We start from the raw sequence: 72,089 nt of genomic DNA on the forward strand, positions 1-72,089 counted from the left end.
CCTTTAGATCGCTGCAGTAATTTTGCTCCTGACTGGTGGACTTGGTCTCTCACAGTTGGAGAGCAGCTTCTAACCTCCTCGGCCCGCATATGGGGCTGCGCGGACCCTCATGTGCCACACTGTACAGCTGTAAGGTGCCTGATCGAGGGAGTTGTGGGCGGGCTGCTGCTTCTGCACGCCCTGACAATCTACAGGAACACTGTGCCCCGCTCCGGTGTGCTGCTGTGTGTGGGGGGCTCACACTTCCTTGTGGCCCATAGGCCTCCACTGGCTTCAGGCTTTGATCTTCCAGAACTTTTGCAGCAAACAATCCAGAGGACACTGAAGGGGATAGGATGGGGCCTAACAGGCAGCCATCTTTCCCACAGGTACCGGGCATAGCTTCAGCCCTGGCCCTTGGTCTGGGTGGAGCACCCCTCTTGCTAACTCCTCTAGCACTAGGAACTCTTCTCCACCACAAGCCGTGCACCCAGATTCCAGCACCTGCCGCCTCTGAGGGTTTGAGTCCCTCTTTCCCTGCAGCACCGCTGGTTGAGTGCAACTAAGGGCCCGACGTCCATCTCTAGGCTCCCAGGCCAACAGACGGATTTGCATGGAAGGGTCCAATGCACTGCCCCCAATAACCGGCTCACGTTGTCCCTAGCAGCCTATTGCCTGTGACCACTGCTGTCACTTCACCACTTTGTCTAACTGAACGTGACACTCTCAGTTCCTCCTCCCTAGTCTGGGCCGGCCATTACAGGTAACGGGGTTGTCCACAACTAAGATAACACCTTCTTGAACTACATGTTTGCCCCCGACAAAATAAAAAACCCCTATACTCGCCTCCTGTGCCGGAGCCATTCCCACGGTGTCGGCACTCGCGGTCCGATGCTGTGATGCGGTGCTGTGACATGTGACCCCGGCACCCAATCAGCGCTGGCATCACTGTCTCCGCCTTCACACAGACTGAACATGAAGAGGAAGTCAGAGATCAGCAGCAGCCCGGACCGCCTCCTCATATTCAATCTGTACGAAGGCGGAGACCATGACGCCAGCTCTGATTGGGTGCCGGGGTCACGTCACAGCTCAGACCACGAGTGCCGACACCGTGGGAATGGCGCCAGCACGGGACGCGAGTATAGGGTTTTTTATTTTATCAGGGGCCAACATTTAGATCACGGGGTTGTCCTAGTAGTGGACAACCCCTTTAACCCTGTGTAGACCACACTGCAGCCCCTGGGGGTTTTACCTTTTACATAATATACATTACTATAGGACATCACCCCCACCTCTCCTGCACAGCTGTACTACGATCCCGGGGGTCTCAGCGGTCTGAGCGCCTCACTGCTCGTCCACATGTACAAGTGATGGCCAGGGGCCACAGTGGCGTTCCCTGGGGGCCACATTGTGAGGGCGCCTCCTCACAGTCACAGATTGCTCCTTCCAGAAATCCTCACTGAGCGGCGGAAGAACAAGCTCCGCTCACAGCAGGTCCGATCACAGAGCGCAGCAGTGCAGGTGACTGATGTGCTGCTGCGCTCTGCACAGGCAGAAACCAAGAGGACAAGATGCTAAGTATACGATCATACTGAGTGCTGCTGTTTGCTGCTTATGCAGAGCGAGAAGGAAACGGTATGACTGGCTGTGCGGCACCTGGAGACTCGGCCGCCATTTCTCCCTTTCTCCACAATATTATTCCATGACATCCAGCTCCTTGGGGCACAGACCCCGCACGGTCCAGTATCAGGGGCACGGAGGGTCACAGTCTGTTGTACCCTAAAGTCAGTGCAGGGTCCCCAGTGTCGTGCACCCCACATCGCCAGTAGCAGTCACTTAGGGCCCTGCACTGACTTAGGGAAACTACAACTCCCAGCACGGCTCAGGAGCTGCAAACCTTAAAGGGATATTCCCATCTCCAATATGTAGTAGGTGTAATAATATCAGCAAATACCTACAGTTAATTGGAAATGTAGTACAGTTCTTCTGATTCACTTTGTCGCTTTCCTCATGTGCAGACATGGCAGGACCAATGCACTTTACTGCTGGCCTTTAATATGTACATGATTTAGCTGAGCCGCCACTCGCCCTCATACTGCTCCAATACAGGTGATCGCACACGTGCTCCTCATCCCGGGCCCCGCTCCACCGCTCAGGACGCCCCGCTCCACCACTCAGGACGCCCCGCTCCACCGCTCAGGACGCCCCGCTCCACCGCTCAGGACGCCCCGCAGCTCAGGACGCCCCCGCTCCACCGCTCAGGACGCCCCGCTCCACCGCTCAGGACGCCCCGCTCCACCGCTCAGGACGCCCCGCTCCACCGCTCAGGACGCCCCGCAGCTCAGGACGCCCCCGCTCCACCGCTCAGGACGCTCCACCGCTCAGGACGCCCCGCAGCTCAGGACGCCCCCGCTCCACCGCTCAGGACGCCCCGCTCCGCCGCTCAGGACGCCCCGCTCCACCGCTCAGGACGCCCCGCTCCGCCGCTCAGGACGCTCCACCGCTCAGGACGCCCCGCTCCGCCGCTCAGGACGCCCCGCTCCGCCGCTCAGGACGCTCCACCGCTCAGGACACTCCACAGATCAGGATGCTCCGCTGCTCAGATTATAGATGTGGTGGACGTCTCTTTCTGCATATCTACAGTACGTTTACATGAGGCCACAGCTAATCAGGAGAACTACACTACATGTGTAACGGGAGGGATTGGCTAATATTACTACACCTACTACATACTGGGATAGGATCTCGGAGATGGGAACCCCCTTTAAGGGCATGCTGGGAGATATAGTTTTCCAACTGTCCAGACACCTGAAAATGGCACAAAGGCCCCGTGATGAAACACCAGCTATGAGAATGCGGTCTGGGACAATCGCCCCTGTCCGCCGGCGCGGCCTGACCCCGGGGGGGTGATTGTCAGCAGCGCCGTCCGGTATCCGGGGGCGAGCGGTTACTCCAGTCCGGTCAGGGCCACGCCCCCTACTGTCAATCACCTCAGTGACTCCGCCCCACAGCCGTCAGCCATGTGTGAGCTCACCTGGTTCATGCCTGCGTTTACAAACAGCAGGCTGGGGTCTCCCCGCGGCCGCACGGAGGAGGACGGGACGCGCCGGTGGGCACGCTGCTCCTCGAAGTAGCGCAAGAACGTGCGGCGGACGGCAGCCGAGGACGGGGAGGAGGCGGAGGACAGAGCCCGGCGGCTGCGCGCCACACGGGCTGTCAAGCACTGGAGCAGCCGCGAGGGAGCCGCCATCTTACGGATGGCAAGGGCGCAGGGCCTGGGAGACGGGGTCCGCGGTCACTTCCGGCTTTTTGTGCGCATGAGCAGTATCCTGGCGTGTCAAGCTTATGGATTTTGTATTGTGAAGCTTTATTAGTATATCACAGAACAAGCAGCAGCCTTTCCTTCAAGGGATTCTCCATCTTGAACCCACCACAGCCACTTTTAATTTTTATGCTTTTATTTTTATTCTTCTGCCATTTTGTGAGAACCGTAACTGATAAGTTGCTGGCGCCATGTGAGGGCTCCTTATTGTGCCCCGAGCTGTAGTTTATATTGATGCCATTTGGGGGTAAATATCGCATTTTGAGCGTTTTTAAATGCATTTTTTGTTGCAAAAAGTAATTCTGGATTTTTTTGGGCTTTTTCATATTTACCAAACAAATTAATTTTGCTATTTCGATAGCTCAGACTTGTCCGGATGAAACGACACAAAACATGTTTTATTATTTTACAGGCTTCTATATTTCGGGCTTCGTAGTAGGGTGAAGATGGCGTCACCAGGGACCCCGGCTGCCACGGTAACCGGTCATGTGAGGGAAGCGGCGCTGTCGCCCCTCCGCGGCTGTGTCCCAGATCTCTGTCAGTGGTTAAACAGGAGCCCCCGACGCGCGTCATAGATGGACGGCCGATGGCAGGTTAAAGCCACAACCATTTAACCCCTCTGATGCCGCTGTCAATAGTGAGAGCAGCATCTACCTGAGTATTACTGGGTCCTCCATCATTGTCCCCATTGCCACCCCACCGCCATTGTGGTCACACAGTAACCATAGCAGCCCAGATGACACCAGGCCGAGTGCCAGCCACACGGTCGCCCAGCTACGGTGGCCTCTAAGGTCCTGACGCGAGTCCCCTCAGTGTGAGACTCACCGGTCTATTGCCCAACTCTACAGAAGGATCAGACCAGTAACGTCCTGGACTGCGACCCAGAGAAAAGAAAAGGCAAACAGCCGAGGAATAAAAATAGTAGGAAAAAATCCCGGAATTTGTATTTTACAAGTAAAAGCGCAGAGGTTCCGTAAAAATAAAAGAAAACATAAAAAATCCACATATTTGTATCTCCACGTTCTGAACGGTCCAATATAGAAAACCACAATATTATGGAACCTGTTTTTGTGAACAACGTAAATAAATAAAATAAATCTTTTTTGTCAATGTGACGCACGGAGCACTGAATATAAAGCAATCAAAAAGGCTGAAAAAACACAACACGTATTCGTACAGTTCTGTCTGCAAAAAAAAAGGCTGACCCGGAGAATCTGCGATGCAAAAACAAGTAGTGTTTGTAAATCGGAATTTTTAGTGTGTAAAAATTATCATTATTATAGCGTCATTTATTCCATGGCCTTCCGGGACCTTCTGGAAGGTCCAATCAGAGCAGGGGCTGAGCATGTGACCTCTGATCTCCACTGGGAGATCGTCCCACGGGCATGCTCAGTGGACAGAAAGAAGGACTTAGGCCCCCGTCACACATCAGCGATCTCACCAGCGAGATCACTGTGTGTGACAGCGATCAGCAACCGGCCCCTCTGCCGGTATCGCTGATCGCTGTAGGAAACCGCTGGACTTTTCATAGAATGGTAGAGTTGGAAGGGACCTCCTGGGCCATCTGGTCCAACCCCCTGCTCAAAGCAGGATTCACTAAATCATCCCAGACAGATGTCTGTCCAGCCTCTGTTTGAAGACTTCCATTGAAGGAGAACTCACCACTTCTCGTGGCAGCCTGTTCCACTCATTGATCACTCTAACTGTCAAAAAGTTTTTTCTCATATCTAATCTGTCTCCTCCCATTCAGTTTCATCCCATTGCTTCTAGTCTTTCCTTGTGCAAATGAGAATAAAGTTGATCCTTCTACAATGTGACAGCCCTTTAGATATTTGTAGACAGCTATTAAGTCTCCTCTCAGTCTTCTCTTCTGCAAGCTAAACATTCCCAAATCCTGCAACCTTTCCTCATAAGACAGGGTTTGCAGACCGGTCACCATTCTGGTCGCTCTTTTCTGAACTTGCTCCAGTTTGTTGATGTCTTTTTTAAAATGTGGCGCCCAAAACTGGACACAATATTCCAGATGAGGTCTGACCAAAGAGGAGTAGAGGGAAATAATGACTTCACGTGATCTAGACTGTATGCTTCTGTTAATACATCCTAGAATTGCATTTGCCTTTTTTGCTGCTGCATCACACTGTTGACTTATATTCAGTCTGTGATCTATTAGTATACCCAAGTCTTTTTCACATGTGCTGTTGCTTAGCCCTATTCCTCCCATTCTGTATATGCTTTTTTCATTTTTATTGCCCAGATGTAGTACTTTGCATTTTTCCCTGTTAAAAACCATTCTGTTAGTTGCTGCCCACTTCTCCAGTGTATTTATATCTTTTTGAATCCTCTCTCTCTTCTCTAGTATTAGCTATCCCTCCTAGCTTTGTGTCATCAGCAAATCAGTTTACTCTCAATTCCTTCATCTAAATCGTTGATAAAGATGTTGAACAATACAGGGCCCAGGACAGAGCCCTGTGGTACCCCACTTGAGACATTTTCCAACTGGATGTGCAGCCATTTACGACCACTCTTTGGGTCCGATCACTAAGCCAGTTATGAATCCACCTAACAGTTGCCTTGTCCATTCCATACTTAGTCATTTTTTCAATAAGGATTGTATGAGATACTTTGTCAAATGCTTTGCTGAAGTCAAGATATACTATATCTACAGCATTTCCTTGATCCACCCAATCAGTGATTCCGTCATAGAAAGAAATTAAGTTAGTCTGACATGACTTATTAGTTACAAACCCATGCTGACTCTGTTTAATCACTTCAATGACTTCCGGCCTCCTCCACACCTGACTAGATTTAGGACACAAGGACGGGAGTCACGTGCTGACCCTACACATCGTGGTTACTATAGGTACTGTTCCAGCAGCTGGACTACAAAGGCAAACCTATACCACTTATACACACACCTCAAAACCAAGGATCTAGTCATATCCCTGATGAAAGCTCGAGATGTAGAGCTGAAACGTTGGATTGTAACACCACCCTTTTTTTTTCACAATCAATAAAATCACAACAATTAAAGACTGTCGTTGAGAAGACTTTACTTTCATGTTATTAGTGTGCCGGGGTTACTCCTATACTTTAGTCTTGTTTTTTCCCAGAGCACCTAAGTTGGGGTTTGAGCCTGTCATATCTACTTTTTATTAGTTACAAACCCATGCTGACTGTTTAATCACTTCATTCTTATCCAGGTACTGACATACATGTTGTTTAATAATTTGTTCAAAGATCTTTCCTGGTATAGAAGTCAGACTCACCGGCCTATAGTTGCCTGGGTCCACCTTCTTCCCCTTTTTGAAGATAGGAACAACATTTGCTCTTCTCCAGTCTTCTGGCACTTCTCCTGTTCTCCAAGAATTTTCAAAGATTATGGAGAGGGGTTCAAAAGTTTCTTCTGCTATCTCCTTCAGTACTCTGGGGTGTAATTCATCTGGACCTGGAGACTTGAATTCATTTAGGTTAGTTTAGTGTTTCCTCACTATCTTTCTGTTTATAGATATTCTGGATTCTTCTATTCCCTTAATAGGACAGTGAAGAACAGTTGATGTTACATTTCCTTTCTCAGAGAAAACAGATGCAAAATAGGAATTTAAAAGTTCGGCCTTCTCAACATCCTGTCTTACCATTTCATCATTTTCATCCTGTAAAAATCCTATAGCATCTTTGACTTTTCTTTTACTTTTGACATATCCTCAAAATCCTTTATTATTGCTTTTGACGTCTCTTGCAAGCCTCAATTCATTTTCAGCTTTAGGTAATCTGATTTGTGCCCTGCAGGTTCTGCAGACAGCATTATATTCTTCTTTAGATATGCCTCCCTCTTTCCATTTTATAAACATTTTTTTCTTCCTTTTTAGCATGTGCTTAAGTTCTGTGTTCATCCATCCTGGTTTCCTTAAATGCTTCCTATTCTTCCCTCTTTTCGGAATTGTTAACAATTGTGCTTTGAGAATTTCATTTTTCAAGATTTCCCATCCTTCCTGGACATTTTTGTCTTTAAGGATATCCAGCCACTGGATCCCTCCAATTCTCTTTCTGAATCCCTTAAAATCTGCCTTTCTGAAATCTAACCTTGACGTCTGAGTCTTCACAGGTCTTCCGCCGACAGGTTTTGTCGCTGGTCTCCTGCTGGCCAGCACGCATTGCTGCGTGTGACAGGCGGGAGACCAGCGATGTGGTAACTAACGTACACATCGGATATCCAAGGGATGTGCGTCCCTTAGATACCTGATGTGTACGTTAGTTACCAGCTCCCTGCATCAGTGCGCTTGTAACTAACGAACACAGTGACGCCGCGCGTTCGGCATCGCTATACTGATCACTGGTGAAGCTGTCTGTGTGACAGCTCCACCAGCGATCACATAGCGACTTACCAGCGATCCTGACACGTTGATATCGTTGTCGGGATCGCTGGTGAGTCGCGATGTGTGACTCCAGCTTTAGTCCCTGGAGCTGCTGACCAGCATGCGTTGCTATAGCTGGACCTGAGGTGGCAGCAACAACCAAACCCACAGTGCTAGTCTGACCAGGGTGCCGGGATCGACAGCCCTGCTGAGCAGCCTCCTCTGCGGCCGGAGAGGAATGGGAGACCGCAGAAGGCAAGGCTCGGGCTTCCTCCTGTGCAGCGGCAGGAACCTGATGCCTAACAATCGGCCTAGCCGATCTCTACACTCTGCAAACAACTTTCGACTAACGTCCGCACTAATCTGTACCCCCGACTCCAAGACTTCTCCAGCGCTGCACCAATCCTCTGGAATGCTCTACCCCAATAAATTAGGACGATCCACAACTTGTACAATTTTAGGCGCCCCCTCAAAACACATCTGTTCAGAGCGGCCTATCACGTTCACTAATCACAGTCATTCTATGTGTGCGTGTGTGGCCCATTCACTGTCTCCATCCATCCCTCAAGATGGCTGGACCATCATTGTATATACCCCCTGTCCTCTGTATCTCCCCCACCTCACTGTAGAGTGTAAGCTCTCACCAGCAGGGGCGGCTTATTGTGCTTTAATTATTGTATTGTTAACGTTGTTACTTATGACTTGTGTTTTGAAACTGTTAAACTGTAAAGCGCTGCGGGATATGTTGGCGCTATATACATAAAGATTATTATTATGCATGTCCTCCAATATTTTTATCACCTTTTCCATAGTGTCACGGTCCCTAGGTGGGCTGTACATAACTGTCTGCCGGGCCTCCCTGTCAGGAGGGCTAACTTAGCCTGAACGGAAGCGGTCAGGGGATACATGGGTAGCATGCTCTTCAGCCTCTCTACCCAGTCCCACAGCAGCACGTTGCTCCCGAGGGTATATGTCCCGTGGCGGGCTCGGCCACAGACTGGTCCGCCAACTCTGTGTCTGAATGTTGCATCCTGCTGACAAATGTAAAGCAAGTGTCTGGATGCAACGCACAGATACCGCAAGGCAGGAGCAGTCAGTGATTGGTATAATTCTATTTATATACAGCAGTAACTTTAAACAATTAGCGTTAGTAATAATGCAAATCAACAGTAGAGTGAATAGCAATAAGCTTGGAATAACAGAGAAAGTCTTTCACTATTGTTAATGTCCTTTTCACTAAGGTGGTCGCCCAGTCATAGGAGCCACCAAGGAAGTTCTCTCTGAAGCTCCAGCCCTAGCGGGGGTCACCGAGTTTTCCCTCTAGGCCACAAATCTCTTGCTGATGTAGTCTATTAAAGCCCGCTGAGCCTTCCACGCACCCGCCGGCCCCGGCCCAACCTGCAATCCTAATCCCAGCCGACCCCAGTACTGTAGGTGACAGCTGGAAGTGATAGCCCTGCTCACCTGTGTTGTTCCTCCACAATCGCCAGCGGGCCTCGCCTGTCGTCTCCTCACTAGAGATGAGCGACTTTGCCTTTTTTAGGGTCGAGTCGGGTTTCATGAAACTCGACTTTCTCAAAAGTCGAGTCGAACGAAATTGGCCGACTATAGAGAAAAGTCGTGAAACATGAAACCCAATGCAAGTCAATGGGGAGAAAAGTCGGCAGTGAGTGGAGGACTGTAAACACCTGGCATGAATTTTAACCCTAGAGGCGGCGAAATCTCTCTCTCTTCTCCCTCTCTCTCTCTTCTCTCTCCCTCTCTCCCACTCCAGCTATGCTACGCTTCTCTCATTGGCTAAAAAAAGTCACGTGCAAGCATTCAGCGAAACCCGACTTTGGCACTTGGGTCGCCGACCGCATGGCCGACTTCACACTGTGGTCGGGTTTCGTTTCATGAAACCCGACTTTGGCGAAAGTTGGCGACTTTTGAATCTGACCGACCTGTTTCGCTCAACTCTACTCATGGCTCTTCTCAGCTTGACTGTCAGCGAAAGTCTCAGGCTTGGGGCGACATTGGGCCTCTGAGGCTTAACCAAGCGACCAGCGTAGGTGGAACTTGGAGGTCTCCTGCGGGGGATCCTGACCTTGTCAGGCGGTGAGCGGCGCCTGGGTGGCACAGACTTCACGCGAGGCCTGTTAAACTGGTCCCAGCGCATCTGTGGAGGACGTCTGCTCCGCTGTCTTCCCTGGCAGATTTGGCGCACAGGTTTTTATATCAAATAAGTCCTTCCTGTGGGTTACCTGATCTGGTCCAGCACCCAAAGTCGCTCCCCTGCAAACCTTCCAGCACAATTCGGTTCCATGTGACTTCACCTGGCCCGCAGATCAGTGTCTCAATAATGGCACCTCCTGCACTAGTTCTCCAGAGATATCACTGCTTTTTATTACAAGATCACAGATACGGTTGGAGTCAGGACATACTGTACCTCTGACCTCCCTGGACAGCGGGACAGCTCCCCAAATGCATGACTGTCCTGCTGGGTCTGGGAGTTATGGTGTAACTCCTCTCTTATCGAGCCTCTGACGAGTGACACAAGACTCACCAGTGACTTCTCCCTCAGCATCCATCCCTGGCCTCCCGGATAGGCCTTGCAGGCCTTACTTCTTACGATCCGTGGATGCGTGTCATGTCGTGGTTGTATGCAGTACGCTTGTAATCCAGCAGGAACCAGCAGACGGTGTGAACCTCACGCAGCACATCCGTCCTAAAGAGCAAGTAGTCTGAAATCTGTCAGCAGAACACAGAGCATCAGCAGTGCGAGGCCATGTTGTCCTAAATGTGTCACTGCCATGTCAGGCACATGACATCCTGGCACATTGCCATTTACAGCACAGTACCGGGGTCGCCACCTGTCCAGAAATTCCAGGACCATCCGTAAAAATAAGGCACTTTTTTGACCTGTCCGTGTGGGTTGTCATCACTTATAATCATAAGGATTTATGATCATTTTCCAATGTGTCCGTAAAAAATATTGTCTGTCTGAGGTTTTAAGCTTTCCAGAAATATTAAAAACAAGGAGTTGGCGACCCCGCCAGCACCAGTAAGACATCGCTTCACACAGAGGCTGGACAGGCATCTGTCTGGGATTACTTTGTGAACCCTGCTTTGAGCAGGGGGTTGGACCAGATGACCCAGGAGGTCATTCCAACTCTACCATTCTATAAACTGCCGCCCGCACCACCCAAATTCTCCCGACTTCCACCATTTCTATACACAGGATGTCCAGACGCCACGCTGGGGGTAGAGCGGCTCAGAACCTGACGTCCCACCTTATGGCACCATAGTAGCTGTGTGGTCTGCCACTATCAGATAGAAGCAGTGATGTAATGACAGCTATCCAAGAAGTATCGTTTCTCCTTGTGGAGAATGACATGCTAAGCATGCCGAGATGAGGAGACTTAAAGCCGCAATGTTCCTCTGGGAAATATGGAAATTGTCTCTTCAGAGAGGAAGAGGACTAGAACTCTAGCGCCACCTATTGGAAGTAGCGATCCTAAAAGTCAATGTCGACCCTTTAACGAGCCTCGTCACATGACTTAGGATAAAAGCCAAAACCAGAGTCTCAATTTGCAGACTTTACCCCGCAACACAGTGTCTGCAAATTGAGACTCTGGTTTTGGCTTTTATCCTAAGTCATGTAACAAGGCTCGTTAAAGGGTCGACATTGACTTTTAGGATCGCTACTTCCAATAGGTGGCGCTAGAGTTCTAGTCCTCTTCCTCTCGGAAGAGACAATTTGCGTAATGACAGCTGTGACCCTGTGTAACTCCACACTCATTGCCGCAAAGGCAAATTCACACAGCTCCTTCTTGGGAAAAAGGCCAGCAAATGTTTTCCTCAAGAAAATGATAATAAAATTATAAGTTCCAAGACCGTATTTCTCACCTCTATATAGGATAGCTTCCAAAAAAAGAGGAAGAAAAGAAAGTCCAGACTCGATGACATAACCGCCTACACCGAGGTTGTGGAGCTTTGGTCATCGGTGAAGGTTTCCATCCTTTCTCTTCCTCAGCAAAGGTCTTTTGTTATCAGAAATCTTCTCTAGAGCTTTCTCCATGATCGTTGGTCTCGGATCCTCTTCCAGCAATCTTCCGTGATTACACCGGTATACGGTGATTCTGGTGCCAATGACGTCTGGACGGTTTTATATGATGTTTATGGAGCTGATTAAGATTATGACTTTGGTTTTGACAGACTGGCTCTAATTTCTGAAATATTTAATAATTAATTACAGAAGAATTATGGCTTCAAAAAGTTAAAAAGTGTCTTTTATAACATTGTAAGCTACAAATGAAAATACAAAATAATTATATAGGATATTTCATTACTTCAGACGCTGTTAGAGTCAAAAGACCAAAAGCGATAGCGCCTGTTATCACGCAAGTCACATTGGGAGAAAGGATTATTTTCATGGATGAATTATCTCAAAACTAGAACCAATTCAGCAAAATATTCTAAATTAAATTAAAAAAAAGCTCTCGGCATCTGAATGTGTTGCTCTAGACCTGTGTAAGGACCCTCACTGCCATATAACACAACAATCATCAATTACAGAAAAAGCTAAGACTGATACCAGCAACAATCATTGTTATTTCTCTTTTTCACAAATATTTGGGGCTTTTCAGGATTTGCCAAAAAGCTGTTAAACCAATAGTAAAAGAGCTACAAACACTAATCACATGGAGCGTTTCATCCGACCTCCCCTCCCCGATCACCATCACCATCATGGAGACCACATAGGACAAAACCTGTCAAAGGAGGATACAAGAGTGATACGTGTATTTACATAAACAGGAAGGGGCGGGGCTAATCCTACTACCATATGTAGATTAGCAGGAAGGGGAGGTGTGAAGAATGACACCAGAGAGGTGACACAGATCCTCTCCGCTGCCACCTCATGTGAAGGATCCGCACCTCTCCACCCGAGGGACATCAATATTACATCAGCGGGATCAGGTGGTAAGGTCTCCCCACTTGTACCAATGTGACATTCCGCACCCCCTGGGGGCATGTAAAATAAGAGTGAAACAAGTTTACATTGACATCCACATGGGCCCACAGAACCTTATCAGCCCGGTAAGGCTGCCACCAGTTCCTCATTCGATGTATGCTTGGCCTGTTAACAGGGTTATATTGAGCCAGGAACCAGCCCCGGTAGCATGGAACGTTAAACCGAGAAACGAACGTGTGGATCAAGATAAAAAAACTCAAGGTTAAATTATATATGTAATCACCTTAAGGGCACACTAGACAATGCCCTATATATACACAATGGTTATACATATATAATGGTGAGATCTGAAAATACAAGGGTGTTAGAACAAAAGATATATGCAGAATATATGGATCAGTTACCAGTACATGAAAGGCCTGGCTCGCAGGGTAGAGGCTGCCTTTGGAGCTGCAAAGCTCAAAAACTTATGAAAGATCATAACTCTGTTCTGGATGGTCCTAGGGTGGCGGTTCTGGCGCTAGTGGACCCGGCCGGGTGCCTGCTATGCCTTCAGACCAAACACAGCAGTACTTTCAGATTTCTACTGGCTGTTCTAGGTATCTCCCAACACTGTAAGGCTAGGACAGTTTGAGGCCCAGCGGGGAGCTCGCCATGTTCTGAGGATCTCGGAAATATAACTGGTGTGTGGCCAGGACATAAGATAAGCCTGTATTCTCCCTAAGAAACCTTAGCTGACATGATCACATGGTCTCCACATCACAGCAAGTCTTTTGTTAGGCGCTGAGCTGGACAAGGTGTGAGATCTGTCACTCACAGCAGTTTGACTCTTCACCAACATCAATGGTCCATAAATAATATCCATATAGAGTGTGGCTGTGATCAAAAGGGATTCTATAACGATAATGCGACTGTAATAGAAATAACAGTGCAGTGTGCGAGGGCTGGGGATAAGGTGGCGAAGATAACGAGGCCGCTATGGACCATAGTGACACATGTATCCTGTGTCTGTACATAAACTGCCTCGATCCGATATCTTCTATGTACTTTGTGCTTCACCTATACACATTTTATACCTTTTGACACATTTTGATAGATATTGTATTTTCGATATACAATTGGCTGGTTACCTTAGCGACATCTCTACGCATTGTTATCTTCCATCTTGGTCCACATATTTTAATCCAATAATTTTCTATCACATTTATTAAAATATTTTCATGGATCAGTATTCTGTTCCATATGTGGGTGACGGCAGGCTTTTCTCTTTTGTTGTTAGTGCCACCTTTTACCATTTGTGTCAATAAAGCTTATGTTTTATCTTTTTGACCTCTTGTTCGGTAATTCCTACCTACTCATGTGAAAATCATGGCAGCATGCTGCGACTGCACTTGAGAAGGCATCAATATAAGTCTGTGGGTGCATGTGAAACATCGCACTGCACTCGGATAGTGCTCGAGTGCAGCGCAATTCCCGCCGGCAGCAGAGGAGATGGATAAATTACCTTCTCCGTCTCATCCACAGCTGTGCTCTGATCCTGTCATTCGAGAGCATCGGAGCATAAAGCACTGACACTGGGAGAATCATCAGATGCCAGACGCTACTGAGACCCCAACCTCAGGTTACTATAGCCCAGGTTCTCTCTCTTTGGACAGACCTTGCAGACATGCAGGGGGTCTTCTTCAGGATGGTTGTTGGTGCCACGGTCTGTGATCAGACAAACTCTGAAGGTATCTTCTCAACAGTTCTTCTCATTTCTTTTCTTACAACATTTCCTACAGTTATGTCCATGTGATCTTTATGACCGTTCTGGCACCATTCTGTGAGCAGCGTAAGCCGGACCCCAGAGAAAGCCGCTCACAGTCACTGAACGGCTCTTACTGTCCAGATGCCGACAAAACTGGACGGAAGGGGGTGGTAAGAGGTGGAAGGACCCGTGAAGACAGAAGCAGTTGACAGCTGCGGCCCCGTGTGGGCCTTTCTTGCTGGACTTAGTAGAAGCCATTGCTTCTTCCAATAATTCTACAGCCTTTGGGGGGTATGTACTAATTACCAGCCCATTTCCCATCTGGAGGTGGAGCTATGCAAATTTCCCACTCTGGTTTTGCTTTGTTGAATTAATTACGAGTTCTTTGCTGCGCTTCAGTCGCTGTCATTGAAGATCTTCATCAATAATCCTTTTCATCAAAGTTCTTGTTGCTGGATGATAATCTAATAATATATAATGGATAATGCAAAATAACAAAAGGTAAGCTAAGACTAGAGAACGTCGGCCTAAACTACAATACGAGTTTGTCTATAATATTTCACCTCCCATTGAGCTCCAGATGCCGCGTCAGACTTTTGGTGGGTCTGGGTTGGGGTTGTGGCCTCTTCGGACACTGCCTTTCATCTGCAGCTGTTTTCTAGAAGGGGGAGGCGCTATGTAAATATTTATCTTCTTAGTAACTTCATTAGTGGAGGATTTTGTGGAGCTTTGTTCCTAGAGGACAATCTTCTTACACGTTATTCTACAATCATTTATCTTTCTAAATCATATCTCCCTATTTTTAATAAAAGTCTGTTTTATTTTACTACATAAAGTAGATATTCAGCAGATTGTTTCATCTATTTTTTACAAATATTTGGGCTTTTCAGCATTTGCCAAAAAGCTATTAAACAAATAGTCAAAAGAGCTACAAACACTGATCACATGGAGCGTTTCATCCGACCTCCCCTCCCCGATCACCATCAATATCATGGAGACGACACAGAAGAGGTTTTGGCAGGATACAAGAGTGATACAACAGGGAGGAGGCGGGGTTAATCCTACTACAATATGGAGATTAGCAAAAAGCATGAGTTTGTGACTATTGGCCATTTTCAGAAGGAAGATCTGTTATCAATAGACCTATGTTGAGGAAGACAAAGGATAAATATCTTTACTGACGATCAAAGGTCCAGAAAAATATCCAGTGAGGAATTTGTCTAGAAAGTGAAGATTTGCATAGCTCCACCCTCCTCTTGAAGATGAGCTGGATTGGATCGAGGTGAGCAGCTCACTACAGTATAGAAATCAATGGACTGGAGAGAGCTGTCTGGTATGTTAGAAGTTAACCCCTCTCATGGGGTGTAATTACTGCTCACTCCAGGGTCTGGGGGCCGAGCTTCACTGAAACAAGCTGCAAAAGATAAAAGCTTAAATGAAAGAAAATGACAGCAGATAGAAAAAGAAAGTCAATTGCTAACTTGCTTATTTTCACACTTATTTTGTGAAAAATAGAAAGGACGTTATAACAATAAATGAAACTTATGTTTATATATCTTAGAGATTTGTCTGATTCTGAGTATTATTTGTGAGTCTTGATCACTCCCCAGTATTTTGATTAAGCACAAGTCTTCCGATTGAGCGTTAACTTTTAAGAAATGCAGGAAAAACCTCTGAGATCAACAATCAGGGAGGAAGATCTTGTTTCCAAAAACTTTGATTTAAAAAAACATCACTGAAGCTCAAAAAAACCTCAACTGAGCAATTTGCCAAGCTAATGCTATAGATTAAAATTTGCATAGCTCCACCCCTTTGTAGAAAATTTAGATGTCGGAAGCTTCGATGTGCAACCATTTATCACCTCTCTGGGGATAAATCCCACCGCAGCTCCAGGAAACGCTAGTGTGAGACCAGCCTTAGCTTCTTATCTAATATTGAGTATTATCTGTGATTTATCATTGTTATAGAAAGATAAATTATTGTAGAATAATCTCTAAGAAAAAGATTTTAAAGAAGATCTGATATCAAAAGGCTGAAAAAGGAACATGAACATTCCCCCCAAGAGATCATACATTGTTCTAAAGCCTCTATGCAAGTATCTAAATACAATGTAAGTGAGCATGAGGTTCTTAGTTTAACATTCTTATCAGACAGTATGAAGCCGCTGCCGCGCCACGGTGAACTTATCAGGGGGTCCTAAGTTTTGTTGCCTTAAAAGAGTGGTGCCGTGCACTATCCACCGCCGCAGCGACAATACACCAGCAGGCGGGTGGCCCGGAGCTCAAAGCGCACATGCAGCAAGACTGAGTCCCCAAGACTCACGATCGCACCGCCCCACAAGCACAAAACCACAGCAACAATGGCCAACGCACAGCACCAGATCCCTCCTAGCTTTCCATCGTCTGCAAATTTGATTTGTTTACCTTCAGTTCCTTTATCTAGATTATTCATAAAAATGATGAACAACACTAGAGCCAGCACAGAGCCTTGTGGTCCCCACTTGTAACACTGGGGCCAGCACAGAGCCTTGTGGTCCCCACATGTAACACTGGGGCCAGGACAGAGCCTTGTGGTCCCCACATGTAACACTGGAGCCAGGACAGAGCCTTGTGGTCCCCAATTGTAACACTGGGGCCAGGACAGAGACTTGTGGAGCCCCACTTGTAACACTGGGGCCAGGACAGAGCCATGTGGTCTCCACTTGTAGCACTGGGGCCAGGACACAGCCTTGTGGTCCCTACTTGTAACACTGGGGCCAGGACAGAGCCTTTTGGTCCCTACTTGTAACACTGGGGCCAGGACAGAGACTTGTGGTACCCTACTTGTAACACTGGGGCCAGGACAGAGCCTTGTGGTCTCCACTTGTAACACTGGGGCCAGGACAGAGCCTTTTGGTCCCCACTTGTAGCACTGGGGCCAGGACACAGCCTTGTGGTCCCTACTTGTAACACTGGGGCCAGGACAGAGCCTTTTGTTCCCCACTTGTAACACTGGGGCCAGGGCAGAGCCTTGTGGTCCCCACTTGTAGCACTGGGGCCAGGACATAGCGTTGTGGTCCCAACTTGTAACACTGGAAGCGAGGACAGAGCCTTGTGGTCCCTACTTGTAACACTGGCGCGAGGACAGAGCCTTGTGGTCCCTACTTGTAACACTGGGGCCAGGACAGAGCCTTGTTGTACCCCTCTTGTAACGCCAGGACAGAGCCTTATGATCCGCACTTGTAACACCAGGGCCAGGACAGAACCTTGTGGTCCCCACTGGAAACACTTCCATTTGGATGTGCAACCAATTATCTTCAATCTATGATTATCATATAAAACCTAAAGCAGACAAAAAAAGAGCAAAAACCCTGCTGTAACTAAGTAAATAAAAAGCACATCATGACAGAATTATTTCAAATCTGTTTTTCTTTTTACAAATATTTGGGCTCTTCAGCATCTGCCAAAAAGCTATTAAACAAATAATAAAAGAGCTACAAACACTGATCACATGGAGCGTTTCATCCGACCTCCTCTCCTCGATCACCATCAATATCATGGAGACGACACAGAAGAGAATATCTTTACTGATGATCAAATGTTCACAAAAACATCCATTGAGGAATTTTTGTAGTAAGTGAAGATCTGCATAGCTCCACCCTGCTCTGAACTGGTTTGGATGGAGGTGAGCAGCTCACTACAGTATAGAAATCAATGGACTGGAGAGAGCTGTCTGGGATGTTAAGAGTTAACCCCTGTCATGGGGTGTAAATACTACTCACTCCAGGGTCTGGTAACTATATCGTTGGTCTTGGATCCTCTTCCAGCAATCTTCCGTGATTACACCGGTATACGGTGATTCTGGTGCCAATGACTTCTGGACGGTTTTATATGATGTTTATGGAGCTGATTAAGATTATGACTTTGGTTTTGACAGACTGGCTCTAATTTCTGAAATATTTAATAATTAATTACAGAAGAATTATGACTTCAAAAAGTTAAAAAGTGTCTTTTATAACATTGTAAGCTACAAATGAAAATACAAAATAATTATATAGGATATTTCATTACTTCAGACGCTGTTAGAGTCAAAAGACCAAAAGCGAGAGCGCCTGTTATCAAGCAAGTCACATTGGGAGAACGGATTATTTTCATGGATGAATTATCTCAAAACCAGAACCAATTCAGCAAAATATTCTAAATTAAATTAAAAAAAAGCCCTCTGCATCTGAATGTGTTGCTCTAGACCTGTGTAAGGACCCTCACTGCCACATAACACAATAATCATCTACTGCACAAAAAGCTAAGACTGATACCAGCAGCAATCATCGTTATTTCTCAAATTTCTATTTCTCACAAATATTTGGGCTTTTCAACATTTGCCAAAAAGCTGTTAAACAAATAGTAAAAGAGCTACAAACACTGATCACATGGAGCGTTTCATCCGACCTCCCCTCCCCGATCACCATCACCATCATGGAGACCACATAGGACAAAACCTTTCAAAGAAGGATACAAGAGTGATACGTGTATTTACATAAGCAGGAAGGGGCAGGGTTAATCCTACTACCATATGTAGATTAGCAGGAAGGGGAGGTGTGAAGATTGACACCAGAGAGGTGACACAGATCCCCTCCGCTGCCACCTCATGTGAAGAATCCGCACCTCTCTACCCGAGGGACATCAATATTACATCAGCGGTATCAGGTGGTAAGGTCTCCCCACTTTTACCAATGTGACGTTCCGCACCCCCTGGGGGCATGTAAGATAAGCGTGATACAAGTTTATATTGACATCCACATGGGCCCACAGAAACAGAACCTTATCAGCCCTGTGAAACTGCCACCAGTTCCTCATTCGATGTATGCCTGGCCTGTTAACAGGGTTATATTGAGCCAGGAACCAGCCCCGGTAGCATGGAACGTTAAACCGAGAAACGAACGTGTGGATCAAGATAAAAAAATGCAACGCAAGGTTAAATTATATATATAATCACCTTAAGGGCACACTAGACAATGCCCTATATATACACAATGGTTATAAATATATAATGGTGAGATCTGAAAATACAAGGGTGTTAGAACAAAAGATATATGCAGAATATATGGATCAGTTACCAGTACATGAAAGGCCTGGCTCGCAGGGTAGAGGCTGCCTTTGGAGCTGCAAAGCTCAAAAACCTATGAAAGATCATAACTCTGTTCTGGATGGTCCTAGGGTGGCGGTTCTGGCGCTATTGGACCTGGCCGGGTGACTGCTATGCCTTCAGACCAAACACAGCTGTACTTTCAGATTTCTACTGGCTGTTCTAGGTATCTCCCAACACTGTAAGGCTAGGACAGTTTGAGGCCCAGCGGGGCGCTCACCATGTTCTGAGGATCTCGGAAATATAACTGGTGTGTGGCCAGGACATAAGATAAGCCTGTATTCTCCCTAAGAAACCTTAGCTGACATGATCACATGATCACATGGTCTCCACATCACAGCAAGTCTTTTGTTAGGCGCTGAGCTGGACAAGGTGTGAGATCTGTCACTCACAGCAGTTTGACTCTTCACCAACATCAATGGTCCATAAACAATATCCATATAGAGTGTGGCTGTGATCAAAAGGGATTCTATAACGATAATGCGACTGTAATAGAAATAACAGTGCAGTGTGCGAGGGCTGGGGATAAGGTGGTGAAGATAACGAGGCCGCTATGGACCATAGTGACACATGTATCCTGTGTCTGTACATAAACTGCCTCGATCCGATATCTTCTATGTACTTTGTGCTTCACCTATACACATTTTATACCTTTTGACACATTTTGATAGATATTGTATTTTCGATATACAATTGGCTGGTTACCTTAGCGACATCTCTACGCATTGTTATCTTCCATCTTGGTCCACATATTTTGATCCAATAATTTTCTATCACATTTATTAAAATATTTTCATGGATCAGTATTCTGTTCCATATGTGAGTGACGGCAGGCTTTTCTTTATTGTTGTTAGTGCCACCTTTTACCATTTGTGTCAATAAAGCTTATGTTTTATCTTTTTGACCTCTTGTTCGGTAATTCCTACCTACTCATGTGAAAATCATGGCAGCATGCTGCGACTGCACTTGAGAAGGCATCAATATAAGTCTGTGGGTGCATGTGAAACATCGCACTGCACTCGGATAGTGCTTGAGTGCAGCGCAATTCCTGCCGGCAGCAGAGGAGATGGAGAAATTACCTTCTCCGTCTCATCCACAGCTGTGCTCTGATCCTGTCATTCGAGAGCATCGGAACAGAAAGCACTGACACTGGGAGAATCATCAGATGCCAGACGCTACTGAGACCCCAACCTCAGGTAACTATAGCCCAGGTTCTCTCTCTCTGGACAGACCTTGCAGACATGCAGGGGGTCTTCTTCAGGATGATTGTTGGTGCCACGGTCTGTGATCAGACAAACTCTGAAGGTATCTTCTCAACAGTTCTTCTCATTTCTTTTCTTACAACATTTCCTACAGTTATGTCCATGTGATCTTTATGACCGTTCTGGCACCATTCTGTGAGCAGCGTAAGCCGGACCCCAGAGAAAGCCGCTCACAGTCACTGAACGGCTCTTACTGTCCAGATGCCGACAAAACTGGACGGAAGGGGGTGGTAAGAGGTGGAAGGACCCGTGAAGACAGAAGCAGTTGACAGCTGCGGCCCCGTGTGGGCCATTCTTGCTGGACTTAGTAGAAGTCATTGCTTCTTCCAGTAATTCTACAGCCTTTGGGGGGTATGTACTAATTACCAGCCCATTTCCCATCTGGAGGTGGAGCTATGCAAATTTTCCACTCTGGTTTTGCTTTGTTGAATTAATTACGAGTTCTTTGCTGCACTTCAGTCGCTGTCATTGAAGATCTTCATCAATAATCCTTTTCATCAAAGTTCTTGTTGCTGGATGATAATCTAATAATATATAATGGATAATGCAAAATAACAAAAGGTAAGCTAAGACTAGAGAACGTCGGCCTAAACTACAATACGAGTTTGTCTACAACATTTCACCTCCCATTGAGCTCCAGATGCTGCTTCAGTCTTTTGGTGGGTCTGGGTTGGGGTTGTGGCCTCTTCGGACACTGCTTTCATCTGCAGCTATTTCCTAGAAGGGGGAGGCGCTATGTAAATATTTATCTTCTTAGTAACTTCATTAGTAGAGGATTTTGTGGAGCTTTGTTCCTAGAGGACAAACTTCTTACACGTTATTCTACAGTCATTTATCTTTCTAAATCATATCTCCCTATTCTTACTAAAAGTCTGTTTTATTTTACTAAATAAAGTAAATATTCAGCAGATTGTTTCATCTATTTTTCACAAACATTTGGGCTTTTCAGCATTTGCCAAAAAACTATTAAACAAATAGTAAAAGAGCTACAAACACTGATCACATGGAGCGTTTCATCCGACCTCCTCTCCTCGATCACCATCAATATCATGGAGACGACACAGAAGAGGTTTTGGCAGGATACAAGAGTGATACATGTATTTACATAAACAGGGAGGAGGCGGGGTTAATCCTACTACAATATGGAGATTAGCAAAAAGCATGCGTTTGTGACTATTGGCCATTTGCAGAAGGAAGATTTGTTATCAATAGACCTATGTTGAGGAAGACAAAGGAAAAATATCTTTATTGACGATCATAGGTCCAGAAAAACATCCATTGAGGAATTTGTCTAGTAAGTGAAGATTTGCATAGCTCCACCCTCCTCTTCAAGATGAGCTGGATTGGAGCAAGATGAGCAGCTCACTACAGTGTAGAAATCAATGGACTGGAGAGAGCTGTCTGGGACGTTAAGAGTTGGGGTTAACTCTTAACATCCCAGACAGCTCTCTCATGGGGTGTAATAACTGCTCACTCCAGGGTCTGGAGGCCGAGCTTCACTGAAACGAGCTGTAAAAGATAAAAGCTTAATTAAAAGAAAATGACAGCAGATAGAAAAAGAAAGTCAATTGCTAACTTGCTTATTTTGTGAAAAATAGAAAGGACGTTATAACAATAAATTAAACTTATGTTTATATATCTTAGAGTTTTGTCTGATTCTGCGTATTATTTGTGAGTCTTGATCACTCCTTAGTCTTTTGACTAAGCACAAGTCTTCCGATTGAGCTTTAATTTTTAAGAAATGCAGGAAAATCCTCTGAGATCAACAATCAGGGAGGAAGATCTGGTTTCCAAAAATTTTGATTTAAAAAAACATCACGGAAGCTCAAAAAACCTCAACTGAGCAATTTGCCAAGCAAACGCTATAGATTAAAATTTGCATAGCTCCACCCCTTTGTAGAAAATTTAGACGTCGGAAGCTTCGATGTGCAACCATTTATCACCTCTCTGGGGATAAATCCCACCGCAGCTCCAGGAAACGCTAGTGTGAGACCAGCCTTAGCTTCTTATCTAATGTTGAGTATTATCTGTGATTTATCATTGTTATAGAAAGATAAATTATTGTAGAATAATCTCTAAGAAAAAGATTTTAAAGAAGATCTGATATCAAAAAGCTGAAAAATGAACATGAACATCCCCCCAAGAGATCATACATTGATCTAAAGCCTCTATGCAAGTATCTAAATACAATGTAAGTGAGCATGAGGTTCTTAGTTTAACATTCTTGTCAGACTGTATGAAGCCGCTGCCGCACCACGGTGAACTTATCAGGGGGTCCTAAGTTTTGTTGCCTTAAAGGAGTGGTGCCGTGCACTATCCACCGCCGCAGCGACAATACACCAGCAGGCGGGTGGCCCGGAGCTCAAAGCGCACATGCTGCAAGACTGAGTCCCCAAGACTCACGATCGCACCGCCCCACAAGCACAAAACCACAGCAACAAGGGCCAACGCACAGCACCAAATCCCTCCTAGCTTTGCATCGTCTGCAAATTTGATTTGTTTACCTTCAATTCCTTTATCTAGATTATTCATAAAAATTACTAGGGCCAGGACAGAGCCTTGTGGTCCCCACTTGTAACACTGGGGAAAGGACAGAGCCTTGTTATCCCCACTTGTAGCACTGGGGCCAGGACAGAGCCTTGTTGTCCCCACTTGTAGCACTGGGGCCAGGACACAGCCTTGTGGTCCCTACTTTCAATACTGGGGGCAGGACAGAGCCTTTTGGTCCCTACTTGTAACACTGGGGCCAGGACATAGCCTTGTGGTCCCCACTTGCAACACTGGGGCCAGGACAGAGCCTTGTGGTCCCTACTTGTAACACTGGGGCCAGGATAGAGCCTTGTGGTCCCCACTTGTAACACTGGGGCCAGGGCAGAGCCTTGTGGTCCCCACTTGTAGAACTCAGGCCAGGACATAGCCTTGTGGTCTCCACTTGTAACACTGGGGCCAGGACAGAGCCTTGTGATCCCTACTTGTAACACTGGGGCCAGGACAGAGCCTTGTGGCCCTTACTTGTAACACTGGGGCCAGAACAGAGCCTTGTGGTCCCTACTTGTAACACTGGGGTCAAGGCAGAGCCTTGTTGCTCCCCACTTGTAACACCGGGGCCAGGACAGAGCCTTATGATCCCACTTGTAACACTGGGGCCAGGACAGAGCCTTGTGGTACCCCACTTGTAACACTGGGGCCAGGACAGAGCCTTGTGGTCCCCACTTGCAACACTGGGGCCAGGACAGAGCCTTGTGGTCCCTACTTATAACACTGGGGCCAGGATAGAGCCTTGTGGTCCCCACTTGTAACACTGCGGCCAGGACAGAACCTTGTTGTACCCAACTTGTAACACTGGGGCCAGGACATAGCCTTATGATACCCACTTGTAACACTGGGGCCAGGACAGAGCCTTGTGGTCCCCACATGTAACACTGGGGCCAGGACAGAGACTTGTGGTACCCCACTTGTAACACTGGGGCCAGGACAGAGCCTTTTGGTCCCTACTTGTAACATTGGGGCCAGGACAGAGCCATTTGGTCCCTACTTGGAACACTGGGGCAAGGACAGAGCCTTGTGGTCCCTACTTGTAACACTGGGGCCAGGACAGAGACATGTGGTACCCCACTTGTAACACTGGGGCCAGGACAGAGCCTTTTGGTCCCTACTTGTAACATTGGGGCCAGGACAGAGCCATTTGGTCCCTACTTGGAACACTGGGGCAAGGACAGAGCCTTGTGGTCCCTACTTGTAACACTGGGGCCAGGACAGAGACATGTGGTACCCCACTTGTAACACTGGGGCCAGGACAGAGCCTTGTGGTCCCTACTTGTAACACTGGGGCCAGGACAGAGACTTGTGGTACCCCACTTGTAACACTGGGGCCAGGACATGGCCTTGTGGTCCCCACTGGTAACACTTCCATTTGGATGTGCAACCAATTGTCATCACTCTATAATTATGATATAAAACCTAACACAAAAAAAAAATGAGCAAAAACCCTGCTGTAATTAAGTAAATAAAAAACACATCATAACAGCAGAATTTTTTCAAAAATGTTTTCCTTTACTTCTTACAATTATTTGGGCTTTTCAGCATTTGCCAAAAAGCTATTAAACAAATAGTAAAAGAGCTACAAACACTGATCACATGGGGCGCTTCATTCGACCTCCGCTCCTCGATCACCATCAATATCATGGAGACGACACAGAAGAGGTTTACCCTGGAGGATACAAGATTGATACATGTATTTACATAAACAGGGAGGAGGCGGGGCTAATCCTACTACAATATGGAGATTAACAAAAAGCATGAGTTTGTGACTATTGGCCATTTGCAGAAGGAAGATCTGTTATCAATAGACCTATGTTGAGGAAGAAAAAGGTTGAAGATCTTTACTGATGATCAAATGTACACAACAACATCCATTGAGGAATTTTTCTAGTAAGTGAAGATCTGCATAGCTCCACCCTCCTCTTGAAGATGAGCTGGTTTTGAGCGAGGAGAGCAGCTCACTACAGTATAGAAATCAATGGACTGGAGAGAGCTGTCTGGGATGTTAAGAGTTAACCCCTGTCATGGGGTGTAAATACTGCTCACTCCAGGGTCTGGTAACTATATCGTTGGTCTTGGATCCTCTTCCAGCAATCTTCAGTGATTACACCGGTATACGGTGGTTCTGGTGGCAATGACGTCTGGATGGTTTTTATGATGTTTATGGAGCTGATTAAGATTATGACTTTGGATTTGACAGACTGACTCTAATTTCTGAAATATTTAATAATTAATTAATTACAGAAGAATTATGGCTTCAAAAAGTTAAAAAGTGTCTTTTATAACATTGTAAGCTACAAATGAAAATACAAAATAATTATATAGGATATTTCATTACTTCAGACGCTGTTAGAGTCAAAAGATCAAAAGCGATAGCGCCTGTTATCACGCAAGTCACATTGGGAGAACGGATTATTTTCATGGATGAATTATCTCAAAACTAAAACCAATTCAGCAAAATATTCTAAATTAAATAAAAAAAGCCCTCTGCATCTGAATGTGTTGCTCTAGACCTGTATAAGGACCCTCACTGCCACAAAACACAATAATCATCTACTGCACAAAAAGCTAAGACTGATACCAGCAGCAATCTTAATTATTTCTTTTATTTCTATTTTTCACAAATATTTGGGCTTTTCAGCATTTACCAAAAAGCTGTTAAACAAATAGTAAAAGAGCTACAAACACTGATCACATGGAGCGTTTCATCCGACCTCCCCTCCCCGATCACCATCACCATCATGGAGACCACATAGGACAAAACCTGTCAAAGGCGGATACAAGAGTGATACATGTATTTGCATAAACAGGAAGGGGCGGGGATAATCCTACTACCATATGTAGATTAGCAGGGAGGTGTGAAGAATGACTCCAGAGAGGTGACACAGATCCCCTCCGCTGCCACCTCATGCGAAGTATCCGCACCTCTCCACCCGAGGGACATCAATATTACATCAGCGGGATCAGGTGGTAAGGTCTCCCCACTTGTACCAATGTGACGTTCCGCACCCCCTGGGGGCATGTAAAATAAGAGTGAAACAAGTTTACATTGACATCCACATGGGCCCACAGAACCTTATCAGCCCGGTAAGGCTGCCACCAGTTCCTCATTCGACGTATGCTTGGCCTGTTAACAGGGTTATATTGAGCCAGGAACCAGCCCCGGTAGCATGGAACGTTAAACCGAGAAACGAACGTGTGGATCAAGATAAAAAAACTCAAGGTTAAATTAAATATTTAATCGCCTTAAGGGCACACTAGACAATGCCCTATATATACACAATGGTTATACATATATAATGGTGAGATCTGAAAATACAAGGGTGTTAGAACAAAAGATATATGTAGAATATATGGATCAGTTACCAGTACATGAACGGCCTGGCTCGCAGGGTAGAGGCTGCCTTTGGAGCTGCAAAACTTATGAAAGATCATAACTTTGTTCTGGATGGCCCTAGGGTGGCGGTTCTGGCGCTATTGGACCTGGCCGGGTGTCTGCTATGCCTTCAGACCAAACACAGCTGTACTTTCAGATTTCTACTGGCTGTTCTAGGTATCTCCCAACACTGTAAGGCTAGGACAGTTTGAGGCCCAGCGGGGCGCTCACCATGTTCTGAGGATTTCGGAAATATAACTGGTGTGTGGCCAGGACATAAGATAAGTCTGTATTCTCCCTAAGAAATCTTAGCTGACTTAACAAATCACATGATCACATGGTCTCCACATCACAGCAAGTCTTTTGTTAGGCGCTGAGCTGGACAAGGTGTGAGATCTGTCACTCACAGCACTTTGACTCTTCACCAACATCAATGGTCCATGAACAATATCCATATAGAGTGTGGCTGTGATCAAAAGGGATTCTATAACGATAATGCGACTGTAATAGAAATAACAGTGCAGTGTGCGAGGGCTGGGGATAAGGTGGCGAAGATAACGAGGCCGCTATGGACCATAGTGACACATGTATCCTGTGTCTGTACATAAACTGCCTCGATCCGATATCTTCTATGTACTTTGTGCTTCACCTATACACATTTTATACCTTTTGACACATTTTGATAGATATTGTATTTTCGATATACAATTAGCTGGTTACCTTAGCGACATCTCTACGCATTGTTATCTTCCATCTTGGTCCACATATTTTAATCCAATAATTTTCTATCACATTTATTAAAATATTTCCATGGATCAGTATTCTGTTCCATATGTGGGTGACGGCAGGCTTTTCTTTATTGTTGTTAGTGCCACCTTTTACCATTTGTGTCAATAAAGCTTATGTTTTATCTTTTTGACCTCTTGTTTGGTAATTCCTACCTACTCATGTGAAAATCATGGCAGCATGCTGCGACTGCACTTGAGAAGGCATCAATATAAGTCTGTGGGTGCATGTGAAACATCGCACTGCACTCGGATAGTGCTCGAGTGCAGTGCAATTCCCGCCGGCAGCAGAGGAGATGGAGAAATTACCTTCTCCGTCTCCTCCACAGCTGTGCTCTGATCCTGTCATTCGAGGGCATAAAGCACTGACACTGGGAGAATCATCAGATGCCAGACGCTACTGAGACCCCAACCTCAGGTTACTATAGCCCAGGTTCTCTCTCTTTGGACAGACCTTGCAGACATGCAGGGGGTCTTCTTCAGGATGGTTTTTGGTGCCACGGTCTGTGATCAGACAAACTCTGACCGTATCTTCCTCACAGTCCTTCTCATTTCTTTTCTTACAACATTTCCTACAGTTATGTCCATGTGATCTTTATGACCGTTCTGGCACCATTCTGTGAGCAGCGTAAGCCGGACCCCAGAGAAAGCCGCTCACAGTCACTGAACGGCTCTTACTGTCCAGATGCCGACAAAACTGGACGGAAAGGGGTGGTAAGAGGTGGAAGGACCCGTGAAGAAAGAAGCAGATGCCAGCTGCGGCCCCGTGTGGGCCATTCTTGCTGGACTTAGTAGAAGCCATTGCTTCTTCCAGTAATTCTACAGCCTTTGGGGGGTATGTGCTAATTACCAGCCTATTTCCCATCTGGAGGTGGAGCTATGCAAATTTTCCACTCTGGTTTTGCTTTGTTGAATTAATTACGAGTTCTTTGCTGCGCTTCAGTCGCTGTCATTGAAGATCTTCATCAATAATCCTTTTCATCAAAGTTCTTGTTGCTGGATGATAATTTAATAATATATAATGCAAAATAACAAAAGGTAAGCTAAGACTAGAGAACGTCGGCCTAAACTACAATACGAGTTTGTCTACAACATTTCACCTCCCATTGAGCTCCAGATGCCGCGTCAGTCTTTTGGTGGGTCTGGGTTGGGGTTGTGGCCTCTTCGGACACTGCCTTTCATCTGCAGCTGTTTTCTAGAAGGGGGAGGCGCTATGTAAATATTTATCTTCTTAGTAACTTCATTAGTGGAGGATTTTGTGGAGCTTTGTTCCTAGAGGACAATCTTCTTACACGTTACTCTACAATCATTTATCTTTCTATATCATATCTCCCTATTCTTACTAAAAGTCTGTTTTATTTTACTAAATAAAGTAAATATTCAGCAGATTGTTTCATCTATTTTTTACAAATATTTGGGCTTTTCAGCATTTGCCAAAAAGCTATTAAACAAATAGTAAAAGAGCTACAAGCACTGATCACATGGAGCGTTTCATCCGACCTCCTCTCCTCGATCACCATCAATATCATGGAGACGACACAGAAGAGGTTTTGGCAAGATACAAGAGTGATATATGTATTTGCATAAACAGGGAAGAGGCGGGGTTAATCCTTCTACAATATGTAGATTAGCAAAAAGCATGAGTTTGTGACTATTGGCCATTTGCAGAAGGAAGATTTGTTATCAATAGACCTATGTTGAGGAAGACAAAGGATAAATATCTTTATTGACGATCATAGGTCCAGAAAAACATCCATTGAGGAATTTGTCTAGTAAGTGAAGATTTGCATAGCTCCACCCTCCTCTTCAAGATGAGCTGGATTGGAGCAAGATGAGCAGCTCACTACAGTGTAGAAATCAATGGACTGGAGAGAGCTGTCTGGGATGTTAAGAGTTGGGGTTAACTCTTAACATCCCAGACAGCTCTCTCCTGGGGTGTAATAACTGCTCACTCCAGGGTCTGGAGGCCGAGCTTCACTGAAACGAGCTGTAAAAGATAAAAGCTTAATTGAAAGAAAATGACAGCAGATAGAAAAAGAAAGTCAATTGATAACTTGCTTATTTTCAAACTTATTTTGTGAAAAATAGAAAGGACGTTATAACAATAAATTAAACTTATGTTTATATATCTTAGAGTTTTGTCTGATTCTGCGTATTATTTGTGAGTCTTGATCACTCCTTAGTCTTTTGACTAAGCACAAGTCTTCCGATTGAGCTTTAATTTTTAAGAAATGCAGGAAAATCCTCTGAGATCAACAATCAGGGAGGAAGATCTGGTTTCCAAAAATTTTGATTTAAAAAAACATCACTGAAGCTCAAAAAACCTCAACTGAGCAATTTGCAAAGCAAACGCTATAGATTAAAATTTGCATAGCTCCACCCCTTTGTAGAAAATTTAGATGTCGGAAGCTTCGATGTGCAACCATTTATCACCTCTCTGGGGATAAATCCCACCGCAGCTCCAGGAAACGCTAGTGTGAGACCAGCCTTAGCTTCTTATCTAATGTTGAGTATTATCTGTGATTTATCATTGTTATAGAAAGATAAATTATTGTAGAATAATCTCTAAGAAAAAGATTTTAAAGAAGATCTGATATCAAAAAGCTGAAAAAGGAACATGTACATCCCCCCAAGAGATCATACATTGATCTAATGCCTCTATGCAAGTATCTAAATACAATGTAAGTGAGCATGAGGTTCTAAGTTTAACATTCTTATCAGACAGTATGAAGCCGCTGCCGCGCCACGGTGAACTTATCAGGGGGTCCTAAGTTTTGTTGCCTTAAAGGAGTGGTGCCGTGCACTATCCACCGCCGCAGCGACAATACACGAGCAGGCGGGTGGCCCGGAGCTCAAAGCGCACATGCTGCAAGACTGAGTCCCTAAGACTCACGATCGCAATGCCCCACAAGCACAAAACCACAGCAACAATGGCCAACGCACAGCACCAAATCCCTCCTAGCTTTGCATCGTCTGCAAATTTGATTTGTTTACCTTCAATTCCTTTATCTAGATTATTCATAAAAATTACTAGGGCCAGGACAGAGCCTTGTGGTCCCCACTTGTAACACTGGGGAAAGGACAAAGCCTTGTTGTCCCCACTTGTAACACTGGGGCCAGGACAGAGCCTTGTTGTCCCACTTGTAGCACTGGGGCCAGGAAACAGCCTTGTGGTCCCTACTTGCAATACTGGGGGCAGGACAGAGCCTTTTGGTCCCTACTTGTAACACTGGGGCCAGGACATAGCCTTGTGGTCCTCACTTGCAACACTGGGGCCAGGACAGAGCCTTGTGGTCCCTACTTGTAACACTGGGGCCAGGATAGAGCCTTGTGGTCCCCACTTGTAACACTGGGTCCAGGGCAGAGCCTTGTGGTCCCCACTTATAGCACTCGGGCCAGGACATAGCCTTGTGGTCTCCACTTGTAACACTGGGGCCAGGACAGAGCCTTGTGGTCCCTACTTGCAACACTGGGGCCAGGACAGAGCCTTGTGGCCCTTACTTGTAACACTGGGGCCAGAACAGAGCCTTGTGGTCCCTACTTGTAACACTGGGGTCAAGGCAGAGCCTTGTTGCTCCCCACTTGTAACACTGGGGCCAGGACAGAGCCTTGTGGTACCCCACTTGTAACACTGGGGCCAGGACAGAGCCTTGTGGTCCCCACTTGCAACACTAGGGCCAGGACAGAGCCTTGTGGTCCCTACTTATAACACTGGGGCCAGGATAGAGCCTTGTGGTCCCCACTTGTAACACTGCGGCCAGGACAGAACCTTGTTGTACCCAACTTGTAACACTGGGGCCAGGACATAGCCTTATCATACCCACTTGTAACACTGGGGCCAGGACAGAGCCTTGTGGTCCCCACATGTAACACTGGGGCCAGGACAGAGACTTGTGGTACCCCACTTGTAACACTGAGGTCAGGACAGAGCCTTGTTGTACCCCACTTGTAACACTGGGGCCAGGGCAAGGCCTTTTGGTCCCCAATTGTAACACTGGGGCCAGGACAGAGACTTATGGTACCCCACTTGTAACACTGAGGTCAGGACAGAGCCTTGTAGTACCCCACTTGTAACACTGGGGCCAGGACAGAGCCTTGTGGTCCCCACTTGTAGCAATGGGGCCAGGACACAGCCTTGTGGTCCCTACTTGTAACACTGGGGCCAGGACAGAGCCTTTTGGTCCCTACTTGTAACATTGGGGCCAGGACAGAGCCATTTGGTCCCTACTTGGAACACTGGGGCCAGGACAGAGACTTGTGGTCCCTACTTGTAACACTGGGGCCAGGACAGAGACTTGTGGTACCCCACTTGTAACACTGGGGCCAGGACAGAGCCTTGTGGTCCCTACTTGTAACACTGGGGCCAGGACAGAGACTTGTGGTACCCCACTTGTAACACTGGGGCCAGGACATGGCCTTGTGGTCCCCACTGGTAACACTTCCATTTGGATGTGCAACCAATTGTCATCACTCTATAATTATGATATAAAACATAACACAAAAAAAAAACGAGCAAATACCCTGCTGTAATTAAGTAAATAAAAAACACATCATAATATCAGAATTTTTTCAAAAATGTTTTCCTTTACTTCTTACAATTATTTGGGCTTTTCAGCATTTGCCAAAAAGCTATTAAACAAACAGTAAAAGAGCTACAAACACTGATCACATGGGGCGCTTCATTCGACCTCCTCTCCTCGATCACCATCAATATCATGGAGACGACACAGAAGAGGTTTACCCTGGAGGATACAAGATTGATACATGTATTTACATAAACAGGGAGGAGGCGGGGCTAATCCTACTACAATATGGAGATTAACAAAAAGCATGAGTTTGTGACTATTGGCCATTTGCAGAAGGAAGATCTGTTATCAATAGACCTATGTTGAGGAAGAAAAAGGTTGAAGATCTTTACTGATGATCAAATGTACACAACAACATCCATTGAGGAATTTTTCTAGTAAGTAAAGATCTGCATAGCTCCACCCTCCTCTTGAAGATGAGCTGGTTTGGAACGAGGAGAGCAGCTCACTACAGTATAGAAATCAATGGACTAGAGAGAGCTGTCTGGGATGTTAAGAGTTAACCCCTGTCATGGGGTGTAAATACTGCTCACTCCAGGGTCTGGTAACTATATCGTTGGTCTTGGATCCTCTTCCAGCAATCTTCAGTGATTACACCGGTATACGGTGGTTCTGGTGGCAATGACGTCTGGATGGTTTTATATGATGTTTATGGAGCTGATTAAGATTATGACTTTGGATTTGACAGACTGACTCTAATTTCTGAAATATTTAATAATTAATTAATTACAGAAGAATTATGGCTTCAAATAGTTAAAAAGTGTCTTTTATAACATTGTAAGCTACAAATGAAAATACAAAATAATTATATAGGATATTTCATTACTTCAGACGCTGTTAGAGTCAAAAGACCAAAAGCGATAGCGCCTGTTATCACGCAAGTCACATTGGGAGAACGGATTATTTTCATGGATGAATTATCTCAAAACTAAAACCAATTCAGCAAAATATTCTAAATTAAATAAAAAAAGCCCTCTGTATCTGAATGTGTTGCTCTAGACCTGTATAAGGACCCTCACTGCCACAAAACACAATAATCATCTACTGCACAAAAAGCTAAGACTGATACCAGCAGCAATCTTTATTATTTCTTTTATTTCCATTTTTTACAAATATTTGGGCTTTTCAGCATTTGCCAAAAAGCTGTTAAACAAATAGTAAAAGAGCTACAAACACTGATCACATGGAGCGATTCATCCGACCTCCCCTCCCCGATCACCATCACCATCATGGAGACCACATAGGACAAAACCTGTCAAAGGCGGATACAAGAGTGATACACGTATTTGCATAAACAGGAAGGGGCGGGGATAATCCTACTACCATATGTAGATTAGCGGGGAGGTGTGAAGAATGACTCCAGAGAGGTGACACAGATCCCCTCCGCTGCCACCTCATGCGAAGTATCCGCACCTCTCCACCCGAGGGACATCAATATTACATCAGCGGGATCAGGTGGTAAGGTCTCCCCACTTGTACCAATGTGACGTTCCGCACCCCCTGGGGCATGTAAAATAAGAGTGAAACAAGTTTACATTGACATCCACATGGGCCCACAGAACCTTATCAGCCCGGTAAGGCTGCCACCAGTTCCTCATTCGATGTATGCTTGGCCTGTTAATAGGGATATATTGAGCCAGGAACCAGCCCCGGTAGCATGGAACGTTAAACCGAGAAAAGAACGTGTGGATCAAGATAAAAAAACTCAAGGTTAAATTATATATTTAATCGCCTTAAGGGCACACTAGACAATGCCCTATATATACACAATGGTTATACATATATAATGGTGAGATCTGAAAATACAAGGGTGTTAGAACAAAAGATATATGTAGAATATATGGATCAGTTACCAGTACATGAAAGGCCTGGCTCGCAGGGTAGAGGCTGCCTTTGGAGCTGCAAAACTTATGAAAGATCATAACTTTGCTCTGGATGGTCCTAGGGTGGCGGTTCTGGCGCTATTGGACCCGGCCGGGTGCCTGCTATGCCTTCAGACCAAACACAGCTGTACTTTCAGATTTCTACTGGCTGTTCTAGGTATCTCCCAACACTGTAAGGCTAGGACAGTTTGAGGCCCAGCGGGGCGCTCACCATGTTCTGAGGATCTCGGAAATATAACTGGTGTGTGGCCAGGACATAAGATAAGTCTGTATTCTCCCTAAGAAATCTTAGCTGACATGATCACATGGTCTCCACATCACAGCCAGTCTTTTGTTAGGCGCTGAGCTGGACAAGGTGTGAGATCTGTCACTCACAGCACTTTGACTCTTCACCAACATCAATGGTCCATAAACAATATCCATATAGAGTGTGGCTGTGATCAAAAGGGATTCTATAACGATAATGCGACTGTAATAGAAATAACAGTGCAGTGTGCGAGGGCTGGGGATAAGGTGGCGAAGATAACGAGGCCGCTATGGACCATAGTGACACATGTATCCTGTGTCTGTTCATAAACTGCCTCGATCCGATATCTTCTATGTACTTTGTGCTTCACCTATACACATTTTATACCTTTTGACACATTTTGATAGATATTGTATTTTCGATATACAATTGGCTGGTTACCTTAGCGACATCTCTACGCATTGTTATCTTCCATCTTGGTCCACATATTTTGATCCAATAATTTTCTAGCACATTTATTAAAATATTTCCATGGATCAGTATTCTGTTCCATATGTGAGTGACGGCAGGCTTTTCTTTATTGTTGTTAGTGCCACCTTTTACCATTTGTGTCAATAAAGCTTATGTTTTATCTTTTTGACCTCTTGTTCGGTAATTCCTACCTACTCATGTGAAAATCATGGCAGCATGCTGCGACTGCACTTGAGAAGGCATCAATATAAGTCTGTGGGTGCATGTGAAACATCGCACTGCACTCGGATAGTGCTCGAGTGCAGCGCAATTACTGCCGGCAGCAGAGGAGATGGAGAAAATACCCTCTCCGTCTCCTCCACAGCTGTGCTCTGATCCTGTCATTCGAGGGCATAAAGCACTGACACTGGGAGAATCATCAGATGCCAGACGCTACTGAGACCCCAACCTCAGGTAACTATAGCCCAGGTTCTCTCTCTCTGGACAGACCTTGCAGACATGCAGGGGGTCTTCTTCAGGATGATTGTTGGTGCCACGGTCTGTGATCAGACAAACTCTGAAGGTATCTTCTCAACAGTTCTTCTCATTTCTTTTCTTACAACATTTCCTACAGTTATGTCCATGTGATCTTTATGACCGTTCTGGCACCATTCTGTGAGCAGCGTAAGCCGGACCCCAGAGAAAGCCGCTCACAGTCACTGAACGGCTCTTACTGTCCAGATGCCGACAAAACTGGACGGAAGGGGGTGGTAAGAGGTGGAAGGACCCGTGAAGACAGAAGCAGTTGCCAGCTGCGGCCCCGTGTGGGCCATTCTTGCTGGACTTAGTAGAAGCCATTGCTTCTTCCAGTAATTCTACAGCCTTTGGGGGTATGTGCTAATTACCAGCCTATTTCCCATCTGGAGGTGGAGCTATGCAAATTTCCCACTCTGGTTTTGCTTTGTTGAATTAATTACGAGTTCTTTGCTGCGCTTCAGTCGCTGTCATTGAAGATCTTCATCAATAATCCTTTTCATCAAAGTTCTTGTTGCTGGATGATAATTTAATAATATATAATGGATAATGCAAAATAACAAAAGGTAAGCTAAGACTAGAGAACGTCGGCCTAAACTACAATACGAGTTTGTCTACAACATTTCACCTCCCATTGAGCTCCAGATGCCGCGTCAGTCTTTTGGTGGGTCTGGGTTGGGGTTGTGGCCTCTTCGGACACTGCTTTCATCTGCAGCTATATCCTAGAAGGGGGAGGCGCTATGTAAATATTTATCTTCTTAGTAATTTCATTAGTGGAGGATTTTGTGGAGCTTTGTTCCTAGAGGACAATCTTCTTACACGTTACTCTACAATCATTTATCTTTCTAAATCATATCTCCCTATTCTTACTAAAAGTCTGTTTTATTTTACTAAATAAAGTAAATATTCAGCAGATTGTTTCATCTATTTTTCACAAATATTTGGGCTTTTCAGTATTTGCCAAAAAGCTATTAAACAAATAGTAAAAGAGCTACAAACACTGATCACATGGAGCGTTTCATCTGACCTCCCCTCCCCGATCACCATCAATATCATGGAGACGACACAGAAGAGGTTTTGGCAGGATACAAGAGTGATACATGTATTTACATAAACAGGGAGGAGGCGGGGTTAATCCTACTACAATATGGAGATTAGCAAAAAGCATGAGTTTGTGACTATTGGCCATTTTCAGAAGGAAGATCTGTTATCAATAGACCTATGTTGAGGAAGACAAAGGATAAATATCTTTATTGATGATCATAGGTCCAGAAAAACATCCAGTGAGGAATTTGTCTAGTAAGTGAAGATTTGCATAGCTCCACCCTCCTCTTGAAGATGAGCTCGTTTGGATGGAGGTGAGCAGCTCACTACAGTATAGAAATCAATGGACTGGAGAGAGCTGTCTGGTATGTTAGGAGTTAACCCCTCTCATGGGGTGTAATTACTGCTCACTCCAGGGTCTGGAGGCCGAGCTTCACTGAAACGAGCTGCAAAAGATAAAAGCTTAAATGAAAGAAAATGACAGCAGATAGAAAAAGAAAGTCAATTGCTAACTTGCTTATTTTCACACTTATTTTGTGAAAAATAGAAAGGACGTTATAACAATAAATGAAACTTATGTTTATATATCTTAGAGATTTGTCTGATTCTGAGTATTATTTGTGAGTCTTGATCACTCCCCAGTATTTTGATTAAGCACAAGTCTTCCGATTGAGCTTTAACTTTTAAGAAATGCAGGAAAAACCTCTGAGATCAACAATCAGGGAGGAAGATCTTGTTTCCAAAAACTTTGATTTAAAAAAACATCACTGAAGCTTAATAAAACCTCAACTGAGCAATTTGCCAAGCTAATGCTATAGATTAAAATTTGCATAGCTCCACCCCTTTGTAGAAAATTTAGATGTCGGAAGCTTCGATGTGCAACCATTTATCACCTCTCTGGGGATAAATCCCACCGCAGCTCCAGGAAACGCTAGTGTGAGACCAGCCTTAGCTTGTTATCTAATATTGAGTATTATCTGTGATTTATCATTGTTATAGAAAGATAAATTATTGTAGAATAATCTCTAAGAAAAAGATTTTAAAGAAGATCTGATATCAAAAGGCTGAAAAAGGAACATGAACATCCCCCCCAAGAGATCATACATTGATCTAAAGCCTCTATGTAAGAATCTAAATACAATGTAAGTGAGCATGAGGTTCTTAGTTTAACATTCTTATCAGACTGTATGAAGCCGCTGCCGCGCCACGGTGAACTTATCAGGGGATCCTAAGTTTTGTTGCCTTAAAGGAGTGGTGCCGTGCACTATCCACCGCCGCAGCGACAATACACCAGCAGGCGGGTGGCCCGGAGCTCAAAGCGCACATGCAGCAAGACTGAGTCCCCAAGACTCACGATCGCACCGCCCCACAAGCACAAAACCACAGCAACAATGGCCAACGCACAGCACCAGATCCCTCCTAGCTTTCCATCGTCTGCAAATTTGATTTGTTTACCTTCAGTTCCTTTATCTAGATTATTCAAAAAAATGATGAACAACACTAGAGCCAGCACAGAGCCTTGTGGTCCCCACATGTAACACTGGGGCCAGGACAGAGCCTTGTGGTCCCCACATGTAACACTGGGGCCAGGACAGAGCCTTGTGGTTCCCACTTGTAACACTGGAGCCAGGACAGAGCCTTGTGGTCCCCACATGTAACACTGGAGCCAGGACAGAGCCTTGTGGTCCCCACATGTAACACTGGAGCCAGGACAGAGCCTTGTGGTCCCCACATGTAACACTGGAGCCAGGACAGAGCCTTGTGGTCCCCAATTGTAACACTGGGGCCAGGACAGAGACTTGTGGAACCCCACTTGTAACACTGGGGCCAGGACAGAGCCTTGTGGTCTCCACTTGTAGCACTGGGGCCAGGACACAGCCTTGTGGTCCCTACTTGTAACACTGGGGCCAGGACAGAGCCTTTTGGTCCCTACTTGTAACACTGGGGCCAGGACAGAGACTTGTGGTACCCCACTTGTAACACTGGGGCCAGGACAGAGCCTTGTGGTCCCCACTTGTAGCACTGGGGCCAGGACACAGCCTTGTGGTCCCTACTTGTAACACTGGGGCCAGGACAGAGCCTTTTGGTCCCTACTTGTAACACTGGGGCCAGGACAGAGACTTGTGGTACCCCACTTGTAACACTGGGGCCAGGACAGAGCCTTGTGGTCCCCACTTGTAACACTGGGGCCAGGACAGAGCCTTTTGGTCCCCACTTGTAGCACTGGGGCCAGGACACAGCCTTGTGGTCCCTACTTGTAACACTGGGGCCAGGACAGAGCCTTTTGGTCCCTACTTGTAACACTGGGGCCAGGACAGAGACTTGTGGTCCCCACTTGTAACACTGGGGCCAGGGCAGAGGCTTGTGGTCCCCACTTGTAGCACTGGGGCCAGGGCAGAGCCTTGTGGTCCCCACTTGTAGCACTGGGGCAGGACACAGCCTTGTGGTCCCAACTTGTAACACTGGAAGCGAGGACAGAGCCTTGTGGTCCCCACTTGTAGCACTGGGGCCAGGACACAGCCTTGTGGTCCCAACTTGTAACACTGGAAGCGAGGACAGAGCCTTGTGGTCCCTACTTGTAACACTGGCGCGAGGACAGAGCCTTGTGATCCCTACTTGTAACACTGGGGCCAGGACAAAGCCTTGTGGTCCACACTTGCAACACTGGGGTCAAGGCAGAGCCTTGTTGTACCCCTCTTGTAACACCAGGACAGAGCCTTATGATCCGCACTTGTAACACCAGGGCCAAGACAGAACCTTGTGGTCCCCACTGGAAACACTTCCATTTGGATGTGCAACCAATTATCATCAATCTATGATTATCATATAAAACCTAAAGCAGACAAAAAAAGAGCAAAAACCCTGCTGTAACTAAGTAAATAAAAAGCACATCATGACAGAATTTTTTCTAAACTGTTTTTCTTTTCACAAATATTTGGGCTTTTCAACATCTGGCAAAAAGCTATTAAACAAATAGTAAAAGAGCTACAAACACTGATCACATGGAGCGTTTCATCCGACCTCCTCTCGTCGATCACCATCAATATCATGGAGACGACACAGAAGAGAATATCTTTACTGATGATCAAATGTACACAAAAACATCCATTGAGGAATTTTTGTAGTAAGTGAAGATCTGCATAGCTCCACCCTCCTCTGAACTGGTTTGGATGGAGGTGAGCAGCTCACTACAGTATAGAAATCATAGAATCATAGAATCATAGAATCGTAGAGTTGGAAGGGACCTCCTGGGCCATCTGGTCCAACCCCCTGCTCAAAGCAGGATTCGCTAAATCATCCCAGTCAGATGTCTGTCCAGCCTCTGTTTGAAGACTTCCATTGAAGGAGAACTCACCACTTCTCGTGGCAGCCTGTTCCACTCATTGATCACTCTAACTGTCAAAAAGTTTTTTCTAATATCAATGGACTGGAGAGAGCTGTCTGGGATGTTAAGAGTTAACCCCTGTCATGGGGTGTAAATACTGCTCACTCCAGGGTCTGGTAACTATATCGTTGGTCTTGGATCCTCTTCCAGCAATCTTCCGTGATTACACCGGTATACGATGATTCTGGTGCCAATGACGTCTGGACGGTTTTATATGATGTTTATGGAGCTGATTAAGATTCTGACTTTGGTTTTGACAGACTGGCTCTAATTTCTGAAATATTTAATAATTAATTACAGAAGAATTATGGCTTCAAAAAGTTAAAAAGTGTCTTTTATAACATTGTAAGCTACAAATGAAAATACAAAATAATTATATAGGATATTTCATTACTTCAGACGCTGTTAGAGTCAAAAGACCAAAAGCGATAGCGCCTGTTATCACGCAAGTCACATTGGGAGAACGGATTATTTTCATGGATGAATTATCTCAAAACTAGAACCAATTCAGCAAAATATTCTAAATTAAATTAAAAAAAAGCCCTCGGCATCTGAATGTGTTGCTCTAGACCTGTGTAGGAACCCTCACTGCCACATAACACAATAATCATCTACTGCACAAAAAGCTAAGACTGATACCAGCAGCAATCATAGTTATTTCTCAAATTTCTATTTCTCACTAATATTTGGGCTTTTCAACAATTGACAAAAAGCTATTAAACAAATAGTAAAAGAGCTACAAACACTGATCACATGGAGCGTTTCATCCGACCTCCCCTCCCCGATCACCATCACCATCATGGAGACCACATAGGACAAAACCTTTCAAAGAAGGATACAAGAGTGATACGTGTATTTACATAAGCAGGAAAGGGCAGGGTTAATCCTACTACCATATGTAGATTAGCAGGAAGGGGAGGTGTGAAGATTGACACCAGAGAGGTGACACAGATCCCCTCCGCTGCCACCTCATGCGAAGTATCCGCACCTCTCCACCCCAGGGACATCAATATTACATCAGCGGGATCAGGTGGTAAGGTCTCCCCACTTTTACCAATGTGACGTTCCGCACCCCCTGGGGGCATGTAAGATAAGAGTGATACAAGTTTATATTGACATCCACGTGGGCCCACAGAAACAGAACCTTATCAGCTCTGTGAAACTGCCACCAGTTCCTCATTCGATGTATGCCTGGCCTGTTAACAGGGTTATATTGAGCCAGGAACCAGCCCCGGTAGCATGGAACGTTAAACCGAGAAACGAACGTGTGGATCAAGATAAAAAAATGCAACGCAAGGTTAAATTATATATATAATCACCTTAAGGGCACACTAGACAATGCCCTATATATACACAATGGTTATACATATAAAATGGTGAGATCTGAAAATACAAGGGTGTTAGGTCAAAAGATATATGCAGAATATATGGATCAGTTACCAGTACATGAAAGGCCTGGCTCGCAGGGTAGGGGCTGCCTTTGGAGCTGCAAAACTCCAAAACCTATGACAGATCATAACTCTGTTCTGGATGGCCCTAGGGTGGCGGTTCTGGCGCTATTGGACCTGGCCGGGTGTCTGCTATGCCTTCAGACCAAACACAGCTGTACTTTCAGATTTCTACTGGCTGTTCTAGGTATCTCCCAACACTGTAAAGCTAGGACAGTTTGAGGCCCAGCGGGGCGCTCGCCTTGTTCTGAGGATCTCGGAAATATAACTGGTGTGTGGCCAGGACATAAGATAAGCCTGTATTCTCCCTACGCAATCTTAGCTGACATGATCACATGGTCTCCACATCACGGCAAGTCTTTTGTTAGGCGCTGAGCTGGACAAGGTGTGAGATCTGTCACTCACAGCAGTTTGACTCTTCCCCAAAATCAATGGTCCATAAACAATATCCATATAGAGTGTGGCTGTGATCAAAAGGGATTCTATAACGATAATGCGACTGTAATAGAAATAACAGTGCAGTGTGCGAGGGCTGGGGATAAGGTGGCGAAGATAACGAGGCCGCTATGGACCATAGTGACACATGTATCCTGTGTCTGTACATAAACTGCCTCGATCCGATATCTTCTATGTACTTTGTGCTTCACCTATACACATTTTATACCTTTTGACACATTTTGATAGATATTGTATTTTCGATATACAATTGGCTGGTTACCTTAGCGACATCTCTACGCATTGTTATCTTCCATCTTGGTCCACATATTTTAATCCAATAATTTTCTATCACATTTATTAATATATTTTCATGGATCAGTATTCTGTTCCATATGTGGGTGACGGCAGGCTTTTCTTTATTGTTGTTAGTGCCACCTTTTACCATTTGTGTCAATAAAGCTTATGTTTTATCTTTTTGACCTCTTGTTCGGTAATTCCTACCTACTCATGTGAAAATCATGGCAGCATGCTGCGACTGCACTTGAGAAGGCATCAATATAAGTCTGTGGGTGCATGTGAAACATCGCACTGCACTCGGATAGTGCTCGAGTGCAGCGCAATTCCCACCGGCAGCAGAGGAGATGGATAAATTACCTTCTCCGTCTCCTCCACAGCTGTGCTCTGATCCTGTCATTCGAGAGCATCGGAGCAGAAAGCACTGACACTGGGAGAATCATCAGATGCCAGACGCTACTGAGACCCCAACCTCAGGTTACTATAGCCCAGGTTCTCTCTCTTTGGACAGACCTTGCAGACATGCAGGGGGTCTTCTTCAGGATGGTTGTTGGTGCCACGGTCTGTGATCAGACAAACTCTGAAGGTATCTTCTCAACAGTTCTTCTCATTTCTTTTCTTACAACATTTCCTACAGTTATGTCCATGTGATCTTCATGACCGTTCTGGCACCATTCTGTGAGCAGCGTAAGCCGGACCCCAGAGAAAGCCGCTCACAGTCACTGAACGGCTCTTACTGTCCAGATGCCGACAAAACTGGACGGAAGGGGGTGGTAAGAGGTGGAAGGACCCGTGAAGAAAGAAGCAGTTGCCAGCTGCGGCCCCTTGTGGGCCTTTCTTGCTGGACTTAGTAGAAGCCATTGCTTCTTCCAGTAATTCTACAGCCTTTGGGGGGTATGTGCTAATTACCAGCCCATTTCCCATCTGGAGGTGGAGCTATGCAAATTTCCCACTCTGGTTTTGCTTTGTTGAATTAATTACGAGTTCTTTGCTGCGCTTCAGTCGCTGTCATTGAAGATCTTCATCAATAATCCTTTTCATCAAAGTTCTTGTTGCTGGATGATAATTTAATAATATATAATGGATAATGCAAAATAACAAAAGGTAAGCTAAGACTAGAGAACGTCGGCCTAAACTACAATACGAGTTTGTCTATAACATTTCACCTCCCATTGAGCTCCAGATGCCGCGTCAGTCTTTTGGTGGGTCTGGGTTGGGGTTGTGGCCTCTTCGGACACTGCCTTCATCTGCAGCTGTTTCCTAGAAGGGGGAGGCGCTATGTAAATATTTATCTTCTTAGTAACTTCATTAGTGGAGGATTTTGTGGAGCTTTGTTCCTAGAGGACAATCTTCTTACACGTTACTCTACAGTCATTCATCTTTCTAAATCATGTCTCCCTATTCTTAATAAAAGTCTGTTTCATTTTACTAAATAAAGTAGATATTCAGCAGATTGTTTTATCTATTTTTCACAAATATTTTGGCTTTTCAGCAATTGCCAAAAAGCTATTAAACAAATAGTAAAAGAGCTACAAACACTAAACACATGGAGCAATTCATCTGACCTCCCCTCCCCGATCACCATCAATATCATGGAGATGACACAGAAGAGGTTTTGGCAAGATACAAGAGTGATACATGTATTTGCATAAACAGGGAGGAGGCGGGGTTAATCCTACTACAATATGTAGATTAGCAAAAAGCATGAGTTTGTGACTATTGGCCATTTGCAGAAGGAAGATTTGTTATCAATAGACCTATGTTGAGGAAGACAAAGGATAAATATCTTTATTGACGATCATAGGTCCAGAAAAACATCCATTGAGGAATTTGTCTAGTAAGTGAAGATTTGCATAGCTCCACCCTCCTCTTCAAGATGAACTGGATTGGAGCAAGATGAGCAGCTCACTACAGTGTAGAAATCAATGGACTGGAGAGAGCTGTCTGGGACGTTAAGAGTTGGGGTTAACTCTTAACATCCCAGACAGCTCTCTCATGGGGTGTAATAACTGCTCACTCCAGGGTCTGGAGGCCGAGCTTCACTGAAACGAGCTGTAAAAGATAAAAGCATAATTGAAAGAAAATGACAGCAGATAGAAAAAGAAAGCCAATTGCTAACTTGCTTATTTTCAAACTTATTTTGTGAAAAATAGAGAGGATGTTATAACAATTAATTAAACTTATGTTTATATATCTTAGAGTTTTGTCTGATTCTGCGTATTATTTGTGAGTCTTGATCACTCCTTAGTCTTTTGACTAAGCACAAGTCTTCCGATTGAGCTTTAATTTTTAAGAAATGCAGGAAAATCCTCTGAGATCAACAATCAGGGAGGAAGATCTGGTTTCCAAAAATTTTGATTTAAAAAAACATCACTGAAGCTCAAAAAAACCTCAACTGAGCAATTTGCCAAGCAAACGCTATAGATTAATATTTGCATAGCTCCACCCCTTTGTAGAAAACTTAGATGTCGGAAGCTTCGATGTGCAACCATTTATCACCTCTCTGGGGATAAATCCCACCGCAGCTCCAGGAAACGCTAGTGTGAGACCAGCCTTAGCTTGTTATCTAATATTGAGTATTATCTGTGATTTATCATTGTTATAGAAAGATAAATTATTGTAGAATAATCTCTAAGAAAAAGATTTTAAAGAAGATCTGATATCAAAAGGCTGAAAAAGGAACATGAACATTCCCCCCAAGAGATCATACATTGATCTAAAGCCTCTATGTAAGAATCTAAATACAATGTAAGTGAGCATGAGGTTCTTAGTTTAACATTCTTATCAGACAGTATGAAGCCGCTGCCGCGCCACGGTGAACTTATCAGGGGGTCCTAAGTTTTGTTGCCTTAAAGGAGTGGTGCCGTGCACTATCCACCGCCGCAGCGACAATACACCAGCAGGCGGGTGGCCCGGAGCTCAAAGCGCACATGCAGCAAGACTGAGTCCCCAAGACTCACGATCGCACCGCCCCACAAGCACAAAACCACAGCAACAATGGCCAACGCACAGCACCAGATCCCTCCTAGCTTTCCATCGTCTGCAAATTTGATTTGTTTACCTTCAGTTCCTTTATCTAGATTATTCATAAAAATGATGAACAACACTAGAGCCAGCACAGAGCCTTGTGGTCCCCACTTGTAACACTGGGGTCAGGACAGAGCCTTGTGGTACCCCACTTGTAACACTGGGGCCAGGACAGAGCCTTGTGGAACCCACATGTAACACTGGAGCCAGGACAGAGCCTTGTGGTTCCCACTTGTAACACTGGGGCCAGGACAGAGCCTTGTGGTACCCCACTTGTAACACTGGGGCCAGGACAGAGCCTTGTGGAACCCACATGTAACACTGGAGCCAGGACAGAGCCTTGTGGTCCCCACTTGTAACACTGGAACCTGGACAGAGCCTTGAGGTCCCCACATGTAACACTGGGGCCAGGACAGAGCCTTGTGGTCCCCACATGTAACACTGGAGCCAGGACAGAGCCTTGTGGTCCCCACATGTAACACTGGAGCCAGGACAGAGCCTTGTGGAACCCCACTTGTAACACTGGGGCCAGGACAGAGCCTTGTGGTCTCCACTTGTAGCACTGGGGCCAGGACACAGCCTTGTGGTCCCTACTTGTAACACTGGGGCCAGGACAGAGCCTTTTGGTCCCTACTTGTAACACTGGGGCCAGGACAGAGACTTGTGGTACCCCACTTGTAACACTGGGGCCAGGACAGAGCCTTGTGGTCCCCACTTGTAACACTTTGGCCAGGACAGAGCCTTTTGGTCCCCATTTGTAGCACTGGGGCCAGGACACAGCCTTGTGGTCCCTACTTGTAACACTGGGGCCAGGACAGAGCCTTTTGGTCCCTACTTGTAACACTGGGGCCAGGACATAGCCTTGTGGTCCCCACTTGTAACACTGGGGCCAGGGCAGAGCCTTGTGGTCCCCACTTGTAGCACTGGGGCCAGGGCAGAGCCTTGTGGTCCCCACTTGTAGCACTGGGGCCAGGACACAGCCTTGTGGTCCCAACTTGTAACACTGGAAGCGAGGACAGAGCCTTGTGGTCCCCACTTGTAGCACTGGGGCCAGGACACAGCCTTGTGGTCCCAACTTGTAACACTGGAAGCGAGGACAGAGCCTTGTGGTCCCTACTTGTAACACTGGCGCGAGGACAGAGCCTTGTGGTCCCTACTTGTAACACTGGGGCCAGGACAAAGCCTTGTGGTCCACACTTGCAACACTGGGGTCAAGGCAGAGCCTTGTTGTACCCCTCTTGTAACACCAGGACAGAGCCTTATGATCCGCATTTGTAACACAGGGCCAGGACAGAACCTTGTGGTCCCCACTGGAAACACTTCCATTTGGATGTACAACCAATTATCATCAATGTATGATTATCATATAAAACCTAAAGCAGACAAAACAAGAGCAAAAACCCTGCTGTAACTAAATAAATAAAAAGCACATCATGCCAGAATTTTTTCAAAACTGTTTTACTTTTCACAAATATTTGGGCTCTTCTGCATCTGCCAAAAAGCTATTAAACAAATAGTAAAAGAACTACAAAAACTGATCACATGGAGCATTTCATCCGACCTCCTCTCCTCGATCACCATCAATATCATGGAGACGTCACAGAAGAGAATATCTTTACTGATGATCAAATGTACACAGAAACATCCATTGAGGAATTTTTGTAGTAAGTGAAGATCTGCATAGCTCCACCCTCCTCTGAACTGGTTTGGATGGAGGTGAGCAACTCACTACAGTATAGAAATCAATGGACTGGAGAGAGCTGTCTGGGATGTTAAGAGTTAACCCCTGTCATGGGGTGTAAATACTGCTCACTCCAGGGTCTGGTAACTATATCGTTGGTCTTGGATCCTCTTCCAGCAATCTTCCGTGATTACACCGGTATACGGTGATTCCGGTGCCAATGACTTCTGGACGGTTTTATATGATGTTTATGGAGCTGATTAAGATTATGACTTTGGTTTTGACAGACTGGCTCTAATTTCTGAAATATTTAATAATTAATTACAGAAGAATTATGGCTTCAAAAAGTTAAAAAGTGTCTTTTATAACATTGTAAGCTACAAATGAAAATACAAAATAATTATATAGGATATTTCATTACTTCAGACGCTGTTAGAGTCAAAAGACCAAAAGCGATAGCGCCTGTTATCACGCAAGTCACATTGGGAGAACGGATTATTTTCATGGATGAATTATCTCAAAACCAGAACCAATTCAGCAAAATATTCTAAATTAAATTAAAAAAAAGCCCTCGGCATCTGAATGTGTTGCTCTAGACCTGTGTAATGACTCTCACTGCCACATAACACAATAATCATCTACTGCACAAGAAGCTAAGACTGATACCAGCAGCAATCATAGTTATTTCTCAAATTTCTATTTCTCACAAATATTTGGGGCTTTTCAACATTTGCCAAAAAGCTGTTAAACAAATAGTAAAAGAGCTACAAACACTGATGACATGGAGCCTTTCATCCGACCTCCCCTCCCCGATCACCATCACTATCATGGAGACCACATAGGACAAAACCTTTCAAAGAAGGATACAAGAGTGATACGTGTATTTACATAAGCAGGAAGGGGCAGGGTTAATCCTACTACCATATGTAGATTAGCAGGAAGGGGAGGTGTGAAGATTGACACCAGAGAGGTGACACAGATCCCCTCCGCTGCCACCTCATGTGAAGGATCCGCACCTCTCTACCCGAGGGACATCAATATTACATCAGCGGGATCAGGTGGTAAGGTCTCCCCACTTTTACCAATGTGACGTTCCGCACCCCCTGGGAGCATGTAAGATAAGAGTGATACAAGTTTATATTGACATCCACATGGGCCCGCAGAAACAGAACCTTATCAGCCTGGTGAAACTGCCACCAGTTTCTCATTCGATGTATGCCTGGCCTGTTAACAGGGTTATATTGAGCCAGGAACCAGCCCCGGTAGCATGGAACGTTAAACCGAGAAACGAACGTGTGGATCAAGATAAAAAAATGCAACGCAAGGTTAAATTATATATATAATCACCTTAAGGGCACACTAGACAATGCCCCATATATACACAATGGTTATACATATAAAATGGTGAGATCTGAAAATACAAGGGTGTTAGGTCAAAAGATATATGCAGAATATATGGGTCAGTTACCAGTACATGAAAGGCCTGGCTCGCAGGGTAGAGGCTGCCTTTGGAGCTGCAAAACTCCAAAACCTATGACAGATCATAACTCTGTTCTGGATGGTCCTAGGGTGGCGGTTCTGGCGCTATTGGACCCGGCCGGGTGCCCACTTGCCTTCAGACCAAACACAGCAGTACTTTCAGATTTCTACTGGCTGTTCTAGGTATCTCCCAACACTGTAAAGCTAGGACAGTTTGAGGCCCAGCGGGGCGCTCGCCATGTTCTGAGGATCTCGGAAATATAACTGGTGTGTGGCCAGGACATAAGATAAGCCTGTATTCTCCCTACGCAATCTTAGCTGACATGATCACATGGTCTCCACATCACAGCAAGTCTTTTGTTAGGCGCTGAGCTGGACAAGGTGTGAGATCTGTCACTCACAGCACTTTGACTTTTCACCAACATCAATGGTCCATAAACAATATCCATATAGAGTGTGGCTGTGATCAAAAGGGATTCTATAACGATAATGCGACTGTAATAGAAATAACAGTGCAGTGTGCGAGGGCTGGGGATAAGGTGGCGAAGATAACGAGGCCGCTATGGACCATAGTGACACATGTATCCTGTGTCTGTACATAAACTGCCTCGATCCGATATCTTCTATGTACTTTGTGCTTCACCTATACACATTTTATACCTTTTGACACATTTTGATAGATATTGTATTTTCGATATACAATTGGCTGGTTACCTTAGCGACATCTCTACGCATTGTTATCTTCCATCTTGGTCCACATATTTTAATCCAATAATTTTCTATCACATTTATTAAAATATTTCCATGGATCAGTATTCTGTTCCATATGTGAGTGACGGCAGGCTTTTCTCTTTTGTTGTTAGTGCCACCTTTTACCATTTGTCTCAATAAAGCTTATGTTTTATCTTTTTGACCTCTTGTTCGGTAATTCCTACCTACTCATGTGAAAATCATGGCAGCATGCTGCGACTGCACTTGAGAAGGCATCAATATAAGTCTGTGGGTGCATGTGAAACATCGCACTGCACTCGGATAGTGCTCGAGTGCAGCGCAATTCCTGCCGGCAGCAGAGGAGATGGATAAATTACCTTCTCCGTCTCCTCCACAGCTGTGCTCTGATCCTGTCATTCGAGGGCATAAAGCACTGACACTGGGAGAATCATCAGATGCCAGACGCTACTGAGACCCCAACCTCAGGTTACTATAGCCCAGGTTCTCTCTCTTTGGACAGACCTTGCAGACATGCAGGGGGTCTTCTTCAGGATGGTTGTTGGTGCCACGGTCTGTGATCAGACAAACTCTGAAGGTATCTTCTCAACAGTTCTTCTCATTTCTTTTCTTACAACATTTCCTACAGTTATGTCCATGTGATCTTTATGACCGTTCTGGCACCATTCTGTGAGCAGCATAAGCCGGACCCCAGAGAAAGCCGCTCACAGTCACTGAACGGCTCTTACTGTCCAGATGCCGACAAAACTGGACGGAAGGGGGTGGTAAGAGGTGGAAGGACCCGTGAAGACAGAAGCAGTTGCCAGCTGCGGCCCCGTGTGGGTCATTCTTGCTGGGCTTGGTAGAAGCCATTGCTTCTTCCAGTAATTCTACAGCCTTTGGGGGGTATGTGCTAATTACCAGCCCATTTCCCATCTGGAGGTGGAGCTATGCAAATTTCCCACTCTGGTTTTGCTTTGTTGAATTAATTACGAGTTCTTTGCTGCGCTTCAGTCGCTGTCATTGAAGATCTTCATCAATAATCCTTTTCATCAAAGTTCTTGTTGCTGGATGATAATTTAATAATATATAATGTATAATGCAAAATAACAAAAGGTAAGCTAAGACTAGAGAACGTCGGCCTAAACTACAATACGAGTTTGTCTACAACATTTCACCTCCCATTGAGCTCCAGATGCCGCGTCAGTCTTTTGGAGGGTCTGGGTTGGGGTTGTGGCCTCTTCGGACACTGCCTTTCATCTGCAGCTGTTTGCTAGAAGGGGGAGGCGCTATGTAAATATTTATCTTCTTAGTAACTTCATTAGTGGAGGATTTTGTGGAGCTTTGTACCTAGAGAACAAACTTCTTACACGTTACTCTACAATCATTTATCTTTCTAAATCATATCTCCCTATTCTTACTAAAAATCTGTTTTATTTTACTAAATAAAGTAAATATTCAGCAGATTGTTTCATCTATTTTTCACAAATATTTGGGCTTTTCAGCATTTGCCAAAAAGCTATTAAACACATAGTAAAAGAGCTACAAACACTGATCACATGGAGCGTTTCATCCGACCTCCCCTCCCCGATCACCATCAATATCATGGAGACGACACAGAAGAGGTTTTGGCAGGATACAAGAGTGATACATGTATTTACATAAACAGGGAGGAGGCGGGGTTAATCCTACCACAATATGTAGATTAGCAAAAAGCATGAGTTTGTGACTATTGGCCATTTGCAGAAGGAAGATTTGTTATCAATAGACCTATGTTGAGGAAGACAAAGGATAAATATCTTTATTGACGATCATAGGTCCAGAAAAACATCCATTGAGGAATTTGTCTAGTAAGTGAAGATTTGCATAGCTCCACCCTCCTCTTCAAGATGAGCTGGATTGGAGCAAGATGAGCAGCTCACTACAGTGTAGAAATCAATGGACTGGAGAGAGCTGTCTGGGACGTTAAGAGTTGGGGTTAACTCTTAACATCCCAGACAGCTCTCTCATGGGGTGTAATAACTGCTCACTCCAGGGTCTGGGGGCCGAGCTTCACTGAAACGAGCTGTAAAAGATAAAAGCTTAATTGAAAGAAAATGACAGCAGATAGGAAAAGAAAGCCAATTGCTAACTTGCTTATTTTCAAACTTATTTTGTGAAAAATAGAGAGGACGTTATAACAATAAATGAAACTTATGTTTATATATCTTAGAGTTTTGTCTGATTCTGCGTATTATTTGTGAGTCTTGATCACTCCTTAGTCTTTTGACTAAGCACAAGTCTTCCGATTGAGCTTTAATTTTTAAGAAATGCAGGAAAATCCTCTGAGATCAACAATCAGGGAGGAAGATCTGGTTTCCAAAAATTTTGATTTAAAAAAACATCACTGAAGCTCAAAAAAACCTCAACTGAGCAATTTGCCAAGCAAATGCTATAGATTAAAATTTGCATAGCTCCACCCCTTTGTAGAAAATTTAGATGTCGGAAGCTTCGATGTGCAACCATTTATCACCTCTCTGGGGATAAATCCCACCGCAGCTCCAGGAAACGCTAGTGTGAGACCAGCCTTAGCTTGTTATCTAATATTGAGTATTATCTGTGATTTATCATTGTTATAGAAAGATAAATTATTGTAGAATAATCTCTAAGAAAAAGATTTTAAAGAAGATCTGATATCAAAAAGCTGAAAAAGGAACATGAACATTCCCCCCAAGAGATCATACATTGATCTAATGCCTCTATGCAAGTATCTAAATACAATGTAAGTGAGCATGAGGTTCTTAGTTTAACATTCTTATCAGACAGTATGAAGCCGCTGCCGCGCCACGGTGAACTTGTCAGGGGGTCCTAAGTTTTGTTGCCTTAAAGGAGTGGTGCCGTGCACTATCCACCGCCGCAGCGACAATACACCAGCAGGCGGGTGGCCCGCAGCTCAAAGCGCACATGCAGCAAGACTGAGTCCCCAAGACTCACGATCACACCGCCCCACAAGCACAAAACCACAGCAACAAGGGCCAACGCACAGCACCAGATCCCTCCTAGCTTTCCATCATCTGCAAATTTGATTTGTTTACCTTCTGTTCCTTTATCTAGATTATTCATAAAAATGATGAACAACACTAGAGCCAGCACAGAGCCTTGTGGTCCCCACTTGTAACACTGGGGCCAGGACAGAGCCTTGTGGTTCCCACTTGTAACACTGGGGCCAGGACAGAGCCTTGTGGTACCCCACTTGTAACACTGGAGCCAGGACAGAGCCTTGTGGTTCCCACTTGTAACACTGGGGCCAGGACAGAGCCTTGTGGAACCCACATGTAACACTGGAGCCAGGACAGAGCCTTGTGGTCCCCACTTGTAACACTGGAACCTGGACAGAGCCTTGTGGTCCCCAATTGTAACACTGGGGCCAGGACAGAGCCTTGTGGTCCCCACATGTAACACTGGAGCCAGGACAGAGCCTTGTGGTCCCCACATGTAACACTGGAGCCAGGACAGAGCCTTGTGGTCCCCAATTGTAACACTGGGGCCAGGACATAGCCTTGTGATCCCCACTTGTAACACTGGGGCCAGGACAGAGACTTGTGGAACCCCACTTGTAACACTGGGGCCAGTACAGAGCCTTGTGGTCTCCACTTGTAGCACTGGGGCCAGGGCAGAGCCTTGTAGTCCCCACTTGTAGCATTGGGGCCAGGACACAGCCTTGTGGTCCCAACTTGTAACACTGGGGCCAGGACAGAGCCTTTTGGTCCCTACTTGTAACACTGGGGCCAGGACACAGCCTTGTGGTCCCTACTTGTAACACTGGGGCCAGGACAGAGCCTTTTGGTCCCTACTTGTAACACTGGGGCCAGGACAGAGACTTGTGGTCCCCACTTGTAACACTGGGGCCAGGGCAGAGCCTTGTGGTCCCCACTTGTAGCACTGGGGCCAGGGCAGAGCCTTGTGGTCCCCACTTGTAGCATTGGGGCCAGGACACAGCCTTGTGGTCCCAACTTGTAACACTGGAAGTGAGGACAGAGCCTTGTGGTCCCCACTTGTAGCACTGGGGCCAGGACACAGCCTTGTGGTCCCAACTTGTAACACTGGAAGCGAGGACAGAGCCTTGTGGTCCCTACTTGTAACACTGGCGTGAGGACAGAGCCTTGTGGTCCCTACTTGTAACACTGGGGCCAGGACAAAGCCTTGTGGTCCACACTTGCAACACTGGGGTCAAGGCAGAGCCTTGTTGTACCCCTCTTGTAACGCCAGGACAGAGCCTTATGATCCGCACTTGTAACACCAGCGCCAGGACAGAACCTTGTGGTCCCCACTGGAAACACTTCCATTTTAATGTGCGACCAATTATCATCAATCTATGATTATCATATAAAACCTAAAGCAGACAAAAAAAGAGCAAAAACCCTGCTGTAACTAAGTAAATAAAAAGCACATCATGACAGAATTTTTTCAAAACTGTTTTTCTTTTCACAAATATTTGGGCTTTTTAGCATCTGGCAAATAGTTATTAAACAAATAGTAAAAGAGCTACAAACACTGATCACATGGAGCGTTTCATCCGACCTTCTCTCCTCGATCACCATCAATATCATGGAGACGACACAGAAGAGAATATCTTTACTGATGCTCAAATGTACACAAAAACATCCATTGACGAATTTTTGTAGTAAGTGAAGATCTGCATAGCTCCACCCTCCTCTGAACTGGTTTGGATGGAGGTGAGCAGCTCACTACAGTATAGAAATCAATGGACTGGAGAGAGCTGTCTGGGATGTTAAGAGTTAACCCCTGTCATGGGGTGTAAATACTACTCACTCCAGGGTCTGGTAACTATATCGTTGGTCTTGGATCCTCTTCCAGCAATCTTCCGTGATTACACCGGTATACGGTGATTCTGGTGCCAATGACGTCTGGACGGTTTTATATGATGTTTATGGATCTTATTAAGATTATGACTTTGGTTTTGACAGACTGGCTCTAATTTCTGAAATATTTAATAATTAATTACAGAAGAATTATGGCTTCAAAAAGTTAAAAAGTGTCTTTTATAACATTGTAAGCTACAAATGAAAATACAAAATAATTATATAGGATATTTCATTACTTCAGACGCTGTTAGAGTCAAAAGACCAAAAGCGATAGCACCTGTTATCACGCAAGTCACATTGGGAGAACGGATTATTTTCATGGATGAATTATCTCAAAACTAGAACCAATTCAGCAAAATATTCTAAATTAAATTAAAAAAAAGCCCTCGGCATCTGAATGTGTTGCTCTAGACCTGTGTAGGAACCCTCACTGCCACATAACACAATAATCATCTACTGCACAAGAAGCTAAGACTGATACCAGCTGCAATCATAGTTATTTCTCAAATTTCTATTTTTCACAAATATTTGGGCTTTTCAAAACATTTGCCAAAAAGCTGTTAAACAGATAGTAAAAGAGCTACAAACACTGATCACAAGGAGCATTTAATCCGACCTCCCCTCCCCGATCACCATCACTATCACTATCATGGAGACCACATAGGACAAAACCTGTCAAAGGAGGATACAAGAGTGATACGTGTATTTACATAAGCAGGAAGGGGCAGGGTTAATCCTACTACCATATGTAGATTAGCAGGAAGGGGAGGTGTGAAGATTGACACCAGAGAGGTGACACAGATCCCCTCCGCTGCCACCTCATGCGAAGTATCCGCACCTCTCTACCCGAGGGACATCAATATTACATCAGCGGGATCAGGTGGTAAGGTCTCCCCACTTGTACCAATGTGACGTTCCGCACCCCCTGGGGGCATGTAAAATAAGAGTGAAACAAGTTTACATTGACATCCACATGGGCCCACAGAACCTTATCAGCCCGGTAAGGCTGCCACCAGTTCCTCATTCGATGTATGCTTGGCCTGTTAACAGGGTTATATTGAGCCAGGAACCAGCCCCGGTAGCATGGAACGTTAAACCGAGAAATGAACGTGTGGATCAAGATAAAAAAACTCAAGGTTAATTTATATATTTAATTGCCTTAAGGGCACACTAGACAATGCCCTATACACTCACTGGCCACTTTATTAGGTACACCTGTCCAACTGTGTGTTAAGACTTAATTTCTAATCAGCCAATCACATGGCGGCAACTCAGTGCATTTAGGCATGTAGACATGGTCAAGACAATCTCCTGCAGTTCAAACCGAGCATCAGTATGGGGAAGAAAGGTGATTTGAGTGCCTTTGAACGTGGCAAGATTGTTGGTGCCAGAAGGGCTGGTCTGAGTATTTCAGAAACTGCTGATCTACTGGGATTTTCACGCACAACCATCTCTAGGGTTTACAGAGAATGGTCCGAAAAAGAAAAAAAATCCAGTGAGCGGCAGTTCTGTGGCCGGAAATGCCTTGTTGATGCCAGAGGTCAGAGGAGAATGGGCATACTGGTTCGAGCTGATAGAAAGGCAACAGTGACTCAAATTGCCACCGGTTACAACCAAGGTAGGCAGAAGAGCATCTCTGAACGCACAGTGCGTCGAACTTTGAGGCAGATGGGCTACAGCAGCAGAAGACCACACTGGGTACCACTCCTCTCAGCTACGAACAGGCATCTGATGGCTACTTTCAGCAGGATAATGCGCCATGTCATAAAGCTCGAATCATCTCAGATTGGTTTCTTGAACATGACAATGAGTTCACTGTACTCAAATGGCCTCCTCAGTCACCAGATCTCAATCCAATAGAGCATCTTTGGGATGTGGTGGAACGGGAGATTCGCATCAGGGATGTGCAGCCGACAAATCTGCGCCAACTGTGTGATGCCATCATGTCAATATGGTCCAAAATCTCTGAGGAATGCTTCCAGCACCTTGTTGAATCTCTGCCACGAAGAATTGAGGCAGTTCTGAAGGCAAAAGGGGGTCCAACCCGTTACTAGCATGGTGTACCTAATAAAGTGGCCAGTGAGTGTATATACACAATGGTTATACATAAATAATGGTGAGATCTGAAAATACAAGGGTGTTAGAACAAAAGATATATGCAGAATATATGGATCAGTTACCAGTACATGAAAGGCCTGGCTCGCAGGGTAGAGGCTGCCTTTGGAGCTGCAAAACTTATGAAAGATCATAACTTTGTTCTGGATGGTCCTAGGGTGGCGGTTCTGGCGCTATTGGACCTGGCTGGGTGTCTGCTATGCCTTCAGACCAAACACAGCTGTACTTTCAGATTTCTACTGGCTGTTCTAGGTATCTCCCAACACTGTAAGGCTAGGACAGTTTGAGGCCCAGCGGGGCGCTCGCCATGTTCTGAGGATCTCGGAAATATAACTGGTGTGTGGCCAGGACATAAGATAAGCCTGTATTCTCCCTAAGAAACCTTAGCTGACATGATCACATGGTCTCCACATCACAGCAAGTCTTTTGTTAGGCGCTGAGCTGGACAAGGTGTGAGATCTGTCACTCACAGCACTTTGACTCTTCACCAAAATCAATGGTCCATAAACAATATCCATATAGAGTGTGGCTGTGATCAAAAGGGATTCTATAACGATAATGCGACTGTAATAGAAATAACAGTGCAGTGTGCGAGGGCTGGGGATAAGGTGGCGAAGATAACGAGGCCGCTATGGACCATAGTGACACATGTATCCTGTGTCTGTACATAAACTGCCTCGATCCGATATCTTCTATGTACTTTGTGCTTCACCTATACACATTTTATACCTTTTGACACATTTTGATAGATATTGTATTTTCGATATACAATTGGCTGGTTACCTTAGCGACATCTCTACGCATTGTTATCTTCCATCTTGGTCCACATATTTTGATCCAATAATTTTCTATCACATTTATTAAAATATTTTCATGGATCAGTATTCTGTTCCATATGTGAGTGACGGCAGGCTTTTTATTGTTTTTAGTGCCACCTTTTACCATTTGTGTCAATAAAGCTTATGTTTTATCTTTTTGACCTCTTGTTCGGTAATTCCTACCTACTCATGTGAAAATCATGGCAGCATGCTGCGATTGCACTTGAGAAGGCATCAATATAAGTCTGTGGGTGCATGTGAAACATCGCACTGCACTCGGATAGTGCTCGAGTGCAGCGCAATTCCCGCCGGCAGCAGAGGAGATGGAGAAATTACCTTCTCCGTCTCCTCCACAGCTGTGCTCTGATCCTGTCATTCGAGAGCATCGGAGCAGAAAGCACTGACACTGGGAGAATCATCAGATGCCAGACGCTACTGAGACCCCAACCTCAGGTAACTATAGCCCAGGTTCTCTCTCTCTGGACAGACCTTGCAGACATGCAGGGGGTCTTCTTCAGGATGATTGTTGGTGCCACGGTCTGTGATCAGACAAACTCTGAAGGTATCTTCTCAACAGTTCTTCTCATTTCTTTTCTTACAACATTTCCTACAGTTATGTCCATGTGATCTTTATGACCGTTCTGGCACCATTCTGTGAGCAGCGTAAGCCGGACCCCAGAGAAAGCCGCTCACAGTCACTGAACGGCTCTTACTGTCCAGATGCCGACAAAACTGGACGGAAGGGGGTGGTAAGAGGTGGAAGGACCCGTGAAGACAGAAGCAGTTGCCAGCTGCGGCCCCGTGTGGGCCATTCTTGCTGGACTTAGTAGAAGCCATTGCTTCTTCCAGTAATTCTACAGCCTTTGGGGGGTATGTACTAATTACCAGCCCATTTCCCATCTGGAGGTGGAGCTATGCAAATTTCCCACTCTGGTTTTGCTTTGTTGAATTAATTACGAGTTCTTTGCTGCACTTCAGTCGCTGTCATTGAAGATCTTCATCAATAATCCTTTTCATCAAAGTTCTTGTTGCTGGATGATAATCTAATAATATATAATGGATAATGCAAAATAACAAAAGGTAAGCTAAGACTAGAGAACGTCGGCCTAAACTACAATACGAGTTTCTCTATAACATTTCACCTCCCATTGAGCTCCAGATGCCGCGTCAGTCTTTAGGTGGGTCTGGGTTGGGGTTGTGGCCTCTTCGGACACTGCCTTTCATCTGCAGTTGTTTTCTAGAAGGGGGAGGCGCTATGTAAATATTTATCTTCTTAGTAACTTCATTAGTGGAGGATTTTGTGGAGCTTTGTTCCTAGAGGACAATCTTCTTAAACGTCATTTACCTGATTTTTCCAAATCATATCTTCCTATTTTTAATAAAAGTCTGTTTAATTTTATTAAATAAAGTAGATATTCAGCACATTGTTTCATCTATTTTCCACAAATATTTGGGATTTTCAGCATTTGCCAGAAAGCTATTAAACAAATAGTAAAAGAGCTACGAACACTGATCACATGGAGCGTTTCATCCGACCTCCCCTCCCCGATCACCATCAATATCATGGAGACGACACAGAAGAGGTTTTGGCACAATACAAGAGTGATACATGTATTTACATAAACAGGGAGGAGGCGGGGCTAATCTTACTACAATATGTAGATTAGCAAAAAGCATGAGTTTGTGAATATTGGCCATTTGCAGAAGGAAGATCTGTTATCAATAGACCTATGTTGAGGAAGACAAAGGATAAATATCTTTACTGTTGATCAAAGGTCCAGAAAAACATCCATTGAGGAATTTGTCTAGTAAGTGAAGATTTGAAGATGAGCTGGTTTGGATTGAGGTGAGCAGCTCACTACAGTATAGAAATCAATGGACTGGAGAGAGCTGTCTGGGATGTTAAGAGTTAACCCCTCTCATGAGGTGTAAGAACTGCTCACTCCAGGGTCTGGAGGCCGAGCTTTATTGAAACTTGCTGTAAAAGACAAAAGCTTAATTGAATGAAAATTAGCAGATAGAAAAAGAAAGTCAATTGCTAACTTGCTTATTTTCACACTTATTTTGTGAAAAATAGAAAGGACGTTATAACAATAAATGAAACTTATGTCTATATATCTTAGCGTTTAGTCTGATTCTGAGAATTATTTGTGAGTCTTGATCACTCATTAGTCTTTTGACTAAGCACAGCCTTCAGATTGAGCTTTAATTTTTAAGAAATGCAGGAAAATCTCTGAGATCAACAATCAGGGAGGAATAAAACGATTGAAGTTGAAAAAAATCTCAACTGAGCAATTTGCCAAGCAAATGCTATAGGTTAAAATTTGAATAGCCCCACCCCTTTCTAGAAAATTCAGATGGCAGAAACTTCAACATGCAACTATTTATGACCACTCTAAGAGTACGATCACTGAACCAGTTATGAATCCATCTAACCATAGCCTTGTCAATCCCATACTTAGTCATTTTTTCTATAAAGATAATATGAGATACTTTAGCAAATGTTTTAGTGAATTCAAGATATACCACATTTCCATGATACACACAGTCATTTAATCCATCAAGAGTAAACACAAAAAGAATAAATACAAGGCTTCACTATATTGAATAAGACTGAGATTCAGCAGACTCATTCTATTATTCACAAATATTTGAGGCTTTACCAAAAAACTGTTAAGCAAAAGAGCTACACATACAGATGACATGGATCGTTTCATCCAACCTCCCCTCCCCGATCACCATCAATATTATGGCGACAACACAGTGAAGGTTTCGCCTGGAGAACACAAGAATGGTACAAGTATTTAAATAAATAGGAAGAGGCGGAACTGATCCTACAACAATTTGAACTTTATAAGAAAGGGGTAGGAGATATGAATTTCTGAATATTGGCCAGTTTCATAAAGAAGATCTGTCATCAGAAGACCTTTGTCGAGTTAAGTAAAGGATGAAGTTTTTCACTGATGATGAAAGGTCCAGAAAAATATTCATTAAAGAGCTTGTCAAGGAAAATGAAGATTTGCATAGCTCCACCCCCTTCTTGAAGATGAGACTAAAAGGAGGGAGGTGAGCAGCTCACTGCTGCATAGAAATCAATGGACTGGAGAAATCTGTCTGGGATGTTAAGAGTTAACCCAGAGTATTAGAACTTGAGAATACCCTTTATATGTAAAATGTTTATGTGGCACCCCTGAGGGTTCAGTAGCCACAGAGGTGTTACACCTCATCCAGATGTGTGGTATTCTGCTCTCAGGTAAGGAGGGGGGCACTACCCAGAACCCAGACACTTGCATCCAACACTATACCTGTTAGGGAAAGTCACTGCTGTCAAAACATTGAACTCCTAGCAGTTGCCTTAGGCCTTACTATCTACCTAGAGAATTCTCCATTTGCATTGCAATAGTTATGTATATACCTCCATCTGCTAGCCAAGAAGCAGCTAGGGGAGTGCTGTTGGGGGTGTTGGCTCGCCTTCAAACAAAGCACCCAAACTTGTTAACATTAATCTCTGGGGATTTTAAAAGAGTCATTATCTCAAAGGCTCTTCCAAAGTTCTATCAATATGTTAATTGTGCAACAAGGGACAGCAGTATATTGGATCCCCTCTATGCAAATGTTAAAGATGCCTATTCATCATCTGCATTACCCCCCCTGGTGAAATCTGACCACAACCTCATACTATTGTCTCCATCTTATCAACCTGTTGCCAGCAAACAACCATCGAAAATAAAACTAATCAGGAAGTGGTCTCCTGCAGCTGAGGAGGCCCTGCAAGACTGCTTTGACCTCACAGACTGGGAGGTGATATACGACAGAGCAGAGCATGATGATGTAAATGATATTGTCGGGAGATTAACTGATTATTTAAATTTTTGTACTGATAGTGTAGTACCAGTTAAAAAGATTTGATGTTATGCAAATAACAAGCCTTGGATTCCAAAAGAATTGAAATACTAAATGAGACAAAACTGGCATTTGAAATGAAGGATACTAAGAAACTGAAACTGATACAAAGGGACTTAATGGGGAAAATTAAGAATGCCCGTGAGGCGTTCCGAATCAAATTAGAAAATAAACTGTCGCACAACAATTCCAAGGAGGTGTGGTTGGGCATGAAGCAGTTAACTGGGTTTAAGGCTAGGCCGGAGCGTGGGAATGTGGATATGCCCATGGCTAATGAAATTAACGAGTTCTTCAACAGATTTACCAACACATGTGTTGCATCATCAGGAATGAGGGTTGGAGCTGAGGAACGGTCGGCAGCATTGACTTTGGGTGATGAACTGCCTGCTTTCACTGTCTCCCCAAGTGTGTCCTAAAAGTGTGTGCAAACCAACTGTGTAATGTATTTCAGCTTCTGTTTAACAGGAGCCTACAATCTCAGAGAATACCAGTGCTGTGGAAGACCACCTGCCTGGTGCCAGTTCCCAAGATCACCTTTCCCACTTCCCTACACGACTATCGTCCAGTGGCCTTAACATCGCAGGCTATGAAGTTGTTAGAGAATAGTACTTACCTACTTGTGCCCGAGGGTGAGGGCCTACACTGACCCCCTGCAGTTTGCGTACCAGCAGAGATTGGGGGTGGATGATGCTGTAGCGTCTCTGCTACATACAATACATTCATTCTTGGACAATGATGGATCTGCAGGGCGCGCCATGTTCTTTGACTTCTCTAGTGCTTTCAACACCTTTCAGCCGCTCTTATTACGAAATAAGTTGACTGATATGGTGGTAGATGAGGGGATGGTGAACTGGATAAGCGACTACCTGACGGACAGGCCGCAGTTTGTAAGGATGGGGGAGGTGGTATCTGGCAGTGTACGGAGCAGTGTGGGAGCCCCTCAGGGTACAGTGCTGTCACCCTTCCTCTTCACATTGTATACAGCTGACTTTCAGTGTAAATCCGATCTCTGTCACCTCCAAAAATTCCCAGATGACTCAGTGATTGTAGGAGGCATTGTGGGGGACCGGGCTGAGGAGGAATATAGAAGGGTGGTTTCTGACTTTGTAGATTGGTGCCAGACTAACTGTCTAGAACTAAATGTAAAGAAAACCAAGGAGATGGTGATGAGTTATAGAAGGAAAAAAGATGACTACTTACCCATCACTATTGCTGGCCAGGAGGTGGAGAGGGTTGAGAGCTACAAATATTTGGGAGTTCACCTCGACAGCAAACTCGATTGGAGGTGACATACAGAGAAGGTTCACAAGAAGGGAATGAGCAGACTGTACTTTCTGCGGAAGCTTAGGTCGTTCAATGTGTGCAGTAAAATGCTGGAAATGTTCTACCAGTCCGTTGCAGTGTGGTACTAGCAGGTACGCAGGACGCAGTGACGAAGCGCGAGACGGTTTGGTGCTTTTAGTAATAACATTTATAGGCCTAGAGGTAACTGTCCTCAGTCGTAGCCTGACCAGTCACAGGGGTAACACGGGTTGCCCTCGCAGGGGCTCAATACAAGCTAACACAAACAGGTAGAACACGACTACGTCTGGCGAAAGCCGGTCACTATAGGGCCGCGGTATGGCCGACTACGGGGCCTTACCTATATAGTCAACTTAGCCGTCCTGACGTCCCTCGGCGTTCTGGACAGGGGGTTCTTCGGCGTAGCAGCCGCTGGGCCCAGCTGCTGAAGAGTTGACAAACTCTTCGAGCGTTCCGACGCTCCAGTGACACCGGGGCACCACAGGCCCTGGAGGAGTTCTTGAACGTATGGGCTGCAGTCCCCAGACTGGGGCAAGCGGCAGCAATACGGGGTGGTGATTGGCAGGCCACCTGTGCAGCTAACAGCTGCGACGGAGAATCTGTGGCGAGCAACGGCCCAGCCCCTGCCGCGGACCGGAGCGAGACAGTGATGGCCGCCGATGGCACTGGGCTTGCCGCGGCCACAGGTGAGAGCAGGGCGGCTAGGGGTGGCGGGAGACAGGCTGCAGCCGCGGGCTTGAGCAAGGCGGCAACGTCCGCGAGTGACCGCGGGCAGGCCACAGCCACGGGTTGAAGCAGGGAAGTGGCTCTCAGACAGTCATCTGGGCGCCGTCCCTCTGGTGTCCTAGGTGAACATCTCTCCTGGCTCTGGTCAGTCACTTTGGCTCACAGTCTCTCCCACAGTCTCCTGCTGTTTCTGTCCCGGTCTGCTGAGTCACCTTGACTAGCGTTCCCCGCCCCTTTGTCAAGCCCATCTCTGTCCATCTCCACGGTCCGTCCCTGAAATCTGTCCCCCTGGAACAGTCTCCCCCGGAACCTAGGTGACGGTCCCCTTGGTTCCAGCCCGGACACTCAGCGGGAGCCCTTCTTCCCACATTAGCAAGTGCCATCTTTTTTGCTCTCATTTGCTGGGGCAGCGGTGTGCGAGTAGCTGATGCCAATAAGCTCAACAAACTTATCAAGAAGGCAAGCGTGGCTGTTGGCCTCCATCTTGACTTTTTTGAGGAGGTAGTGGAGGATAGGATTCAAAAGAAGTGCAGGGCTATAATGAACAATAATACACACCCCCTATATGAGCTGCTCTTGAAGCAGAAGAGCACATTCAGCAGCCGTCTAATCCTACTAAGGTGCAAGAAGGAGAAATTCAGGAAATCGTTTGTGCCTACTGCTATGGGGATGTATAACAATTCACGAAGGGTGAAAGATGGCTATGACCTAGGGCCGGCGCACTAATGTAAAGGATCAGAGACTTGTGCACCTTTGTTTGTTACGTATTGTGGTTAGTCATGTGCAAGATCTGTGTCTAGTAATTACTCTATGTAATGCTGTTCGTAATGTTTTGTTTGTAATGCTGTTGTATCGCTGCTGTGATATCATAATTTCCCTCGGGATCAATAAAGTGTATCGTATCGTATCGCATAAAACCTACAAGACAAAAAGTGAGCAAAAATCCTGCTGTAACTAAATAAAAAGCAAAAGGTGCATTATAATAGAGTTTTCAGTAAAAAATGTTTTAATCAAATATAGCATAAAAGCCGTCCCACTATGACAAGGTAACTCTGATATGGACAGTCCTACACTGTCTAATATTAATAACCTTACCATGTGTCAATGTTGATGTCAGTGTGTGAATAAGGGCAGACAAAAGGACTGGGCCCAACCAGTGGAAAACCAGTCTGGGGAAGCCTTACATATAATTTCCAGCTCAGAAGAGGGAGGCCACACCCCGGCTTGCAGAAAATGCAATAATAAAAAAAAACCCACAAATATTGAGCTTGACTTGAGTTGGTACACATGCAGGACATAAATGCATGTTCACATTGATCACAAAAACACATTAAACCTGCAAAAGAAAAAAGTGAGCAGAAACCCCACTGCGTTTTCTCTATTTTTAACCAATATTTGGGCTTTCCAGCATCTGCCAAAAAACTATTAAACAAATAGTAAAAGAGCTACAAACAGTGATCACATGGAGCGTTTCATCCGACCTCCTCTCCCCGATCACCATTAATATCATGGAGACGACACCGAAGAGGTTTTGGCAGGATACAAGCGTGATACATGTATTTACATAAACAGGAACATCCATTGATGAATTTGTCTAGAAAGTGAAGATCTGCATAGCTCCACCCTCTTCTTGAAGATGAGCTGGTTTGGTGCGAGCTGAGCAGCTCACTACAGTATAGAAATCAATGGACTGGAGAGGGCTGTCTGGGATGTTAAGAGTTAACCCCTCTCATGGGGTGTAATTACTGCTCACTCCAGGGTTTGGAGGCCGAGCTTTATTGAAACGAGCTGTAAAAGATAAAAGCATAATTGAAAGGAAATGACAGCAGATAGAAAAAGAAAGTCAATTTCTAACTTGCTTATTTTCACACTTATTTTGTGAAAAATAGACAGGAAGTTATAATAATAAAGGAAACTTATGTTTATATATCTTAGAGTTTTGTCTGATTCTGAGTATTATTTGTGAGTCTTGATCACTCCTTAGTATTTTGACTAAGCACAAGTCTTCCAATTGAGCTTTAATTTTTAAGAAATGAAGGAAAAACCTCTGAGATCAACAATCAGGGAGGAAGATCTGGTTTCCAATAACTTTGATGGAAAAAACATCACTAAAGCTCTTTTTTGAGCTTGAGGCTGGTTTCACATTTGCGTTTTTTTGCGCTGGAAAAAAACGCATAGCTGCGCATGCGTTTTTTCCCCTATATTTAACATGGGTGCGCACACCTGCGCGCTGGTAAGCGCACGTATGCGATTTTCATGCGCTGCATTTTTTTGGGGTGTGCGTTTGTATTTTCCAGACGCAGCATGTTGCATTTTTTGGCCCTGCAAAAAAGCGCATGCGCACGTATGCGCACTTTTTGCACTAAAAATGGCCATTATAGCCTATGGATGCGCATACGTGCGCATTGGCATGCTCATGTATGCGTTTTTTTGCACATGCGTTTTTTTTTGTTAACCATGGAATTTAGGGGTTTGGGTTAGAGTTAGGGTTAGTTAAGGGGGTTTAGGGTTAGGGTTAGGGTCAGGGTCAGGGTTAGGGTTAGGGTCAGGGTTAGGGTTAAGTATGGTTTGGTTAAGGGTTAGGGTCAGGGTTAGGGTTACGTATGGTTTGGTTAAGGGTTAGGGTTAGGGTTAGGGTTAGGGTCAGGGTTAGGGTTAGGGTCAGGGTCAGGGTCAGGGTTAGGGTTAGGGTTAGGGTCAGGGTTAGGGTCAGGGTTAAGGTTAAGTATGGTTTGGTTAAGGGTTAGGGTCAGGGTTAGGGTTAAGTATGGTTTGGTTAAGGGTTAGGGTTAGGGTTAGGGTCAGGGTTAGGGTCAGGGTTAGGGTCAGGGTTAGGGTCAGGGTTAGGGTTAAGTATGGTTTGGTTAAGGGTTAGGTTCAGGGTTAGGGTTAGGGTTAAGTATGGTTTGGCTAAGGGTTAGGGTTAGGGTTAGGGTTAGGGTCAGGGTTAGGGTCAGGGTTAGGGTCAGGGTTAGGGTTAATTATGGTTTGGTTAAGGGTTAGGGTTAGGGTTAGGGTCAGGGTTAGGGTTAGAGTCAGGGTTAGGGTTAGGGTTAGGGTCAGGGTTAGGGTCAGGGTTAGGGTCAGGGTTAGGGTTAGTTAGGGTTTAGGGTTTGGGTTAGGGTTAAGTATGGTTTGGTTAAGGGTTAGGGTCAGGGCTAGGGGTTAGGGTCAGGGTTAGGGTTAGTAAAGTCATGGTTTGGGTTAGTGTGAGGGGCCACCTAATGTTGGAAAAAAACGCAAACGCGGTAAAAACGCACTAAAAACGCATACAAACGCATAAAAACGCTGCGTTTTTTTCATGCATGCTCATAAAAATGCTTGAAAAAAACGCAGCAGTTGTATGCTTTTGTATGCGTTTTTTCAATGCGTTTTTTTGCGGGAAAAACGCGCTGCAAAAAAAAGCAAGTGTGAAACTAGCCTTAGTGATGTTTTTTCCATCAACGGAGCAATTTGCCAAGCAAACGTTATAGATTAAAATTTGCATAGCTCCACCCCTTTCTAGAAAATTCAGATGCCAGAAACTTTGTTGTGCAACCATTTATCACCACTCTTAGAGTACAATCACTGAGTCAGTTATGAATCCATCTAACCGTATCCTTTTCAATTCCATACTTGGTTGTGTTTTCAATAAGAATAATACGATAAATATTAGCAAATGATTTAGTGAAGTCAAGATATACTACATGCGCCACATCTCTATGACGCACACAGTCAGCAATTCCATCAAAAACAAATAGAGAGATTGATTAGACTGAACAAAAACGAGATTTAGCACACCTTCCATTTTTCACAAATATCTGGGCCTCTCAGTCTTTGCCAAAGAACTAGTAAACAAACAATATCAAAATAATAATAAACACAGATAAAATGGAACGTTTCATCCGACCTCCCCTCCCTCACCATTAATATCATGGAGACGAAACCCAAAAGGTTTAGCTTGGCGAATACAGGAATGATACAAGTATTTACATACACAGGAAGAGGCTGAGCTGATCAAACAACAATTTGAAGTTTATCAGAAAGGGGTAGGAAGGATGAGTTTCTGAATATTGGCCAGTTGCATAAAGATGTTTCATCAGAAGACAAAGGATGAAGTTCTTCACTGATGATCAAACGTCCAGAAAAACATTCATGAAGGAGTTTGTCTAGAAAAATGAGGCTTTGCATAGCTCCACCCCCTTCTCAAAGATGAAACTGAAAGGAGGGAGGTGAGCAGCTCACTGCTGCATTGAAATCAATGGACTGGAGAAATCTGTGTGGGATGTTAAGAGTTAACCCAGAGTTTTAGAACTTGAGATTACCCTTTATAAAAGGTTTACATATAAGGGGCCCCTTCCCGTTTATGTTAATATATGTATCAATGTTCCTGCCTAAATCTGTATTATGTCGTCTCCAGGATATTGATGAGGATCGGGGAGGTCGGAGGAAACGCTCCATGTAAAACAATGGTTTATAGCGCTTTTAATAGTTGTTTAACAGGTTTTTGGTAAATGCTGAAAAGTCCAAATATTTGTGAACAAAAGGAAAATAATTTTGTTTATTGTAGTTGATGTTCTTGAGTCTTGGCTTATTATCTTATCTTGAGTTTTGAGTGATTTACCATTGCTATAGAAAGATAAATAATTGTAGAATAATGTCTAAGGCTGTGTAAACACGTTGCGTTTTTTAGCGTTTTCATGGTGTTTTTCTGCTGCGAAAACGCATCCAATGTATCCTATGGGATTCCGCATTGCTGTGCTAATGCTGCGGATTTTTCCGCTGTGGAATCTCATTGCAGAAAAATACGCAGCATGTTCATTCTTTGTGCGGAATGGCGGCAATTCCGCACCCATAGGATTGCATTTTGCATTGAAATGCTCATTTTACACATGCGGCTATGCCCACCATGCGTAAAGTGATCGCTTCATGTGCGGATGGTACCCAGAGTCTGGAGGAGAGGAGACTGTCCTCCACGCCCTGGGTACCATAATCCTGTAAAAAATAGAATTAAAATAAAAATTTGGGATATACTCACCCTCCAGTGGCCCCCGGAGTCCCTCCTGCCTCTCATCACTCTGCTGGCATCTTCCGCTCCCAGGGATGCTTTGAACGAATCACCTGAGATGACATCTCGCTGTCGTGAGCATGACGTCACAAAGGTCCTTCGCGCAAAGCATCACTGGGACCGGAAGGTGCCGGGAGCGTCGCTGAGGGCCGGGGGCCATCGGAAGGTGAGAATAACCATATTTCTTCTTATTATTTTTAACATTCTATCTTTTACTATTGATGATACATAGGCAGCATCAATAGTAAAAAGTTGGTCACACTTGCCAAGCGCTATGCTGTGTGTGACCAACCTGTCAATCACTTTTCCAAGTGATGCTTCAAATCGCATGGAAAGCGCAAGCATTCTGCACGCTAAATACGCTTGCAAAACGCTTGTTTAGCGGGAAAACGCATGCGAATTCTGCATGCGTTTTACCCGCGGCGGGAGTTGCGGAAATGTTGTGGAAATTTCTGCAGTATTTTCGAACGTGTCACATAGCTTTTGAAAAGCGCACATGCTGCAAGACTGAGTCCCCAAGACTCACGATCGCACCGCCCCACAAGCACAAAACCACAGCAACAATGCCCAACGCACAGCACCAGATCCCTCCGAGCTTTGCATCGTCTGCAAATTTGATTTGTTTATGATAATAATAATAAATTTTATTTTTATAGCACCGACATATTCCGCAGCACTTTACATTTCAGAGGGGATTTGTACAGACAATAGACATTACAGCATAACAATAATCACATAGATCATAACAGATACCAAGAGGAATGAGGGCCCTGCTCGCAAGCTTACAGTCTATGAGGAAAGAGGGAGACACGAGAGGTGGGTGGTAACAGTGGCCCTGATTGTATGGACCTTCAGTTCCCTTATCTAGATTATTTATAAAAATGTTGAACAACACTGGGGCTAGGACAGAGCCTTGTGGTCTCCACTTGTATCACTGGGCCAGGACAGAGTATTGTGGCCCCCACTTGTAACACTGGGCCAGGAGGGTGGAGCTATGCAAATCTTCAATTTCTAGAAAAATTCCTCAATGGATGTTTTTCTGGACCTTTGATCATCAGTAAAGATATTTATCCTTTGTCTTCCTCAACATAGGTCTATTGATAACAGATCTTCCTTCTGCAAATGGCCAATAGTCACAAACTCATGCATTTTGCTAATCTACATATTGTAGTAGGATTAGCTCCGCCTCCTCCCTGTTTTTGTAAATACATGTATCACGCTTGTATCCTGCCAAAACCTCTTCTGTGTCGTCTCCATGATATTGATGGTGATCGGGGAGGGGAGGCCGGATGAAACGCTCCATGTGATCAGTGTTTGTAGCTCTTTTACTATTTGTTTAATAGCTTTTTGGTAGATGCTGAATAGCTCAAATATATGTGAAGCATAGAGAAAAACAACTTTGAAAAGATTCTGTTATTATGATGGACGTTTTCATGTATTTAATTGCAGCAGGATTTTTGCTCTCTTTTTTCTTATGGTTCCCACTTGTATCACTGAGGCCAGGACAGAGCCTTATGGTCCTCACTTATAAGACCGGGATCACATAAAGCGAGATACGGCCGAGTCTCGCAGGTTAAAACCAAGTTCTGGCACTCCAGAGCGGAGCGTGCGGCTGCATAGAAATAAATGGAGTATTACCATGCAAGACTCGGCCGTATTCCTTGCATGTGTGATCCCGGCCTAACTCTGAGGCCAAGACAGAGCCTTCTGGTATCCCACTTGTAACACTGGGGCCAGGACAGAGCTTTGTGGTCCCCACTTGTAACACTGGGGCCAGGACAGAGCCTTGTGGTCCCCACTTGTAACACTGGGGCCAGGACAGAGCCTTCTGGTATCCCACTTGTAACACTGGGGCCAGGACAGAGCCTTGTGGTCCCCACTTGTAACACTGGGGCCAGGACAGAGCCTTGTGGTCCCCACTTGTAACACTGGGGTCAGGACAGAGCCTTGTGGTCCCCACTTGTATCACTGAGGCCAGGACATAGCCTTATGGTCCTCACTTGTAAGGCCGGGATCACATACAGCGAGATACGGCCGAGTCTCACAGGTTAAAACCAAGCTCTGGCACTGGCACTCCAGAGCGGAGCGTGCGGCTGCATAGAAATAAATGGAGTATTACCATGCAAGACTCGGCCGTATTCCTTGCATGTGTGATCCCGGCCTAACTCTGAGGCCAAGACAGAGCCTTCTGGTATCCCACTTGTAACACTGGGGCCAGGACAGAGCTTTGTGGTCCCCACTTGTAACACTGGGGCCAGGACAGAGCCTTGCGGTCCCCACTTGTAACACTGGGGCCAGGACAGAGCCTTCTGGTATCCCACTTGTAACACTGGGGCCAGGACAGAGCCTTGTGGTCCCCACTTGTAACACTGGGGCCAGGACAGAGCCTTGTGGTCCCCACTTGTAACACTGGGGCCAGGACAGAGCCTTGTGGTCCCCACTTGTAACACTGGGGCCAGGACAGAGCCTTGTGGTCCCCACTTGTAACACTGGGGCCAGGACAGAGCCTTGTGGTCCCCACTTGTAACACTGGGGCCAGGACAGAGCCTTGTGGTCCCCACTTGTAACACTGGGGCCAGGACAGAGCCTTGTGGTCCCCACTTGTAACACTGGGGCCAGGACAGAGCCTTGTGGTCCCCACTTGTAACACTGGGGCCAGGACAGAGCCTTGTGGTCCTCACTTGTAACACTGGGGCCAGGACAGAGCCTTGTGGTCCTCACTTGTAACACTGGGGCCAGGACAGAGCCTTGTGATCCCCACTTGTAACACTGGGGCCAGGACAGAGCCTTGTGGTCCTCACTTGTAACACTACGGCCAGGACAGAGCCTTGTGGTCTCCACTGCAAACACTCTTCCATTTGGATGTGCAAGCATTTATCACCACTCTTTGATTATGATGATATAAAAGCTACAATAGAAAAAGTGAGCAAAAATCCTGCTGTAACTAAATAAAACGCAAAAAGTGCATTATAATAGAGCTTTTAGTAAAAAAATTTTTAAGTAAACATACCATAAAAGCCGTCCCACTATGACAAGGTAACTCTGATATGGACAGTCCTACACTGTCTAATGTTAGCCCCTTCCTGACATCAGACGTACTATCCCGTCCATGGGACCCGGGCCCCTATGCCCATGGACGGGATAGTACGTCTACCGCGATCAGCGGCGCCCACGTGGGCACGTTAACCCCTTGCACACCGCGATCAAACATGATCGCGGTGTACCGGGGGTTAAAGGGAAGCATCGGCAGGGAGGGGGCTCCCTCCGTGCTTCCCTGAGCCCCCCACAGCAGCACAATGTGCAGCGCTGCTGCGGGGGACTCTTTCCCTACAGGCCCCCGAATCCAAGATGGCGACGGAGGTCTTCAGGGGCCTGTAGGGAGCTGACTTCCTCAGTGCCTGCAGAGCACAGGCAAGAGGAGATCTTCTTCAATGCCTGTGACAGATTGCTGATCTGTCACAGTGATCTGTGATGTGACAGATCAGCGATCTGTAACAGGACAGTGATGTCCCACCTGGGACAATGTAATAAAGTTAAAAAAAAAAAAAGTGTTAAAATAATTAAAAAAAAATCGCCAAATAAATTAGAAAAAAAAAAATATTCCCCCAATAAATCCATCTTTTTTAAATAAAAAAAACAATAAAAGTACACATATTAGGTATCGCCGCGTCCGTAATGACCCGCCCTATAAAACTGTCCCATTAGTTAACCCCTTTAAAAAATAAAAATAAAAACGAAGCAAAAAATAATGATTTATTATCATACCGCCAAACAAAAAGTGTAATAACGCACGATCAAAAAGACGCATATAAATATCCATGGTACCGCTGAAAATGTCATCTTGTCCCACAAAAAACGAGCCACCACACAGCATCATCAGCGAAAAAATAAAAGTTATAGCTCGCAGAATAAAGCGATGCAAAAATAATTATTTTTTAAAATAAAATAGTTTTCATTGCATAAAACCGACAAAACATAAAAAAACGACCTAAATGAGGTATCGCTGTAACCGTACCGACCCGAAGAATAAAACCGCTTTATCAATTTTACCGCACGCGGAACGGTGTAAACGCACTCCCCCAAAAGAAATTCATGAAACGCTGGTTTTTGTTCATTCTGCGTCCCAAAAATCGGAATAAAAAGCGATCAAAAAATGTCACGTGCCCGAAAATGGTACCAATAAAAACGTCAACTCGTGCCGCAAAAAATAAGACCTCATATGACTCAGTTTGTCAATATACGGAAAAATTATAGCTCTCAATATGTGGTGATGCAAAAACTATTTTTACAATAAAAAGCGTCTTTTAGCGTGTGACAGCTGCCAAATATAAATACCGCTATAAATAGTAAATCAAACCCCCCGTTATCACCCCCTTAGGGAAAAATAATAAAATTAAAAGAAAATGTATTTATTTCCATTTTCCCATTAGGGTTAGGGCTGAGATTAGGGTTAGGGTTAGGGCTGAGATTAGGGTTAGGGCTAGGGCTAGGGTTAGGGCCAGGGTTAGGGTTAGGGCCAAGGTTAGGGTTAGGGCTGAGATTAGGGTTAGGGGTGTGTTGGGGTTCGGGTCGGAGTTAGAATTGGGGGTTTCCACTGTTTGGGCACATCAGGTGCTCTCCAAATGCAACATGGCGTCTGATCTCAATTCCAGCCAATTCTGAGTTGA

At 45.0% G+C, this 72,089-nt stretch overlaps 1 protein-coding gene and 12 pseudogenes across 4 annotated transcripts in view; all 13 read right to left on the reverse strand.

Moving 5' to 3' along the window:
- AARS2 (alanyl-tRNA synthetase 2, mitochondrial) overlaps positions 1 to 3,285 on the reverse strand; it is a 23,675-nt gene extending 20,390 nt beyond the window's left edge. For all 4 annotated transcript variants that reach the window (XR_012222644.1, XM_073556249.1, XM_073556248.1 and 1 more), the window contains exon 1: positions 3,014 to 3,285. Coding sequence is in view for 3 of the 4 variants with exons in the window: in XM_073556249.1 (XP_073412350.1) it covers positions 3,014 to 3,229 (216 nt within the window). In the remaining variant the exon portion in view is untranslated. The remainder of the gene's footprint in view (positions 1 to 3,013) is intronic.
- A 14,491-nt stretch (positions 3,286 to 17,776) lies between these two features.
- Positions 17,777 to 17,838, reverse strand: LOC141060171 (U7 small nuclear RNA; annotated as a pseudogene).
- An 857-nt stretch (positions 17,839 to 18,695) lies between these two features.
- LOC141060166 (U7 small nuclear RNA) lies at positions 18,696 to 18,757 on the reverse strand (annotated as a pseudogene).
- A 2,919-nt stretch (positions 18,758 to 21,676) lies between these two features.
- On the reverse strand, positions 21,677 to 21,738 carry LOC141060177 (U7 small nuclear RNA; annotated as a pseudogene).
- Positions 21,739 to 24,810: 3,072 nt separating this feature from the next.
- Positions 24,811 to 24,872, reverse strand: LOC141060179 (U7 small nuclear RNA; annotated as a pseudogene).
- Positions 24,873 to 25,909: 1,037 nt separating this feature from the next.
- On the reverse strand, positions 25,910 to 25,971 carry LOC141060159 (U7 small nuclear RNA; annotated as a pseudogene).
- A 2,885-nt stretch (positions 25,972 to 28,856) lies between these two features.
- LOC141060158 (U7 small nuclear RNA) lies at positions 28,857 to 28,918 on the reverse strand (annotated as a pseudogene).
- A 3,126-nt stretch (positions 28,919 to 32,044) lies between these two features.
- LOC141060162 (U7 small nuclear RNA) lies at positions 32,045 to 32,106 on the reverse strand (annotated as a pseudogene).
- Positions 32,107 to 33,144: 1,038 nt separating this feature from the next.
- Positions 33,145 to 33,206, reverse strand: LOC141060178 (U7 small nuclear RNA; annotated as a pseudogene).
- A 2,877-nt stretch (positions 33,207 to 36,083) lies between these two features.
- LOC141060164 (U7 small nuclear RNA) lies at positions 36,084 to 36,145 on the reverse strand (annotated as a pseudogene).
- A 4,112-nt stretch (positions 36,146 to 40,257) lies between these two features.
- On the reverse strand, positions 40,258 to 40,319 carry LOC141060168 (U7 small nuclear RNA; annotated as a pseudogene).
- A 2,912-nt stretch (positions 40,320 to 43,231) lies between these two features.
- LOC141060160 (U7 small nuclear RNA) lies at positions 43,232 to 43,292 on the reverse strand (annotated as a pseudogene).
- A 3,881-nt stretch (positions 43,293 to 47,173) lies between these two features.
- On the reverse strand, positions 47,174 to 47,235 carry LOC141060167 (U7 small nuclear RNA; annotated as a pseudogene).
- Between the last annotated feature and the right edge of the window lie 24,854 nt (positions 47,236 to 72,089).

The sequence above is a fragment of the Dendrobates tinctorius genome, unplaced genomic scaffold (genome assembly GCF_039654945.1).
Source record: "Dendrobates tinctorius isolate UK_male_01 unplaced genomic scaffold, ASM3965494v1 ptg000232l, whole genome shotgun sequence".
NCBI classification, from domain to species: Eukaryota; Metazoa; Chordata; class Amphibia; order Anura; family Dendrobatidae; genus Dendrobates; species Dendrobates tinctorius.